The sequence below is a fragment of the Pezoporus occidentalis genome, unplaced genomic scaffold (assembly GCF_034315485.1).
Source record: "Pezoporus occidentalis ecotype Australia unplaced genomic scaffold, CSIRO_AGI_Poc_V1 ctg55, whole genome shotgun sequence".
In the NCBI taxonomy this organism is placed as follows: domain Eukaryota; kingdom Metazoa; phylum Chordata; class Aves; order Psittaciformes; family Psittacidae; genus Pezoporus; species Pezoporus occidentalis.
This window is the reverse complement of record NW_026915888.1, coordinates 3,621,982-3,672,870: the sequence shown is the minus strand read 5'-3', so window position 1 is coordinate 3,672,870 and position 50,889 is coordinate 3,621,982. Positions and strand designations below refer to the sequence as shown.

The 50,889-nt window shown below is 50.1% G+C and overlaps 1 protein-coding gene across 1 annotated transcript; it reads right to left on the bottom strand.

Moving 5' to 3' along the window:
* Positions 1-2,031: 2,031 nt before the first annotated feature.
* Positions 2,032-42,799, bottom strand: PDLIM4 (PDZ and LIM domain 4). Its single transcript, XM_062638140.1, has 7 exons — positions 42,611-42,799; positions 31,740-31,891; positions 24,105-24,189; positions 11,079-11,257; positions 8,700-8,857; positions 5,325-5,445; positions 2,032-4,209 (listed from the first exon to the last, which is right to left on the bottom strand). Exons 1-7 carry the CDS (start codon positions 42,701-42,703, stop codon positions 4,005-4,007), a joined length of 993 nt encoding a protein of 330 aa, XP_062494124.1. The 5' UTR covers positions 42,704-42,799; the 3' UTR covers positions 2,032-4,004.
* Positions 42,800-50,889: the final 8,090 nt, after the last annotated feature.

The window sequence follows — 50,889 nt, the reverse complement described above, 5'->3', positions numbered from 1 at the left end:
AATTAAGAAAGCACATGATAATTTATAGATTTCTAATCATGGTGTTTGTGTAGCACCGGGATCAGGTGGAAGCTGACGGGGCAAAGGAAAATCATAGAATCCCAGACTGGTTTGTGTTCCATTCAGTTCCAACCCCTGCCCGGACCCCTTCCATAGAGCAGCTTGCTCCAAGCCCCTGTGTCCAAACTGGCCTTGAGCACTGCCAGGGATGGGGCAGCCACAGCTTCTCTGGGCACCCTGTTGTGTGTTTGCTGATCCTGCCCCTCCGAGGGCTGAGGTGTTCCTGCAGACCTCCCGGCCCCCAGCAAACCAAACCCTGGTTGTTTTCATCAGTAAAGCTGGAAGCCTGAAGCGTGTCCTCACACAGCAAGAGAGCGACCCTGTGCATGTCAGCCCCGCAGAGCAGCGGCGCTGGCCGCAGGCCAGGCCCTCCCTGCACAAAGAACTGCTTCAGGACTACATGAAAACCCTAAATGTTTACGTGTCCGGGTGTGAGGAGCTGCTCCCGGGCTGGGCAAGCTCCGCGGGTGCTTCCTGACAGCCTCCGCCTTCCCAGAGAGACGCAGAGAGGCAGAATAGCTCACTGAGGAGCCCTTTTCTGTGCTTTATCACACACACGGGGAGATTTTTCCCCCGGAGTAATTAAAAGAGCCTCTTTCACACAGGAGAAAGGGAGGAGAGGGAGCTTTTCCAAGCAGCCTCTTTCCCTCCCCTCTTACGGCACAAGGACTTTCATCCTAATACAAATGGGCCAGCTGAGATTTTTGCTTTGAGGTCTCCGGGAGCAGCCACCCAGTAACAAAGCGCAAAGTTAAAACAACTCCGAACAGCAGCAGGGGCAGAAGGGGGTGTGGTGGTGGAAATAATGCCCGGCCAAGTGGGAAACTTGAGTGATGATACATGGAAAAAGTTAGAACAATTAGAACTTGAATCCTTTGGCACTGGTCCCACCTCATTGAGTTAATGATGCCCTTCGTCGGTTTTGATCTTATGTGCCTTCATTTCCATGGCATGAGGAGCCTGGAGGATGCTCCTGGGGACAGTGAGGGCTCTGAGAGGGTCCAGCCAAGCACCCTGTGTCCCCATCAGTGTCACCCCTGGGCATCACCCCATGGGCAGCAGGGCAAAGGGGCCATGGGTCCCTATGATGATAATATATAAACACATCCAACATACATCTACATTCAAGGGGTGAACAGAAAAATCACTAATTGGAAAGCCACAAGCACATTATTTGCATATGTGCACTAATTAGACATGGGGTTACACAGACCCACACTACATGGAAATCCTTCACAGGCAGAGCCTCAGAGGCTTTGTCTTTAAATCCCCCAAGGATACAGCAGCTAAACCCCAGTGAGCCCGTGCTCACCCTCCTGCTCCTCTGGCTCCCACAGCCCAGTGGGTTTCCATGATTCAAGGTGGGACAGAGCTTTCACAAGCCCCTCTTGCCTTTCTTCACAAGGGATGTAGGGACAGGCCAAGGGGAATGGCTTTAACCTGCCCGAGGGGAGACTGAGATGAGCTCTTAGGCAGAAGCTCTTCCCTGGGAGGGTGCTGAGGCGCTGGCACAGGGTGCCCAGAGAAGCTGTGGCTGCCCCATCCCTGGCAGTGCTCAAGGCCAGGTTGGACACAGGGGCTTGGAGCAAGCTGCTCTAGTGGAAGGGGTCCCTGCCTGTGGCAGGGGTTGGAGCTGGAGGAGCTTTAAGGTTCCTTCAACCCAAAGCAGTCTGGGATTCTGGGTAACGGGCAGAGACACAACAGCCCATCCCATCTCCGGGCCTGATGGGATGCAGGGTCCCAACATCTCGTGAGAAAAACCCCCAAGCAAACCCTGCCAGGGACACAGGCCAAGCCTCAAGCAAGGCTCTCACTGCACAATGCTATGAGAAGTGCAGCTGCCTCCAAGATCATCCAGTTTATCCAGTGTCCTCCTTACCCCGCTGCCGAGGGACCCCCACACATAAGGGCACGGCCATAGGAAAGACATCAGGGACCAGTCAAAGGCCGAGCAGTGACACAAGACACAAAGCCATCAGTACAGCTTTATTTTGTGTTCCATACAAACGGTGCCCTGCCCCTCTGTTACAGTTTAGTGGCATTCCCTGGGGACATGGGAGCCTCGCGTGCGGCAGCTCCTACAAACCCCATAACGTGAATGAGGCGGCCTGAAGGCAGGAATCAACATGCCTGGGGATGGGGAATTCAGCACAGCTGCTTCTGACAGTGGCAAAGCTCCAAGCGGAGCCCTGCAAACAGGGCAGAGATGCTTCCCACCCGATGACTATCGGTCTCCTCATCATTTACAGTTGTCCCAGGTATTTCCCTTCCACCCCCCCCCAAGCATGCCCATGTAGACAAGGAGCACAGCGCTGCGATAACAATTCCCATGTGTTCCTGTACTTTAACAACTGCAGATCCTGATGGCAGCAGGAGGGGAGGTGGATGTTCCGCTGCTGGCAGGGAGGTGCAGGGCCAGCATCCCCGGTGGTGGTACCTGGCTGGGGGGAGCTGCATGCTCAGGAACAGGGCAGGAGGAGCTTCAATCCCTGTAAGGCACTGCATGAAGAGGTCTAATATAGCCCAGTACCACCCTAACATCCCTCTGCCCTTCTGGGATGCAGAACCTGTAGGAAGAGGTTGTGTGCTCAGCCTCAACTGGGATTGTGCTCCCAACTCTTCTCCAGTCCCAGATTTCTGAGTTATGGAGAGCCAGGAGGAGAAGGAGTGCTTTGGCCATTGCCCCATTTCATTTTCCTTTTCTATGTATGAGAAGCAAGCACAGACATTCCTTTTGCTCCCCCACATCTTCCCTCTCTCGAATGAGGAGGAAGGAAGCTGTTGCAAAGCAGAAGTAACCTTGTGGTACCAAACACACGGCTCCTGTCAGCACCCAGCAGCTGGGAGACTAAACTGGGAGACTCAACTCTCCCTGCTCCTAGCACCAACACGAAAACAACCCCATTTCTCCAACAAAGCATCATTCCAAGATCCTCAAATCTTCTCCCCATTAAACAAAGCGGATGATGGACCTGGCTGAAAGCAGAGCCTTGGGATATGGGTACAAATCCAATCCTGCTGCCTGTGGATCAGGGCTCACCAGCTCCAGTTACTTCCTAAGAGCCGGGAGGGATTTGATCAGCACCTCCCCGCTGGGAGGCAGATGCGATCTAGAAATAAAGGGCTACAAAACTACAGCAAATGATGGGGAAGAGTCAGGACAGGCAAAGCAATGAGTGATGGGGCTGGAGCAGAGCTGGAATAGCCGAGGTGGGCTCCGTGCTATTTCAGTGTCCTTTAAGGTGTGCTGGGGGATTGGATGACAGAGAACAACTGAATAAAGAGTGAAAGAAGGGAGACAAAAGCCTCCTTGCATTATGAGTGTGGAGATCTCCTGGGGAACCCGGATCGGTCCGTGTCAGCCTCACACTGCAGTGCCCTGCTCCAGGGAATTCCGCAGCAGTTGCTGTTCTAAGAGACCACCCTTCCTCAGCACGTCAGCTGGGATGAGCCAGGAACTCCGACCCGCTGGTACTGCATCCCAGGCTCCTCAGGGGGTCGGGTTTTAATCCCTGGGGCAGCCAGAAGGCAGGAGATAAATGTCAGGATGTTGGAGTCAGCGTCATTTGTTAAAGTGCCTTATTTTCTATGAGCTTCTAAAACATCTTCCTTGCTTTTTCAGAAGGGGGGGGGGGACATATAAGGGGGAATACTGGTTTCATAGGAAACAGAGTAGAGAATTAATCAATATTTACACAGATCTTGGATAAGGTTATGGCACAGGCTAATATCCCACCGCAGCAACCCGAAAAGCAGAGTGTCAAAAAGAAGGGGAAAACCTGTTCGTATGCTTTCAACACCAGCCCCCGGAGGTCCCAGGTGTAAACGGTTTTATCTAGGAAAAGGCACTGGAACTTGGGCTCTGGTAAGCGGGGTTGATTCCAGCCCCAGCGCAGCCGGTGGCGGTGGGTGGGCGCCCGCCCTCTGCACGGCTCAGCCCGGGTTTAGACAAGTTCAACCTTGGCGTTGGGATAAACAGCGACCACGTCATAGCCCTCGGGGGGCTTAACCCTCTCCTTGGCGTGCGTCTCGCAGTACAGCTGCTCTTCGATGAAGAAATAACCCCTCTGCTTCAGGTTGAGGCCGCAGTCGTCGCACATGAAGCACTCGGGGTGGTAGAGCTTGTCCCGAGCTTTGACGATCGTGCCCCTGGGGAGGGATGGGGAGAGCTGGGGTGAGTGGAGAAGCAAAGAGCACAAACATTCAGAGACTCATAGAATGGGTTGGGGTGGAAGGGACCTTAAAGCTCCTCCAGCTCCAACCCCTGCCACGGGCAGGGACCCCTTCCACTAGAGCAGCTTGCTCCAAGCCCCTGTGTCCAACCTGGCCTTGAGCACTGCCAGGGATGGGGCAGCCACAGCTTCTCTGGGCACCCTGTGCCAGCACCTCAGCACCCTTCAGTAAAATGGAGTAAGTGAAGGAAAGCAGCATGCAGGGACATGTGAGGGTGTTATCGTGGGTTCCCATCCCAGCATCTCAGCCCACCCAAAGCTGCCATCCCGCTCCAGACGCAGCTCCATCATGTTTCTGTGGGAAGGGATGCTCCATTCCCATCTGTCCGCATCGCTCCAGGATGTGATGCAAAGCAGAGCCTTCAACATCTACACTCAGGCTGGATCTGAGCATCAGAAGCCAGCAGCTGAACACACTCCAGGCACTGCTGGCAGGGCTGGGGATGCGCACATGCAAGCACTGTGGCTTTTGGAGCATCTCTGCTCAGCTCACAGCACCAGCAAGAACATGGTTACAGCATTTGCAGAGCAGGCTCCCAGCCAGCAAATCCAGCTTGAGCAGTAAATTACAACAGAACATAAATTACAACACAATGAAGCAGGGAAATGCCTGTATGCTCCGAAATCAGACCCAGCATCAATCCATCGGAGAGTGACTCTTCAATAAGCAAACAAAAATCATCCACAGACCTATTCGACTTGACCCTCAAAGTGTTTCTCCCTCCATAAGGCAGTGAAAGAGTGCCAGCACTATTCATAGTCCCTGGGCAGTTACTAGGATAAGCAGGGCAGAAACCATCCCATGAATCATCCCTGTACTGCTGCAAGATTCCCTTAAAAGGGACAAGCCAAACCATATTCCTCAATTCCAGGTTTATAAATGGTTAGCAAAGAACAGAAAGGGATTCAGGATATTCTGCTATAAATGTAAGGTATTCTGCTACAAACTCTGACCCACACATCTGGTAGGACCTCATCCAGCTGCATTCCCATCCCTACCGAACCGGAGGCTCCGTTGGGTGTGATACTTACACGATGCCGTTCCCGCAGCGGGTGCACTCAGGGAGCATCTGCAGCCCGGACATGGCACCGCCAAGCTTGGACACCGGGGACTTGATGCTTCGGGGGTTGCTGAGCTTGTCGAGCTTCTCACCTGCCCGGAATGTGAAACAGACACACACTGAGAACCTGCCCTTGCCGGGCTTTTGTTTCTTCTTTCTTTGATAAGGACCCAGATGAGTCTTTGTCACACAGGCTTGGAAGGAATGAAAAAGCAAAGAGTGAGACCAGCTAGATTCAGAGAGCATCCGGGGCCATGGATGACCGCAGGACACTGCGCTGACCCTCTGCTCATCCTAACGAAGCATGGGTGATGGCAGAAGCCCTTGGCGGCACCAGCAGATACATCCATGCACTGTGCTAACAGTTTGGCATATACACCTTGTCAAAGGCAAAGCTGCCTTATCCAGACATGAGATATGATTGTGGCTGCTGGGCTATTTAGTGAGTACCACCCAGCTCACCCTTGGGATGCGCAGGCAGCCTCACAGAGCAGACCCCATCTCCAGCCATAGCTCTGATCCAGACACCAACACAAGCAAGTAAACCCAAAAGAACCAATTTCCCATCAAATCCCACTTCCCTGAGACAAAATACAGTGCCTGGAGATACTGAGAGCTGTGACACGTGTGACAGCGCCTGCTCAGGACCAGAGCGGGGCTGCTCCAGCCCAGGGGTCCCCAAAGCCCTGGGCTGGCTCCAGCCAAGCTCCCTTGCCGAGTCCTTCCTCTGCCTTGCTGGGAATGAACCGAAACAACTGCTTAAGCTGTTGGCTTCCTGCAGCGAGGGACCTGGCGTGCTTGGACCAGACGTGCTCACCTGCCGGCATTCAACAGTCAGGCTGTCACTGGCTCTCAGGCAGAGCTTGGATAAGCTGCTTAGAAAAGAGAGGAGGAGAAGAAGAGGAAAAACCCGAACGATTTTACAGCAAAACAAGCCCTGCAGACAGGGCTGCTTTCCATCCTCCATCATTTCCTTCTATTTACCAGCCCACAGCCTCACAGCAATTTATGGTCCTCAGCAAGGCAGTGAGATGCTTTCACTCCACGATCTGAACCATCCCCATCCCCGTTTGTGGCTGCACTGCTCATCCTTCCCACACCAAGGGCACCCATAGAGACAACTGCTGATACCTCCAGCCTCCCCCAGATCCTCAGCATGAAACATTGCTCCTTAAGGGCGCCGGGATGGGGCTGGTGATGCTAGGCTTCCAGTAGAAACACCTTCCATATAAATCAGGTGGTTGTCCAGGACACCCAGCTCCTCAGGAGAGGAGATCTTGACTTTAAAAGGACAACACAAAGCAGGCTCAGGCCAAAATGTATAATTTTAGGCTTAAGGAAGAAGGAGGAGGGGTGGGAGCTGTAAAACAACGAAGCAGGAACACTCCTGGGATTTGAAATCTGAATGTATCGTGGAGCTTTATGCCAGGAGAGAGGCTTTTCACTTAATTTCTCATCCCTTATGAAGTAAACAGAGTGTAACAACCAGCCACACGTCCCCACTGCCGAGGGGCAAAGGGGTGGCAGAGCCCCAGGAGGGACCCCTCCAGCCTGTCACCACCCTGGCTCATGCCCATCAGCAGCATCCTGGGCTCCAACCCAATAACACTGCACTGGGGATGGGCTGGTGCCAAGACACTGCTGGGATAAGCAGACACCAGGACTGGCTGGGGCAGACCCAGGCTCCGGGCACTGTCCCAGCACCTCTCTGTCCCCCATAGCCTTTTCCTTCTCCTGTCCTCCCAAAGGGCAGCACTGGGTTTCTGACCCCCCAGGGCTGCAGGATGCGAGGTGAGGCAGGAGCAAAACAGCAAAGCTCCAATTTTGTTCCATTTCCCTGGCACAGAGAAGAGAGGAGTCACAGAACCCCAGCCTGGTTTGGGTTGGAAGGGACCTTAAAGCTCATCCAGCTCCAACCCCTGCCACAGGCAGGGACCCCTTCCACTAGAGCAGCTTGCTCCAAGCCCCTGTGTCCAACCTGGCCTTGAGCACTGCCAGGGATGGGGCAGCCACAGCTTCTCTGGGCACCCTGTGCCAGCACCTCACAGCATTAATACAGTTGCTTCCTATTTATTCTTCCTAATGAGGAGGCCCAGGGGTGCAGCAGATGCTGCACAAGGAGCTGCTCCTGCTTGCTCTCGGTGAAGGACTTGAAGGTACAACTGGAGCCTGTCATTAGCACCGGTTTTCCTGCCAGCCAAGGAGGGGCTGCAGTATTTACACACAATGCTTCCAAGGCTGATCCTATCTCATGCTTTGCAGACACGCCTCAGTACCACTGAGGAAACTGGCAGTGGAGGAACCTCTCGATGCTCAGAAGTTACCTGCGATCGTGCTTCTTGTGAAGCAAGCAATATCCTACTGGTCAAAGAACAGGGTTTGCCATCATTTTATACACACAAACTCAAGTGCAGCAGCCTCACTTGCTACCTCTTGCAGCTTCATAATGAGATTTCCAGTAGTTGGTGTTTTCCCATAAAAACTAAGTTCATGGATTCACATGATCGGAGTACGAGGCTCTTGGAAGGAAGCAGAAAGAAGAGTCTTGCCCTAATGATTGTAAAGCAAAGCCTGAGAGTTTGAACATAAAAGCTGCAGTGGACTTGAGGTTGAAAGGCAAATAAAAAGAAGCTGAAATGTATAGTTTGGGGATCTTATTTAATGCTTGGAGCTGGCTCCTGCTTGTGTTAACGACACAGGCAGGAAGCTGTGGCAGACGCCAGATGTGAGCCAGGAGCTCCTGATCGCTATCCCTGCACTGCCGAGGACCATCCCACGTCCTTATGCAAATGCTATTTACTCAGACAGGCTGCTGGTTCTCCACTGGTGATCTTACACAACCGCTTCAGGCCAGTGCATTTCACAAGCAGTCCAGGGAACACAGCTGCCACGCAGAAGCCGTTTGGAAACCCAACCTTCACACCATGCTCAAGTCAACCACAAAACCTGGTAAGCCCCCAGATGCCGAGTATCCGAAATCCCGGTTTGAAACCTGCCACCCAGATGCAGGGATCCAGGATCTGCAGGGAGCCAGGACCCTCACAGGATGCTCAGAGCATCTCGTGTTGGGCTGAGCTGCCTCAGCACCAAGGTGATGTATGGTAAAAAGGGCAAAGCAGAAGAGGTTGCAGACCCTTCCCATCAGCTGTTATAGATGGGTCCTGCAGAGGCTTTCCAAGCTTCTGGACCTCAGGAAAGGAAGGAGAAGGAGGTGAAGCCTTCGACAACAGCTTGGTGGGTGTGGGACCACGGAAGTGGGTGCAAAGGGACCAAATGATGGCTCAAGCCACAGCCCTCTTTGCAGGGAGGACTTGATGGGACACACTAAGGATGCCAACCTCCTTACCATTCTCACCAGCCTCCAACATGCCCTGCAAGTATCGGAAGGACCCCGACTGCTTAGGCTCCGAAATGGGCTTTTCATAATCCTGAAGCATCTTGTAGACGTCCGACTCCACATCAATCCCATTTCTGTTCCGTGGGAGAGACTTCACGGGGTCGATGCTGTTTTGAAGGAGAGAAAGAAAGGCTCAAGTCAAACACAAACAGCAACTGTCAGCTCATGAGGGACCGATGGGAACCTCCACATTCCCTCAGATTCACTTAAACACCTCTCTGTTCCCGTGGTTTCTGTGCCTGGAGGTGCCTGTCCCAGAACAGCCACTGAACCAGGGAAGGTAAACTTGTTCCCTGTTCAGCTCTGATTGAGCAACACAGTTTGGGCTGGCCCAGTTACCAGATGCCTTCAGGAAATAGGGCAGCTGCTTACAAGCACTGCCAGTTGCTGTGCCACCATGGAATGTACTGGGAAAAACGGGTAAAACAATGAGTTTCTTTAATGATGTAGGGCCAGGAGGTCCAGCCACCCCTTGTACCACTGTTAGGACACTCAGCACGGGGACAACGTGTGCTGCTGCTGGGCACAGGCATGACAGCAAATCCGCTTTCCATCTCTTTTGAAGTTAGCATTCCTGTAGGTGACTGCATGGAAAGATCCATTTGCCAGGCACAGCCACAGCTAAAATGAGGTGGTGGAGGGGACACAAGAGCAGCCCCATAACCGCTCCCCTAACCTCCAGCATCCAGACGCTGCTCCTTGTCTGGATGCAGCACGACTGGGGTACAACAGACAACAAAGAGTCATTTAAACCATGACTCCGGTTCATTCAGCACAGCAAAACATTGCAAGCACAGCTTGGAATCAAACGTATTCTGGGTACATGTGCACGTGTCCTGCTGAGCAGAGGTGAATTCAAGTGCTGTTGTGCTGCAGTGGGGCCCCAAAGCACAGCACAGCTTGGGGGGAAGGGGCTCCTTTTCCTGTTTAAGGAGGAGGTCACCAAGGTCATTATAAAGCCAATAAAACCAGCGAGAGCCCTGAACCCCATCACACAGATTTCAGCCATCGTCTGGCTCATTTTCTCCACCAGCACTGCATTTGTTGCATGAAAACGGAATTAAAGAGAAAGAAAAATCACTTTCAAACAAAGAAAATCAACCCTGGGCTCCCCTCTGCCCTGCTGCAGCCCTCTTGTACCTCAGTTCACACATCCTCAATGAAAAGCAGCAGGTTTTGACCTGTCCAGCCCCATCAAGCACAAATTCACTTCTGCCCCAATTCTACTCAAACGCTCGAGCTAATCTCCTGCCTTTTGGCTCGCACAGAGGTAAACATGAGATTTTTGTTCTCCATGCTTTTTGTGCAGATCCCTCCTTTCCAACTTCATTAACTTCCCTGGAGCAGCGCAGGGAATAAGCTGGCTCGCAGCGTCACTGAAATATGAATTAGTGCAGGCAGAGAGCTCCCCAGAGGAACAGAAACTCTCTTTGCTCCTTGTATGTGATGCAGACACTGCTTGCTTGCAGGATGTTGCCAGTCTGGAGGAGCATAAATCAGCAGCAGCCTAAGCCATGCGCAAGCATCGCAGTCCACAACCTGGCCCGTCTCAAAGCCCGAGTCTTCCACCCAAACCCTTCCTGGCTACACAAAAGCTGTTTCTTTCCTTGGAGTGTTCTTCATTTCCCAGCCTCCCGCACAGCTGCACGGACCTGATCGACCACTCCCAAACATCCCCATTTACTGGGGTTCATTTTCCCTGTGGGTACCTCCAGTTCCAGGCCAAGTGTTTGCTCCTGGGTCTGTGGTCGTGCAATCCCCACTCCTAGGAGGGCAAACCTCTCCATCCTGCCTTGCTTATATACCTTTGAAAACCAGGATAGAACCATAGAATAGTTCGGGTTGGAAAGGACCTTAAGATCATCCAGTTCCAACCCCCTGCCATGGGCAGGGACACCTCACACTAAACCATGGCACCCAAGGCTGCGTCCAACCTGGCCTTGAACACTGCCAGGGATGGAGCATTCACAACCTCCCTGGGCAACCCATTCCAGTGCCTCACCACCCTCACAGGAAAGAATTTCCTCCTTGTATCCAATCTAACTAATGTTTCTGATGCTCCCTGGCATTCATCCCAGGCTGGGGACTGGATCTGATGCTGCTAATCTACCTACCCCCATCGGCCTTATGGAGATCTGGAAAACCAGCTCCTTCACCCATCTTCCACTTCTGGGGCATACTGAGAGATACTGAGGAGCTGGGTCCAGAGAAGGGCAACGGAGCTGGTGAAGGATCTCAGGGGCTCCGGGATCACCACAGCCTCAATGTATCCCCCTGAAACCGAGTTTGCAGGAGAGAACCCAGAGCCTGGCCATGCTCTCATCCTACCTGTGGCCAGGAGATATGTGGAGGCCACTCAGCTGGCCTGGCAGAGCTGACTCGGAGCTGCTGTTGCCATAGAGCCGGTTGGGGTGGTGGTGCTGCACATTCAGCATCTGCTTGTTGTCCATGGCGTTGCCACCAGCCACATGGGGCATCGTCCTCCTGCTCTGGGCCGGTCCGTTGTCCTGGAAGAGAAGAAAAGGCAAAAACACCTTGGGCTTTCTGGTTCTTAGTAGGATGCACGCAGAGGGGCTGCGCTGGGACGTGCAGTTTGCAGTAGTAATATGTTACACGTGCTGTGGAAAACAGAGATGCAGCAGGAAAAGGAAAGCTCAGGCTTGACCCGCACCTCAGTCTTGCTGAACCTCTGCAGCTTTCCTTGCTCTCCGACCAAATGAACTTGCTGGTTCCCCCATGGTGAGCCACTGCCAAGTATTGCGCATTTATTCTCCTGTAAAAGCCTATTTGTTATTTCCGCAGAGGAAGGGCTCTGAGCCTGCTTCTCATTTCATGTTACATCGCTCCAGAGCCGCTATCGCTCTCCTGACTCGAGGCAACCGCTCTGATTTACACCAGCAAAACCCAAGCTCTCAGCCCCACACCCAGGGGGAAAATCCTGGTATTTTCACTTATTTGCCATACCTTTGTCCACAAAGATCCCTGGTTTGGGGAGGTTTTCTCAGTCACCCACAGTGAGAAGCACACTGGTCAAAGGTTCAGCTCGGTCTTCGCATTCTCATTTGCTTTCTAATTCACAAGGCAAACTATGGAAATATGACCTCATGTCAGGAAGTCGGATGCCGTTAAACCACAAGTTTTCCATATTATTTTCCCTACATAAAACACTACCTATGTGTTTTTCCATAGCTTTGTTAGCCAGCCCCACGCACGCCCATAAATCCAACAGTACCTACTGCTAATCTTGCCACAAGCCATCTGATTCAGGCAGCGACCAGCAGCCCTTTCTCCAGAGAGGGGCTAATTCCAGCTATTGGGAAAAGCAGCAGAAAGCTGGACACAGCCTTGAGGTTGTCAGGGTGCTTTAGGCTGCTGCTATTTCCAGCCATGCGAGTCTGAAACATGCCCTTACCCGTGGAAGAAACAGACGCTTGGGTAAGAGGCTGTAATCTGTTTAATCTGGTTTAATCTGTTTCAAGGCAGATCCCCAGCGACTGATGCAAAACCAAGCAGGAAAAGAAAACACCGTCCTGTGAACAAACAACAGAGCGCATCCTGCAGGGCTCTGACACAGAGCTTCCCTCTGACTGAAATAATCCAATAAATACTAATCAGAAACAAATGCCCATCACTGGTGCGGAGCAGAAAGCACCGGCGTTCCCAAGCCTTGTAAAACCGAACAGCTTAGAGGAATAAAAACCAGATCCTGCTAGAAAAAGATCTTGGAATTCCAATTCTTCAGCTCTTCCTAAGGCAAAGCTCCCACTGATGGCTTTAACCTGCCTGAGGGGAGACTGAGATGAGCTCTTAGGCAGAAGCTCTTCCCTGGGAGGGTGCTGAGGCGCTGGCACAGGGTGCCCAGAGAAGCTGTGGCTGCCCCATCCCTGGCAGTGTTCAAGGCCAGGTTGGACACAGGGGCTTGGAGCAAGCTGCTCCAGTGGAAGGGGTCCCTGCCCGTGGCAGGGGTTGGGGCTGGAGGAGCTTTAAGGTCCCTTCAACACAAACCAGGCTGGGGTTCTGGGATTGATAAGAACCAGGCTTAACTACGTGTTTCTCCTGCCACCAGCTGAAAAGCTGCGGACTCCAGCAAGCTCCTGGTACCTCCACCACCTCAAAGGGCTCAGCAGCCACCCCGAGCCCTCTCTGCACTGCTCCTTCCACATGGCTGCATACACACATGGGGAAAACGGCTTCCAAAACAAGAAATCAAAGTGTTCATTAAAAAAAGAGTTTACCTGCCAGGAATAATACAGTTTTAACTATTCCCTGATTTATATTCTTCATATATATACATATAACCAGGCTATGGGTTTCCAGTTCCCAGATTTACATTATTAGTTCAAGGGAAATAAAGAAAATGCTTTCAACCATGACACAGGGAGGAAAAGAAGGATCATAAACATTTCAGGGAGAAAAGCAATGGCCTGTGCTGGCTGGCAGGCTATTGAGAACCACAGAGCGATGCTTTCAGACACCCGTTATCATTAATTACCCATGCAGTGATGCACGCGTGGCCCGAGGGACACAGCAACTGGGGCCTCTGCCTGCAGAGGATGGGACAGGATCCTCTGCTCTCCTTCCCTCGGACCCCACATGCTCCTCTGCACCAGGGATATCCAGGTTCCTCCACTGGGAGCATGGGACTGGTTATTTCTGAAATGGAAACCATCAAAGGACCTAGAGAACAATCTCCACAGATTTGCTTTAATCCAAGGTAACTTGTAAAGCGTTGCCCATTTGTCCCTGCTAAGCTCAGCAATTTGCACATCAAAAGCAAATGCTGCTATAAAGCCAAAACTTATCGCTTGGGCTCTCTCCAAAAGACATGAGGCTGGTGATGGAAACAGGGCATTTCAGAGCCCTCCCTGCACTGCAGAGTTCCTTGGGGTCCCTGGGGGAAGAGGATGCTCATGGTGGTGGCAGCTCATCCTTACATTTCTCCACTACATAAGGGTGAGTTGCCTCTCGCAGGTTATAAAGCCACAGGCGAGCCAGCAGCATCCATAGGGATGAACAGGCCCCTCCTGACAGACACCAAAGCACTCCTGCTACCCTGACACTTACCAGACCAATCCCATGGAGATGAGGCAATGGAAGTCCCTCAGCCTCTTCCACCAAGCTCTTTGCAGGCTTTGGGAGCTGTGCTTCGTGTTGGGGACAGCTAACACACAGGCAGCATTTACCCCTCAGCGCACACTGGTCTTTGCCTTCCTCCTTGCTCAGTTTCTCTGCCGTGCACCTTTCCTGTTGCACAGAAATCTCTTCAGGACAGTCTCCTTCCCCTCATCGCAAAGGCTGTGAGACCCCTGCGAGGCTTCACACTGTGCACAGCCCTCCTGCATTCATCCTCGGGATCCTAGAACCAGATGGTTTCCTTCCAGTTCTCAGGTTCAAGATAGTTAAAATTTCCCTCAATTTGCTTTCCTGTGCTGGTTTTCCTTCCTGCTTTTTATGGCCCCTCTTAAATTAGAAGGGTTTGCAAACCCTCCCCAGGAGCTGGCCTGCAAAGCTGCACTGAGGAAAGCTCCTACCCCTATGAAACAGAAACGTGCAATCGGTATCCTCACGCTTGCCTTCTAGGATCATCAGTTACGGAGTGCAACCAAGCTGACACCCAGCATCTGGAGCTCCGGGAGCCCAGGCCTCCCACTGCTGGCAGACACGGTTCACACAGCCATCCCCATGGGTACACGCAAGGCAGAGCCAGGAAGGAGCTGTTTGAAGCCCCAGTGCCAGGGAGCAGGTGGATTTTGGGGTGGTTTGTGTATGGCTACGGTTCTGATCCAGCCTGATGCGCGATGAGCGCCCTCAGCCAATGCCCACTTGAGTGTTTCAAATCAAGCCCCTTAAAAGGGCAGAAGTACACACAGAACAGCTCATCTTGTTTCCAGACTATCAGAGATTAAACCTGAAGACTGATAATTCAAAAGGCCAGTTAGAGGCTCCTACAACCTCCATGCAAACACCAGCACACATGGCCTGATGTGAAGGGGCTTTGATCAATGACAGCTTTGGAATATCTTACAGAGCTTCCTTGGGAGCAGCCCTGGGAGCTGCAGAGCTCAACACAGCTCTCCACAATCACACCTCTAAAAGCCCCAGACCCATCCTGCAGCTCCCTTGTGCAGTGGTGGGAGATGATGAGCAGGGGCAGGACCAGCAGCAGCTCTGGTTCCCAGGGCAGGATTGCCGGTGAGATGTTTATCCCCCTAAGCCCAGGGGAGCCCATCCTGCTCTCTGTTACAAACACACCCTGCATCAGACTTAACCAGAGCTGAAGGCCATTAATGGCTTGGCTCAGGCAAAAGCAGTTTTCTGTTTGCTGTGCTTCAGATCCGCTTCCTAAAACCAGAGCAGTGCCAGCCAGGAGTTTGCTGCCAAAGTGGTGAATTAGAGACATGAGCGTTGCTATTTGTGCACCAGGGAGGTCAAAGCATCCCTTAGGCATGGGGTCACCTGTGAGAGGTACCTCTGTGACCACACTTGGTTCCCTGTGTCCGTCCTGCAGCGGTGGCAGGATGAGCCTGAGCATTCCAGCTCCTCACCAGGGTTTTACTCGCTCTGAGCTTGTGTGATTGAGCCCAGCTCTGTTCTGCACAGAACTCACCAGCACTTCTCTGCCTCTGCAATAAAAGATGCCCCTCGCATGGGTCCCTCAGCTGCCTGCCATGGAAGAGAAGAGGCAAGAGATCCTTTCTGCAGGACTGGGATAACGTATGTCACTATCATTAAAAGGCCATCAGACCATCTGCCTCAATAGCTGCACCTGAAAAGATCAGCTCAGAGCAAACCCATCATGGTTCCTGCAAGGCTGAGCAGTGATGTGAGACCCATCCCCACCGTGCCTGCTGGCTGGTGTGCCCAGACAGCCTGGTGATGGGCTCCCCAGCTTCTCCAATGGGTGCCTGGACCGCTGGCTGCCCAGGGCTCAGAGCTGGCAGCAGGGAAAAAGGAAAGGATGCGGCAAGGATTTCATTGAAGCAAAGGCGCAGTTTCTGCTCGTGGCTGCCTTTTCCCCCGAGCCAAGGGTACAGTTGGACTTTGGCAACCAGGTTCTGACCTCTCCTGGCAGAGTGCTTTTTGTGGGTGAAATTTCACTGCCTCCATTAAGTCCTCTTTCATGCAAATGTGCCTGAAGACACTTCCTAGGATAGATAACCTGTACCCTTGCGACTGAAGTTCATTCTCTGCACAGAAGACAACTGCAACGCAGCCAATGCAAACCTTCCTCTCCTTCCCCCCAGCTCTTCAATAGCAAAGACAGTGCTTTGTCCCTGTTACACTGGTCCAAAAGACCCAGAAGTGGAAATCTTGTGATCACCCACGGAGGACGCACACGGGATGGACAGCACAGTTTCTGTCTGAATGCAAGTAACATTTACAGGAGCAGGATTGCTTCTCCAGCTCACAGCCGCAGATGAAATCCTGTGGCAAACACTTCATGTCAAAAGCTGCCCCCAAAGCTGGGTAAGTGTTAAAAGCTACACACATTTTAACACACATTTCCCCGTTAGCACCGGTCAGATGTGCGGTTGAGGTGCTGTTTTTACAGAGCAAGCAAGCTTCAATCTGACTTTAAAAAGGTCTCGTAAGTACGATCCCATTATTTAGCTCAGAAGATGAGCAGATAAGCACAAAGGCTGGGTGTAGTTTGCTGAAGCTGGATGAACAGAGCGTGGGGGTTACGTTATGAGACGGGTCTCAGACACTCTGCCAAGTTCCTCCTTCAGTGTATACCACAGCCTGAAGGAAAGCTTTATCCATCACGTCCTTCTTGCTCCGCTCCTTTCCCAGTCATCAGCTAAACACCAAATTCATTTTTCAGATCTAAGAGACCAAACCCTTGAGATCAGATGGGTTTTTAGTTAAAAGGCTACAGACAATGTTCACATGAAACACGACTCAATGTGGAGCCTGGCTGAGTCCCAGCCCGCGTCCCCACGATGCTCTGTACCCCGAGAAGGCCTGGGTGTTAGTGCACAGCAGTGAGCTCTTGGGACAGGGGCTCCAAATGAGCCCCACAGCCCTGTGCTGGGTCTTGGAATGCTGACAGCACCCGTGGGTCAGGCCCTAGTGAGCATCGCTCAGGTTTGCTCAGCTTCATGGCCCGGGCCCCAGCAGTCAGGCTCACCTTAAAGAGTTTCTTTCTGTTTTACACGCTGCAATTCCTGCTGGAACCCCTGCAAGCTGTGGCTAAAGCATGACGTGAGAGTCTCCAATGCTTCCCATGTAATCGCTGTTACGGCAGAGAGCAGGCTGAGGTCAGCCCCACCACCGTGCGTCACTGTGAGTTTCCAGCCCCAAACCCCCATTTCCTCAGGTAAAACCCAGGTACCTCCACATACAGCAGCCTGGCTTTGGGTTCCAGGTGTAATTCCATAAACACAAGACTCCAGGAGCTGAGGCTTGGCTGAACACACCGGTGCCAGGCTGAGGCTCACCCCATTGGGAGCACTGGCATCAGGAGCGACAGCACCAGAGAGGCAGAAGCTCGATGTTTCCTGTAGCTCATTTATAGTATAGTACATTCAAACAACGTGTTATTTTTGACAGCATTATAACAGCCTTAACAAAAGTCATCTGAAACACATTTGCATGGACAGGGAAATTTCTTAAGCTATTTTTAAACATTGGTTATGCATTTCTCAGCCTCCAGGAGGAAAACATCCACCCCTTACTAAAGGAGGGCTCTCACAAGAAGCAGCTTTGATTTAAAATGAGGTTTTAGCAAAATAAAGTGGGTTTAGGGTAGGCTATTCCAGCTCTGTATTTGCACACACACGTGTTCTGGACTATACATTGCACAGCACAAGGACAGCATGCATCTAACCCAGGGACAGTCTCTCACTATTAGAGGTGAGCTCCACAGCTCCTTAAGGAATGGACACTTCCACCTCGGTCTGATCACAGTCTTGGCCACAGCAAGGGCCTGATGACTGCAGGTTCAGTGAACATCTTCACCCCTGGGAGCAGCCACAGCCCTCATGTGAATTAAGGAGCTCAAGAGGGACCAGAGCTGCGATGCCACAGCTTCATCCCTTAAGCTACCTGGCTCACCAGCGGTCCCTTAAAACCTCACAGCAATGGAAACCAGTTACCCGAGCCCGGCAGGAATGATCCAAATGTGTTTCCATTTATCTCGCCTGCTGCAGCGCAGAGGGCATGTTTTTAATATCAAGGGCGCAGGGGGGTGTTGGACAAGCAGACAGAGGAGGGCTTTGTACAGATGTACTGGGTTTATTAACACTTGCATACAAAAGCAAGATAGCTGGGGATCACAGCCCCGCTGCGGGGGGGGGCACAGGAGGGAATGGTTGTGTTTTCCAAACACCCTTGGGCAGAGCTCCTCAGACAAAGCTGGTCTGCACAAGCAATGGAAATACATTGGGAGGTAGAATCCCAGCCTGGTTTGGGCTGAAGGAACCTTAAAGTGCATGCAGCAGCCACAGCTTCTCTGGGCACCCTGTGCCAGCGCCTCAGCACCCTCACAGGGAAGAGCTTCTGCCTAAGAGCTCATCTCAGTCTCCCCTTGCTCTGTCCCTATAGGCCCTTGTACAAAGTCCCATGCTTAAACCCAATAGATTCCAACTTCATCAGTCCAGCTTATCTGAATGGCTCTTTCAGTAAAATACAGGGTAAGGTACACAGGAGTCCGGGGACCACAGCGAGCATCCCCCTTCCCTGCATCCCTCCTCTGGTCCCAGCCTCTCCCCGCATGCTCTCGCCCCAGCAGGTCACACAAGTGACTGCAAAGAGCAATTCCTCATCTTAAGCAAGCAACAAGGAAAATGAAATAGGATAACTCATTTGTCCCCAAAGGCTAAGAACAAAACCACTGAGCTACATGTATGCTTCCAACCAAACACTCTATTTCTGAGTACACAAGCAGGCAGTTTCCTTACCTGCGTTAACAGAGTCATCACTGAAACCGATGTTATCAACTGAAATAACATGGTATGTATCTGTGTTCTCTCTTTATCCACCTGCATTTTCTAAATCAACCCACATTGTTATTATTTCAGTATAGTTCCTGTTCACCTTCAATGAGAACAAACTATTTGTTACCTGAACAGAAGAAAACACCATTTTTAAGTTTCCATCCCCATTTTTTCCCCCTTTATCTTAACACTACTTTTTAACTCTTTCATATATTGGGATTGTTGAAAATCACTTAGAGATGCTGATTCATTTAGAGATACCTGAAGGATTTCACATGAAAGGTAACAGCTACAACAGTTCAACATGGTACACTGGCACTGAGGAAACTCCTTTGCTCTCAAATGACTCGATAACCTATCACAGGAGAGAAATGCACACAAGTGCACACCAGCTTGCGTGCAACCTCTTCACCCAGTAAATCAGACCAGCAGGTTCTAGTGGTGTATGAACCCCTGATGCTGGGGTGTGAAACGCTGCCCGAGTACCCGCAGTTGAAGGCTGATTCCGCTTACAGCTGCCGTCAGGATTCGGCATGTTTCTGCTATTAACTCAGCCCTCAAACAACAAGCTGCCAGTTCCCATGTGCCCGGAGCCCGCCGCATGCCAGGGCATTATCTCATCCTCTTTGTTTTCCCCAAAGCACAAGGCAGGCGGTTTCCCCTCCCTCTGTCCCATACCCATCTGCTGGGGACCAAGGGTCCTGCCAGGGCTTTCCCAGGAGCAGCCGTGGCCCGTCCCGCCTGGGACCAAGGAGGAAGGAAGGTCGGTCACCTTGAGAAAGGAAATCCCACCTCTCCATCGAGGAGGATTTAACCCCTGGTTCACAGGAATAAGTGTGGCCTGTGCCAAGCCTTCAAAGATGTATGGAAGCTTCCTGCACAACAGCAGCCCGTTCAGAACTTGAAGTCAATTAAGTGTGGAGTCGTTCATCCCCAATAACAAAAGACCAGCTCTTCTCCATGGCTCAGAGCTCAGCCCTTGGCTGGACTTGGAAAGCTGCTTCTCGTGAAGCAGGGCATGAGCGAGGACCAAGGCAAAGGGGACAGGAGCACTGACCCACCATCCCCATCCCTGAGAACACCATGCCACTGGATCTTCCAGCATCCCGCTTGGGTGGCACTGGGATGCCATTCCCACAGCAACCGGGCCGACCTGCGGGAAGTGCCTCTCCCTCCCGGACAGCCGGAGGAAACCCAGCCTTCAACCCCATGTAGCTTATTTTAGCCAAGTGTCCAGGTCTGGGAGCACTTTCATCCTATTCCAGCTCTGGCTACACGCTGCCAATTAATTCCTGCAGCAATTATCCTCCCAGCCAGACACTTGATCTACTGTCAGTTAGCACTGATAGGCTGTGCCCCAAAGCCCAGGGCCAGAAAGCTGCTGATTCTGGCAGTAAAGGAACAGTCAAGGAGCAAACATCCTCTCCCCTTATTAGCACCACATGGTGGTATTCTGACCAGTGAGCTCACACTGCAGGAAGCTGAAGACAGCGAGATCTCCAGGAACTGATGGACTGGTGATCCCATTCTCTCCATCTGCCAGGGCCCACAGTAACACCAACACTGGGCAAAGAGCTGGCAGCAAAGGGAGACCAGAGATCCCAATGCATCAGCAGTGATTTTGTATTTGGAGACCAGAGATCCCAATGCATCAGCAGTGATTTTGTATTTGGAGACCAGAGATCCCAATGCATCAGCAGTGATTTTGTATTCTGAGACCGGAGATCCCAATGCATCAGCAGTGATTTTGTGTTTGGAGACCAGAGATCCCAAAGCATCAGCAGTGATTTTGTACCTGGAGACCAGAGATCCCAATGCATCAGCAGCTATGTCATTCCAGTGTGATGGAAACCCTGACTCCAGGTGACAGCATTGCTGGCTGGAGAGCACTGAGCCACGCCACAGCATCCCCACAGGTCCTGCCAGACACACGGCTCATTGGTCAGGATGTAAGTATTAATGTCACTGAGGTTGCGCCCTCCTCTATAGGTCCTTGCTGTTAAGGGCAGACTTGTGCAGTGCAACCAACTGATAACCAAAACCTACTTTTTAAAGCCCTACTATTTCATAAGGTGACTCGCTACCACCCTGTTCAGTGTCGATCCGAACTGTGAACAAGCAGCTCTCTCTGAATCCAGCCTCCTCTGTTGCAAGCGCAGTGATTCCCTGCAGTCACAGCCTTAATCCAAGTTTTTAGAAGGAGGACTCATTACATTCTTAGTCTCCAAGTAGGGGTTTTCCACAAAGCTCAACTGAGAAACCACAACACATTTAGGAAGAGAGGAGAGGTCATCAGCTGGCCCACACCTTCCCAGTTCTCTCGCACAAAGATAACTGCAAGCCTCGCTGCCTTCAAGACAAACACTGCACCTAAATAAACAAACATGTACCTAATTATAGGGCGCATGCTTTCCTAGAAATCACACAGATTTAGGCACTCTGCTCGTGCTCACATCTTCCAGGGCCTCCAGCAAGAACTGCTGCAGTCACAAGTCAAAAGACTTCCAAGACATCTTTGCGCAGCACAATGGAAAAGTTGATAGAGTAAAGCCTGGAAGAAGGAAAATGTGCTTCACATTACTGGAAAGGCCACACGGGGTAAAGCTCTCAAAACCCTTTTCAAGGAGCAAAATTCTCAGCCCCTTGTTGAAAAGGAGCAGCCCCAGCCCTGCTTCTGTGATCTGAGGGCACATTTCTAGCAGAACTGGGTTTCAAAGCAGTTTGTTTGTTCCCGGAAGCGAGGAAGCGTGCTTAAAGGTTACATATATTGAGCCAAGCCATTACTTCACAAAGAGTCTTTTCTTCCTCACAGTCTAACAAACGCCTTTGCAACAGGGGCTGGATGAATACAGCCCAGGGTCTCATGGCACTGCTCCAGAGGGGACTCCGGCCATGACCAGCATCTCTGCTCCCAGGGGATGGGATCCCCGCTGTGAGGGTCTGTACCCTCGGGTGCTGACGATCACCCTTAGCATCGTTCAAGTCATAAGGGCATCAGCAATAACTCAGGGGTTAGGATAGCTGCTGGCACATGTCCCAAGCAGTCAGCGTCATGCTCAAGGCACAGTCTCAGTTCGAGGAGTCAATCACAGCAAGAGCATTCTAATATGTGTATGCAATCTCCTTGATCTCCTCTCTGGGAAACACAAGAAGCCATTAAGCAAGACAATGTGGGGATACAGCCACCAAAAAGAGGGCAAGAGCGGGAACCTGGATGCAAAACCAGGGGCTGCCCATCCCTGGCAGTGTTCAAGGCCAGGTTGGACACAGGGGCTTGGAGCAAGCTGCTGCAGTGGAAGGTGTCCCTGCCCGTGGCAGGGATTGGAGCTGGAGGAGCTTTAAGGTCCCTTCCAACCCAATCCATGCCCTAATTCCATGATCCTATGAACCTGCTGTCTGTGCCTGCTTATTCTTGTTCACATGCCTCAGTGCTTTGCCACAAACACATCTGCTTTACCCACTGAGCGCTCCCCAGATTTACACTCTTTCAGTGTAGGTCTGGATTCAGGAAAATCCATCTCTCCCCCTTCATTATAGTCTTTGTAACTGTCTAATTTTTAAAGAGATCCATATGTAACATATATTAATAGTCAGATTCAGATCCAGTCTGCATTAAACCTCAGAAATGTTGTATCTGGCAGTGGGACTGCTGCACATGTTCCTCATTTAACATTATTCACAGGGTTTGAGGCACATTAAAGTCTATTAAGAAGAAAGTATCTGTCAGGAGAGATTGCTGTAATTGATTAATGAAGCAAACGTGGCCAGGACTCAAAGCCCAAGCGCACAGATCCCCCTGCTCTGCTGCTCAGGGCAGGGAAGACCCACGAGCTGCTGGTGTGTGACCCCGGGGTGGGTTTGCTGGTGCTGCTGTTGTGCAGGGCTGGCGGCTGAAAACCCCTCTGCCCGCTATAGGAATGTGAAAGACTTCCATAATCCACATGGCTGCTACAGTTAACAGGTTCCAGGCGGGACTATGCAGGTCTGCTCCTTGTCTGGGGAACCTCACACTCATCCTCCTTACTTGGGGGAGATTCTGCTGCTGGCGCTCTCTGCTCACGCCTCACCAAAGGGAAATGAAGCCAACACCACTCCTTACAGCATCATCCTGCCCTTTTCCACCCTTGCAGGTCTTGTATTCCTTCTGGACTGAGCCAAGGGAGAGCTGTGGAGGGATCCTGGGACCCCTGTCTGGACACTGCAAAAGCCACCTCTAGATAGGAGCATCAGAGCTAACCCAGCAGCATCTGCACATGCTGGAGGAAATCCTCTCATGAAACAGCCCGTAAGACAAACCACCTTTGAGAAGTAAGCCATCTGAACACTCCTCCTTGGTCTCCTCCTCATTCCACAGATACCTTTCAGCATGTATCATGGACCAACACATCTAAAACCCTAAGGTCGGGTAGCTCAGAGGCAGAAAGGAGCAAAACACCATTCCTCTTCCCTTTAAGGAGCCGGAAGAGGACAAAAGCCATCTTTGACCTCACTAACAAGGTGCTAGTCAAGAGGTAGGTACAGAAGATGGAGATTTGCGCAGATCCATCCACCTCCCAGGATCAGGATGCTGCTGAAGGCAGCGCTGCCCTGGAGACCATGGGGCAGGAAGGCAGGGCAAGCGACAAGCAGAATGCTGGTGGGAAAAGAGCTGAAGAGAGAGGGAAGAGACAAGCTGCAAAACAGAGAGAAGGAAGAGAAAGACGGATGCTCCACATCCCTGGCAGTGTTCAAGGCCAGGCTGGATGGGGCTTGGAGCAAGCTGCTCTAGTGGAAGGGGTCCCTGCCTGTCGCAGGGGTTGGAACTGGATAAGCTTTAAGCTCCCTTCGAACACAAACCAGTCTGGGGTTCTATAATGAGACAGATAAAAAGAAAACCCCACACCACCACGTGAAGTGAATCAGCATCATGGGATTAGGAGAGTGCGGTGGATGCTGGAAACAGCAGAGATGGAGGCATCTCAGCCAAAGGAGGCACAAGCAGACCTCAGGTGTGCTGTGCTCTGCTCCAGGCAGGGCAGGCATCAGGGCAGCACCCTTTGGAATGCTCCTAACAGCTCCATCAAACACAATGCTGACCATGAGGTTGGTCACTGCCCTCGAGAAAGGGTCTGTGTTGGGTCCTGCCCACCTCATGGCACTGCCTGGGCTCCTTGTGCCACTGGCAAGCTGATTCAACACAGCCTAGCTTGGGGAGAAGGCGGTGATGGAGCTGGGTTTAAGCCAGATTGACCCAGGGATCTGGTTCACCACAGGAAAGGAAAGCACAGCAAGACCTGCACAGAGATAGATGTCTAGTGAACATCATGCTTTAAACCCCCACATAGAAATTCCAAGGATTACAGAAAGAGCTGAGGGCTTTCCGGACCCCAGACATGGATCTCCTCTCCCAGCCAGTGCAGGGCTGCTGCTGCCGTACCTGTGGTTCCGGCTCTATGTTGATCCTGTACGCTTGAGCCTTGCCATCGTCCAGAACAGGGGGTGACCAGGTCTTTCCTTCGGCTCTGCAATGGGAAATTAAGGAAACTCCAATTAAAATCACTTTAAAGAGCAAAACAAAACCCGCACAAGCTCAAAAAAAAACCCCTCAAACAGCAAAACCCAGGCTTCTGAAAACACAAACAAACAAAACCACCCAACTGAAACCAGACCAAAAACCCAAGCAAACCACAAACCCCAAATATACAATAGCATATAGGCCTGCCAGGGAATGACTACATGTACATGTTTCCCTAAAGTTATCCTCAGAAGAGTTACAATAGTAAATAGAGAAGATGCCAGCTCCATGCTATTGAACCCATGAAGCTCAAACCCCTTCTTGAGCTACGAGCTTTAACTTAGCGCAGAGTTTAAGATACAAAACTTAGTCCAAGAAATCAGCAGACAGGCTTGTGGTGGTTTTGTTCTGCATAGTCCTGGCTTTGCCCCTTTATTCTGGCCCTGAATCCTGAAATAGGGTTTGATTATGTGTATCTATCTATCTATCTGCAATCGCTGGCAAGTCTATATACTAAACTACAACTATACCAATGCCTTTCAGGGAGAAGGCTTACACAGCCCTGTCTGAATCATCCTGACCCTTTCAACAGGTGCCAGATTTAAAAAGCCCTAAAAATACAGTTTCCATTCACAAATGCATCTCAGTCCTCCCACTCTCCAAAGGGTTTCCATGTGCCTGATCATTTTTTCCCCGCATCCAGGGGCATGGCTGGAATGTGATCTCCAGTGCTTGGAGCAGGAGGGAGCTGCAGGGGTGCAGGGAACAGCCAGCAGGCACATACACAGGCTTTTCTGGATGCTAAGAGGTTGAGATGGGAGATGGAGACTGCATGGAGATAAGGGTTTCAAACACAAACTATCCTGTTCATCATCATAATCCACACCACCTAATGAAAACAGGTTGTGTTCCAATGGGCACAGATCACTTGCCATGACCAAGCATCCTTTGCCATCAGACTCTGGCCCCGGCACATACCACATGCAGCTTTGGTTTAATTATCTGCAGAGGCCAAGTGTGAAAAATAAGGAGCATGGGTTTAACCCAGAATTCTTGAGGTGATTTTCCATTTAAACCAGCCAGCATACAAACCCACCTCTCCAAATTCAGGGTCTGATCCGAAACCTACCAAAAGCAAAGACACTGAAGTGGCTTTAGCACACTTTAGATCCATTCCCTGAGGATTTAAGCCTTTTTTGCATGTTCCAAACCACTGCTTAGCACTACCATCACAGCTTTTCCAACAGGGCATAACATACTCTTCTCATAGCTACCTCCTGTTCTGATAAATTACCTTTACTGTCATTATTTGGTTTTAGGTGGGTCTTTCCAACTGTTTTTGGTGGGACAAAGGAAATCGTCCTTCCCAGGAAGGGCAGCGTTCCGAGCAATCCCAACTCGCTTTTTGCCACGACACAGGGCTGTGTATATTACTTCCACATTAAGAATTTCATCTGGGGGCCCAGAACAATGAAAGTGCCTAATTACATTGGCAGAGACCATCATTATTATTTCCGTGCTTCTACCCCTGCATTGAGTCACAGCCTGATGCACACTCGCGCTGCTGCTGACATGGGGCAGTTATGACATTCCCCTTCGCTCCATTCTGGTGCCCACATGCCAAACACAGCTTGAAGGATCCCCAAAGACTTCAGTTTGCCAGTAAATAAGAATCAAGATTCAGAAAGAGATTCTGATTGCAGAAGATAATAGCAACAGCAGTAAAATGCTTTGCATGAAGCTACAGCATTCAGTCACTGCAACTGCCAACACCTCCTAGTTGGGGTTTCACAGCTCTCCATACCCCTGAACAACAAAGACCACACTGATTTAGGTACCAGAAAGCACCTGAACTAGTCATTATAGGTGTCTTTACACTTAAAGGCACGGTCAGACTTGGGTTTGCATGTTGAAACCCATTCATAATTAGTGCTTTTAACAACTCCAGGCTTCACCATCAGTTCTTTAGAGTGACGAAAAGTTCTTGGCATAAACAAGACAGCCTCATACAGCTCACAGGGATGGCCTGAACAAAGTCAGGCTCACCCCAGCCACAGCTTCCACTCGAACCACCCTGAAATTCAGCTGATCCAGCACAATTTAGGTTCTATTTAGCACTTTTAAAGGCAAAAGAGAATGGAAGAAACACTGGGCTCACCAAACAGAACACGAGTCACAAGCTTGATGAGCATTCATGCTTACACAAGGAGACTCCTTTACCCCAGGAGCAGCAGAATGCCAGGTAATCCGAAATGATTAGGAGATGGCTCTGACAGAGCACGATGCCATGGGCAGCTCCTGCACAACGGGCTGCTGGTGGCCATCCCAAGCCACCCTGGCAGCAGGGTCACGCTACCAACAGCCACAATATTGTGCTTGGGCAACAGCAAAAACATAACCACTCTTTCCCAGTGTAATGGGTCAGAGATCAGATGCTGCCCTCAAATGTTCCCAGTTGTTTAATTTACGGCTCAAGAACGGGAAAAGTGCTTTCAGCTGCGTTGTAGGGGATTAAAGGCAGCTATGTGGAAATCATTACCCTGCACTAACAGCACTGCTCTATTTTAACACTGCTAGGACAGCCCTAAGCAAAATAACTTCACCTAGGGTAGCACCAGGCCTTCACCATGGGGCCTTGTGGGAAACAGACCCATGAACAAGACATAGCTAAATAAAGGTGCAGACACCTCATATCCCAGCACTTAGAATAGAATAGTTAAGGTTGGAAAGGACCTTAAGATCATCCAGTTCCAACCCCCTGCCATGGGCAGGGACACCTCACACTAAACCATCTCATCCAACCTGGCCTTGAACACTGCCAGGGATGGAGCATTCACAACCTCCCTGGGCAACCCATTCCAGTGCCTCACCACCCTCACAGGAAAGAATTTCCTCCTTAGATCCAATCTAAACTTCCCCTGTTTCAGTTTGAACCCGTTATCCCTTGTCCTGTCACTACAGTCCCTAATGAAGAGTCCCTCCCCAGCATCCCTATAGCCCCCCTTCAGATACTTGTTTTCTAAGGGACTCAACACCATCCTCAGAAGATTACTTGCACATGCTCACATATATCTACCAAAATGTTTTTTCACCTGGTAACGATCAGCACGTCTTGTTCCCTCCCTTTGCAGAGCTGCTTTTCAGTCCCAGCAATTCCCGGGTCTTACTGAATTTCTCATTTCTCCATCCCCTTATAAACTAACATTTAGCACTTGGGAAGGTGCCAGACCGGCTGAGCAGGCGACAGCCATGCAAGCCTCCAGAGCCACCCCAACCTGTATGGTCCCTTCTTGGAGGGGTTGACTGTGGGTTCCTGCCCATCTCCTGAACACCATTCGCCTCCCACAGTAGCACATCCCTAAGGTCACACTGATTTTTATCACTGATATGGCCATCAGCCTTCCAGGAGCTGAACTTGGTGTAGAAGCAGGTACAGATGATGCTTCTAATTCCCCAGGACTGTGAACCTCACTGTGACAACCATAAGGTGCTGGATCCATCCCTATATCCTGATGCAGGGTTTTCACCCCCATGGACCCAGCTCATCCAGGCTACGTGAAGGAGAAGCTGTGGGATTTCTCCTCCTTCATTCCTCTCGGCTGAAACCATGGCTGTGTAGTGAGGCTCTGGAAAGCTGCCGGTTTTCCTCTCGATTGCTCCTCGAGGAGCTCCAGAGGGGAAGCTGTGATTCACTCTTTCAGTTGTGCTTTTACTGGAAACTCGAGAACATCACACGCTGTCATCCTTCCCATCCGCTGCAAACAGACCCCGACAACACCTCCACGAGCAGGGGGAGGCGGGCTCGGAAGAACATCAACTGCAGGAGCTTCCAGGGACTTCTGGGGCTCCACGTCCAGCAGGATCAGTACTGGGCTTTCTCCCATAGAAACGCCCAGAGAAGCTCCATCTCTGTACAGAGAGCAGGAATAAAGAGACAGTCTTCACACCAAGTCTCCAGGCAGACTCAGCAGAACCGTAGCAGTGCACTGGTCCATGAGGGCTCTCTTCATGCTGCTCATCCGCTGGGAAGCAGGATCCAGTTATCCATCCTGCAGCAGGGCACAGCTCGTGGCTGTAAATCTCACTGCAGTTCTGCACTTGGGTTTGGTCACTCAGGCTCGAGCACGTGAGAGCAAATCTGATCCGCACTGCAAGCACAACGCTGCACACCACTGCCATCCATATGGAATCTGGGTTATCCCAGCCTATGCACACCACTTGCTTCCTTCTCAGCCCCTCATCCTTGCCCTGCCAGGGTTGCCCAGAGCAAAACAGCATCCAGAGCTGGGAAGAGGTTTCCACAGCTGCTCTGCTCCCTTTTGGAACAGTGAGGCTCCTGTGCTGCTTTGCTTTCCACAGCATCGCTGCCCAGAAACGGCCCCATACATATTGGGGCAACATAAGACCCAACAAAACAGGGGACAGAGCACCTGTTAACTTCAGGGGGGACAGGGGTCTATCCAAGAAAGGCTTTAGGGAATGGGGATGTCAAGAAGAAGGGACAACCACCCCAAGGGCACTTAAAGTCCTTGATAAAGGACAGAGAAGAGATTTTTAAAGAAGGCTCATAGAACAGTTTGGGTTGGAAGGGGCCTTCAAAGCTCATCCGGTTCCAACCCCTGCAACGAGCAGGGACACCTTCAATGAGATCCAGCTGCCCAGAACCACATCCAGCCTGGTCCTGAATGTCTCCAGGCATGGGGCATCCCCCACTTCTCTGGGCAACCTGTGCCAGTGTTTTCCCACCCTCATCACAGCTCAAGAGCAGGGGCAGCCTCCAGACACCAGCAGGGACCCTGTGCTGCAGGGAACACGAGAGCCACATCCCCCAGCGCACCTGAGAAGCTGCAACGTCCCCTTCCCGGTGAGGGCTTGTGGCCAGCTCCTCAGGAAGGATGCAGCACCGCGTGCGCCCAGCTGGCAGGCAACAACAGCTCCAAAGGAGCTCTCGGGCTCGCCTTCCCCCTCCAGCACAGACGGGCAGGTCTGGGCAGCGCTGCCAAGGACCTTCCAGCAGCGTGCGGCAGCAGGAACAGCATCGCTGATGCCACAAGGTCTCCTGTCCAGCACCCAAGGTCCTTCAGGCACTCGGCACTGGCCTCAAGCAAAGCACGGCCCTGATCCAAGCTTAGGGCTGCTTTTGTCTGAGGCATAACCTGATTTGAGGGAACAAGTCCTCCCTGATAACCAGGGCTGCAGCATAACCACGAGAGGTGGTAATGGTCAAAGGGGCTGGGATGACTTTCTTTGCAGGAGATAAGAAAACACAGTTTTATATATAAATAAATAATATACATATATATATAAGCAGGAAGAGGATCAGCTGCGTTGCTGAGGGGGTTATCTCTCTGCCTTAGACGTGCTGTGTGCACTTGCCTGAGCGCTGACTGTCTTCCAGGATAAGAAAGGCTTGATTGCAAGGAACATCACTGATTTTAATGTGCAAGTACTTGTTCACACAAACACACATCACTGCGGAGAATCCAGATGGGATTCATCAAGCCTGTGTTACTCTTAGAAAACAAAGCAGCTTTTCCACCCGAGGTCTGGAGGAAAACATGCCCAAGCTCTGCCAGCTTCTCACCACAGTGTCTATGCTGCTGCTGATGCCCTCCAGACACAGCCTCCCTCAGCCTCCCCAGGATGATGTGGAAGATCAGATACAGAGCTTCCCTGAGCCCAGCATTAGGAACCTCACATTGGGTTTGATGCTGTTTTCTCTTACCTGGCTGCATGTTCATCTGGTCAGTGAGATGCACTGATCTGTTTGCAGTCCTGACATCCAGTTATGCCTGGCTGTGGCCAAAGTTTGCATCACAGCAGAAATCCCACTTTAATTGCTCCCTCCCAAGTACAGAGAAGAGGCTTTGCCTGTGCTGCATGGGACAGTTCTGCACTCTAATGTCTCATTCTGCCCACAAAAGGTCACTGCTCCTGGCTCTTGTTTCCCCATCAGTGTACCCAAACGCCTTAATGAAGCAGACACATAAGCAGGATAATCAGTATCTCCTCCCATCACACTGAATGCTCTCTGCATCCTCAATCCAAAACCCAGATGGGTCGCACTGGACATCCTGTCAGACCCCACACTGACTCTCCCTTCTCATCTTCCCCCACTCTGATTTCCCTTCCTCGTCAAAGGGCACTTACTGACCACAGCTGGAAAACAAAGCCCACCTTGTTCTCTCTCAGTAACACAATGTCAAGAGTTCACAGAGAAAGGGCATGGGATGGAAGGAGCCCAGAGGGCACCAGCAGCCTGCAAGATTCAAGCACCACTTCCCAACCACGGGACTGGGTGGGCACCAGCAGTACCCTGGAGGAGTACTCAAGGTCTGATCTCAGCTGAGAAACAGACACCAACTGGTACCAGTGGCTAAAATGAGGTGAAAAAGTGGGAATTCAGCTCCTGGGGTCACGCTGCAGGAACCCTCACACATGACAATAAAACGCTGCCATGCTGCAGGTGAAAGCTCTTTTCAAAGCTAACTCTTGATGAAGTTGTTCTGCTGCCAAAGCACTGCAACAGCTCCCATCACAACATGATTTCCACCTCTTCCCGGGAATGCTCCACCAGCCCATGGACAGCCCAGAGGGGAATGCTCATCCTGCCCCTGCAGCTCCTGTTTGGAGTACAAGACCATCCAATCTCCCTGAGCTGCTCCCAATGGAAAGCAAAGCACCCGTCCTCCTTGGCTGGGTGAAATCCCACGGGCGAAGGGTTTCCTTGGGTTTCTCTTTTAGCTTGTTTCCCAGTGCTGAAGCCACATCATCCCTATGGCATGGGCTGAGCTCATGGGATTCCCCTTCGCTCGGACACCGCTGTCTGATGAACTGTGGGGAACCAGAGAGGCTTTGCTCCATTTACGGCTGTGCTTTCCCCACTGCCCAGGCTTCCAGTCACAAACTACGTGTTTTCCAAGGAAAGCATAAACAGTAAATGATAGCTCTTTATGGCAGGAAATGCCTTTTTAATCCGAACTGGGGACTTGTATACACTTATTTAAACCTATCGCAGATAACATTAGCCATTTGGGAGCCTTATAAGGAGCGCTCGTTCTGCCTGGATCATTTGTGATTTGTATTGGGAACTTCCAGCTACAGGATTAATACCAAAAAACAACTCCAAGCTTTCACTGTGCTTTGAAATACTCTAAAAAAGGGGATTTGCAGGACCTTCAGATGTGTATTTATTGAATAGATGCTTAGGAAAATAACAGGTGGGTATTAATGAAGTGTGAGGCTCTGCCCAAAGGAGATTTGATCCCAGTGTGATGCTTGAGTCGATAAAGCCTCCACTGGGTTGAAGGACCTGACCCAGCTCACAGCCTGGACAAGCCTTTAATGTATAAATCATAACCCACACGTGTAAATGAACCAAACCCATTTCTTCTATCAGTGGCCTTTTGCAAATAATGCTGTGTTTTAAACTGCAGAACACCTACACAGACCACGAGGATGCATCAAGCTGAGCCTAAGGGCACATCTGCCCCAGGGCCTGCTGTGAAGAGCCCAGCAAGGCTGGCACAAGAGCAGCTCAAGCAGAAGAGGACCTACCTGTTCACGGAGAGCAGGAGCTGGTCCATGCATGCTTTGATCTTGTTCTGTGCCTCTAGATGTGTCATGTGCTCCGTGCTCTCCCCGTTAATTGCCAGAATGATGTCTCCCGGGCACAGGTTTGCCATGGCTGCTTTGCTGCCAGGGTTGATCTAGGCAGGGAGAAACAAAAGTGGCACTTCAAAGAATGCTCGGCTTTACAAAAAGCCTGGTTTCTTGCAATAAGCAGCAGATAAAGGAATAGTTATTTATGGAGAAAATGTGTTTTGCCCATACCAATGGCATCTACCAGAAGTTGGACGTCAGAGCCAGGCACTGCGAGCTAGCCCCAGTTCTCTGGGGGCCAAGCCCCTACAACAGTGCCCTCTTAAGGAAGAGCTTCCTGTCAACCTGGTCCTCTTTACATTTGCCTCTTGCTTGACATAACACAGCACCCTCTTTCCAGAGGGATGCTTTCCACTCCTTTGGCTTGCAGGCCTGAAATCACGCTGCGAGATGCAATCCCTAAAGCTCCCACGGACCCTCCTCTTTGGCTAACTGTGTACTTAGAAGACACACGCAGTCCCCTAATTGCTTCCTGCGGAGAAGTTACATTTGACATCAGTTTTTCCTGAGCATCATTCAAACGACTTGTCTCTTTCTAGCCCTGCATGGAGTATCCCACAGCTCATTAAGGCTCCACAGCCCCTTCCTTCTGGTTTTGTAGCAATGCCAGAACCTCATAAAACTCCTAACTTCTTTCCTGAGGAACTAATGACAGGTCCAGGTACAGTTTGTGGTCAGCCCATAAAAGAGTTCCTCGAGAAATTACCATTTCATTTACATCAGCCCAAATGTGGTTTGAATTTCTGCAATATAAAATGACGCGAGGCACAGGCAGGACAGGACAGGTAAATGTGTCTGTTTAAACTTCATAGCGACGTGCTTGCCCTCTAATTTCCTCTCCAGTCATTCAGAGCATCTGCTAACGCTGCGCTAGGCGACCACATGGCTTCTCAAGTGAGAAAGTAGGGCCTGACTTTTGGTTGTTCATTTCTCACTGCATTTGGAGTGTGGTGGTGCTTTGAATCCATTTACTCTTGATTGGCACAGGTAAAATCCCCAGCCTCAAGTCTCTGCTCCATCACACCCTGCTCAGAAGATCCAGGCAACAGCATCACTGTTCTGCCCTTTGCCTCCCCTTAGATGCAGCTTACAGCAGTGCATGGTGGCAAGCAGACACTAATAAACCAGGGATGGGTTTTAACAAATGAGTCCAAGCGGTGGCTATGACCCCCCCCACCCCAACCACCAGGAAACAGGCAGTCTCCTACAAAGGAAGGATGCACATATCCCCGTTTCCACCCCTATTTGTTTTCCCCAGTTGTTTCCACAGGGAGTTTATCCAAGATCTGGTCTTGCCACCAAAGCCCTGTGTGCATCACACTGGGGCTCCTCACAGGACCAAGGCTGATCGAACAGTCAGCAAGAGGCAGGCAGCACCCAGCATAACTCAGGCCTGCTGCACCGCTCCTGTGTGACTACAGCCACCAACACCACTGAAACATGAACCCAGAGGTGTTTGAGGCTCTCCAAACCACTCTTTACAGTTAAACAGAGCTGGCAGCCTGAATTAAGCCTTTTGTTGCGTTGTCAGAGTAAATCAGTGTTTGCCATTTGCTCTTCAATAGCTTCAGCTGGGCTGTTTTGCACTAAAACCCTGCCAAGCCAACTCCCTCCCTGCTCACAAGCTCCCTGTGACTCAGAGCAAACAACGGGAGGTCCTTCTGCACACAGCACACACGGGCTGTATGGCTCTGACACAGGACACTTCGACCCAGGATAGGCTCATTTTGCCCTGTTGGGTTTCCTGAGCCTGTATAAGAAGACACAGCACTCACAGAGCCTTAAGCTCCTTCTACAGCCACAGAAGCTGCCAGACCCACCAGAAAGTCAACCAGAAGCTCAAGCAGCACCTCCACAGAAGCATCTCCACGTGGCTGCCTTTTGTTATCCGCTTCCCTGGGTGTTTGCCCTGCATCCCCAGCTGCAGTGGCCTTTTGGACTAACAGCCCTCCAGTTTGACCCAGGACAGCTGCATTTTGTTCTTGTCTATTCGATGCTGTCTAGATGTCCAATTGATTGTTCTCCTTGTGCTGATCCTAACCAGATTGTAGTTTCCTTGGAGAATAAGCTGTTCATAAATGGGGCTCTTAGCTGTTTCCTATTTTTAGATTCTGGTTTATTTCAAATCAGTTTGGCAGTATCTTCCTATTAGCCATTTGTGTGAGCCATGGAGATGATTGAGGGCTTGCAATGGAACTGCACTCCAAGAACTCATTAGTTTGAGATACAGCATCACTGCCACAGCAGCTTGAGAATTAGTATTGTAATGTCTGTCTGGTCCAGAGTTTGTATTGCAGTGAATAATGTTTAGAATACTTCAAGTTCTCCTAACTCACAGCTGTGCTGTGACACCCAACATGCCACAGAAAGCCCTACTAGCCTGGTTACGGGTCAGGGCTGTGTCCGAGTCCTCATGCAAGGTTCCTACGTGCTTTGCTCCACACGGATCCACACAGAGAGCCTCTGCAAACCCAGGGTCTCCAAACCCAGGACAAGGACATGATTTTCTATAGAGCATCACCTCCACGCTGAGGATAAAGATGGGAAATGGGACTCACAGGCAGTAGCATCAACATCCCACAAGCTGATGACTCAGTAAAAGGAGAACGTGACCAGTGAGCTATACCCACACCATCACAAACCAATTGCTTTTAAATAAGTTTTTCCAGTTATTTCCCCCACCACCTTTCCCAAGGTTACCACCCAGTCCCTGCTCTCCCTCCAGCGACCAGCCTCAAGCAGCCCTCTCCGCAGCCAAGTGCCTCCTCTGATGCTATGGAGCAGACTGGAAAGAGCCCAGAGCCAGCAGCAGCTATCTTATCTGGCCACTGGAGCCTCGTTAGGATTTACTGAGTGCTAGCATCTGACATCAGGCCAATAAAATAAAGCACATTAAGGCAGCTGTTGTGCTAAGCCAGTTGGTGCTGGAAGCTGCGCAATCTCATTTAGTAAGCAAGATTACTCGCACCAAGCGGAGTTTACTCTTCAAACACACACAGCCTTACACTTTCCCCCCTGGAGAGCAGCCACGGGAGCGTGCCAGGCCTGCAGGGCAAAGTCCCCTCTACGGGTGTCCCACTGCCCCTGCAGGGACGGCTCAGCTCAGGGGCAGCTTTGCTCAGGCTCTAGAGCTGGGCCAACACCATAAGCTGAAACAATCAAAGCCTCAGTGAAAGGTTAATTTGTTTTATTAACTTAAGCCCTTTTAACTCTTTTCCCCTGAAACCTGCCTCTAACATCTCCTGGGTCAGGACCCAAGGGTGAGGGACACGGTTCCTCCTTGCTAGCTGCATAGTCTGGGCACAGCCATTGGAAAGAAGAACTTGGTATTTATTCTCCTAGTAGTTTTTACTGCCTTTAACAAAAAGTACCCATTCAGGCCAAATCTACACAGCAAAGGCAGCTTTCTCTCTTCCAGCTCTCCTTCACTTTTGAAAAGAAGCCCTACTGCACCAAAGGGCAAAGCATCCCATCAATTAATGAAGCCATCTCCCCAGGATTTCATGGGTTAAAACGTGCAATCCCATAGGAGAAGCCTACACAGACCACACCACTCTTCTCTTAAATCAATGGCGATTTGTTACAGGCCAAACGTGGGGGAATTTTCTGTTCTGCAAGCGTGATCAAAAGGCTCTGATTAAAGTCTTCGAGAGGCTTTCAAGATAGGGTGACAGAATTCTCAGCTTCAAAACAAAGGCAGCCTGTTCTGCTGTCAGGAAACACGCTATGGGGCAGCAGATGAGCTTACGGTAGCAGTAGCCTTTAAACCAGGAAGAACCCAGAGCCAAATGACTAACTAATGAAGATAAATTCCCCAAATCCTTTAAGCATTCTGTCCAGGGATTCTCTTCAGCACTTCCAAGCACCCTGCATTGAACTGACACAACCCTCACCAATCTATTTGCATCTTTCTAATTGCTCATATAACATCCAGTGCATCAAGCCATTATGTAGGTATGCTCAATGAAGAGCATGGCTTGTGCCACTTTAATTCATTTAACTGCTGAAGGAAACAAGAAACTTCAGGGCATAAAAACGAAAGAACCAGAGTACGAGTGTTATAAAAGGCAAGAACTTGAAAATCCTTTTGAATCCAAATACTACTGGATTCAAATCCAAATTTAGAATCAGGTTCATAGCGCAGATCCTAATCCAGCTCCAAGGCTGAGGTCTCTGTACAAGGAAAAGGCAGAGAATCAGACACGAGTTTTAGAGCAAGCAGCCCCATAACCCGAGTGCAGAACCCAAAATGCTGACTGAGAAAGACAGAGGTCATTGAGACACCCACATCCGGCTTGTTTTGCCAGAAGCTTGCCATGCTCACCCCAATGGTACCCAGAACTCCTGCAGCACTTGGAGCAGGAGCTTCTGTGTGCCACAAGCTTTACATGTCCTAAAGGCTTCTGGGAAGTGGCTTATGGTGATTGACCCATCTATTCCATGGTGCATCTGCTCCATGGTGCCTGTTACTGCACAGTCAGTTCAAAACCAGATCCCCTTTTAGCTGCACATTGCCCATAGCTGATAATTAAGACTAATTACCTGAAATAATCTGCTTTAACGGGGTATATTTTGCTGTCTGAGGCTTGGAACTGTAACATGTCATTCGCACGTAATCCGCTATCAGTCCTTACAAGGTGTAAAACTACTTAAGGCTTAATGGGTGCGAATTTGAGTTGCTCTGGTTGACAAGAGCGACTGAGTGTGGCACAAGCTTTGATGCACCTTTACCATGCTTGGAAGATTTATGGGCTGAAATCCTCTTGCACAGCAAGTTTCTCTTTATTTTTTGCTTTCCAATAGAGCTCTGCTCCCTGTGTGACAAACCCAGGTTTATCCCAGGTCTCTCTGGCTGTAAAAGCCACTGGAATGCCACACTGCAGCTCGACATTTGTGCGACGGCTCCAAGTAACCCAATGAATCTTGGCTTTGCTGACGTCTTTGTGTAACCCAACCTTATCTTCCAGGGCTTAGGGCCTGTGCAGTGTTAATGGCTCTGCACAGATCAACTCCATTAACAGGCTGTGGCCGGGTACCGGGGTTTCCTTGGGCACACATCTGGCTGACGGCGAGTCAAGCAGAGGATCTCCTGTGAACACGTTTGCTTTAGCTGGTTTTATCAGCAGCACCAGATGTGCTGCTTCCCTTCACACTCAAGCACCTGCGGTCACAGATGACTTAGAAAATAAAAACATTTGCAGTAAGTGTTTGGGTATCCAAGAACCCTCAGTCGCTGCGTTTTGAGAGCCCACAAATCAAACAGAGTCGGTTACAAATACAGTATTCAAGAGGACTTGTGCCTTCTAGGATTTGCTGCATGACTCCTGATGTGCATTTTGCCCCCAAGCTAAAGTAAAAGAAATTGCAATAGCCTACACTAATCCCACGCAATCCATAATGGCATATTTGTATTAAAATTAAAGGATTTATCTACCCCAAGTAGGACCAGGATTAATCACCAGCTATTGTGCTATACAGCAACAAAAATAAAGGGAAGGATAATGCCACATATTTCCCCTTGTGTGCTTCCCATACTAACAGGGCCATTTCAGTGAGCATGCGATCCAGCTTTATTCTCTTTTATCCCTGCATCAAGTGGGATACAGCCACTTCAACCCTGAATACCTGTCCCAACAGCAACCTTTCACCTTCAGGAAGTCAGAGAACTGACATCACCATTGTCAGCCCACAAACCCCGATATCCCCAGCTCAGAAGCACCCCTCGCACTGAGCTCCTTTTGCTTTGTTCAACCTGGCAGAGGCCCCAAGTGTTTCCGAGGGTGTGCTGGGTTTATTTTGCTCAACTGGCCCCAAGGTCAGCCCTTGCCTGAATGGACCTACATGAATCATTCTTTCCGCCTGCTTTCCCACTCTGGATTATCAGCGTGCTTGATTACAGTAATTAGCATTAGGCTTTCATTCCAGCATATTCTACCATTACTGTCTCCTGAACCAGCACGAGCATTTATTCTTCTCTTTCAGTTATTAAATAAAGCCCCAGTGAGAGAATAACTTCAGCAGCAAATCTGTTTGCTGCATACTTTTGTTAGTTCTCACCTGTAATTCAGATTAACTGGTGGGTACTGCTACAGCTTCGAGTGGAACCACCCAGATCCCTCACTTGAGGCCTTACAAGCAATCACTGGGAGAACAACGAGAACAGAAAAGAAACTATTTCCTTCCACTTAAAATCATCTAACTTGAACTATTATGTGCTAACAAGCTTTAGCATGCAACCAACTGAGAAACAGCTACCAGCACTTGGGTTTATACAGGCAATAAAACCACCAAAGGTCAGCAGAAATCCACTGGGCTTCTAGTTTTGGGGTTCATCCACACAAATACTTGAGTCCACTGGGGAGCTCGGCACAAAGTGAATCGCTTCCATTTAATAATCAAATCCATAGAAGTTACATGTAAAATGAGGAGAAAACCCTGATGGAAAGCAAAGCAAAAAGCCCCATTCCCTTTGGTGGCATCCCTGGCTCCTGCTTTCACCACCACATGTGGAGTTCCTGGGGTAAGGAAACCCGCCCAGCCCTGTGTTCTGCCATCCCCACCCCGGAGCACGCAAGAACACGCCTCATGGAAATGACTATTCCAAGTGGGAACTCTCTGCATTCAAGCGGGATCAGAGCAATGCACTTGGGTGTTAGCCCCGATAGAATCAACAGGACCACTTGTACTGGAATTCCTCCCTCAGCAGAATTCCTTCTCGAGTATCCTAACCTTTAGCAGGACACATACTTGCTCAAGTACAACAGCTACTTCAGTTTAAAAGTCAACCTTAACTCAAACAATACCTGGATAATGGATTGCAGACCAATTATTTCTCGCCCTTCTTGTGTTACAGCTCCAACACTGAAAAATGCTAGAGACCAGTGGGTAAAGTGATGCTGAAGGCAGCAGATACAGGGAAAACTGCCCTAAAGATGTAGAAACCAGACTGGAATCAGCCCATTTGTCAATTATCTCCTTAGCAAGCAATGTATCTATGATTCTAACAGCAGCAAGTGCTTGGCTTAGCACTGGCAGAATTGGGTCGATGACAACATCGACCGCCCTAAGAGCTGGACGAGCGAGTTCAAGTGATTAAACACATTGAGCTCCTCTCGTTACACTAATGAATGATTATCTTTTAATCCCAGGCAAGGGGTAGATCAATGTGATGCCACACAGTGCGGCAGCACTCGCTGACATGGTTACCAGCACAACACTGAGAGCAGCTGAGTAAGTTATTCCACTGCGGCTGCTGCTCAAAGGCAATGCTGTTGCTACCTGGAGTAAGAGGCACAGTAAATCCCCTTTCCCAGGAAGGGCAAACACAGAACCCAGTTGTTAACCTGCTCAACCAAGGAAAAGCAGCTGTCAGCTCCCAGAAACTTAATTAAGTCTTAAAACCACTTTCTACCAAGGTATTAAGGCCAACTCTCAGCAGATGTTTTGAGTCATTCCCCTTCCCCTATAAATATCATTAGGAGAAGGAACCATTAATTACAGTGTACTACACCTGGCATTAGCTTACTCTAACTGTGGGTATAAAAGAAGCCTGGTTTCTTCCCCAGAGCACAGCCTGGGGCTACAATTCCATTCTCAGCACTGCACCAGCATGATCCCTGTGGCTGCTGCAGCACCCCAAGGCTGTGTCCCCCCAAAACCACCCCAGCGAAGTCCAGCCCTGCTTGTCTGGGTCCCCCAAAAACACAAGCAGGGAACAGAAGGCTGGCCAGCACACCCAGCTCGTTGTGTGACCACATGAGAAAGATGCCCTTTACACTCCCTTCTGCATTTGTATTTATCTTTCCTTATCTTTAGTAGCACAGAACTTGATGCTTCAACTCGAGTGTGGCCTCCCCAGGGTAGTGCTCAGCATCAGCTGTTTCCAGCCACTTGAGCAATCAGATCTTTACCACTTGGTAGCCAAGACTGATCAAAACACAGAGGAAAGAGACCTGCTTCCAAGAGAAATCCATCTTTGCTTGATTTCATGAGTGTATTTGAAACACCTGCACGGGATGGGCTCAGCATCACCACCTGCACAAGTGCAGCGACCACGCAGGGGACTAAAGCGAGTCCTGGAAAACAAGTCAAGCCCTATTCCAAAGCAGAGCTCTGTGGTCTTTCTTCTCCTTGCTGCCAAATCCATGTTTTTCAAGTTTACCCCTTTAATAATGCTATCACAAACCACTCCTGGGGACCTCTCCCTGCCCAGTGTTCAGCTGAATCCCTGCACCTCCTGCTCAGCTCAGCCTCATCTGGCAGCTCCTTTCCCAGCTATGGCTTCATTATTTCCCCTCTAACAGCAACACTTGGACTTCCCATCCCATAAACACAACATTAAGGAGCTCTGCCTGCACTTAACCTGGAGCAATGACATCAGACAGGCTTTGGAGAAGAAGCTGCACCCTTCGGTGTGCTCCCAGCAGACTGGGGAGCATCCCTTGCTGCGGCTCCTGGAGCAGCAACACATCCCTGCACTGCTACAGCTAGTGGAGGCCCGGGGAGAAACTGTTTCTGCAGCAGCTGAGTAAAGGAGTAGAGAAAAGCAACTTGCTGACAACCAAGTATTTTTCTCCAACCCCTGCACAGATGAATTGGTGTTTCCTAAGGAGGCCGCCAGCCTTTGGCACCCAGCTCTGGATGTGGGTGGCTTTCGGATGCCTCCAATCCCCAACTGCAACCTACGACTTGCCAATGTAACCAGTGCAGGTAGGATGCTCACAGCCCCCCTCAAGCACACACGTGGGGCACAGCAAAGCCACATCCAGCCCAGCACACAGATGGATGTGTGAATCCCAGAGCCCGGTCCTGCCTCCCGGCAGAATTTCTGCTGTTCAAAATCTGTTTGTAATTTAATGGCATTTTAATATAAAACAATTAAACCAAACCAACCAAACAAAGAAAAAGCACTTTGAAGGAAGCACAAGTCAGCCAAAAGCCTCAGCAATTAAGCTGCAAGAGCCTCCCTCCCTCCTGCAGCCGCCCAGCCTGGGGTTCAAGCTGGATAGAACAGATTTCCTGGTTAGACAATGACAGAATTAAAGTGTCTATGGCACACACCAGCTCCATCCTCTGTAGAGGCAGGGCTAGAAGGACCCACGACCAAGCAAAGCCCCCTCCTGCATCCCCACAGCCAGCAGCTGCAGCAGAAGCCAATTCTTCCCCACTTTTAACATTTTCTGGTGCCATTTACAAAGCCAGTGAGGTCTCTCCTTGCATTAGGAGGCTGGAGACCAAGCAGAGCACCCTACACCTGTATTTACATCCCAGTAAGTTGCTTATCACCCCCCAGAGCATCCATTAGCAGCAACACATTGGAGCATCGCCCTTCTCTTTAGCGGGAGCAGAAGTAAAATGAAATAACACCCCATGAGCGCTGCTCATCGTGATCCAAAGCAAGCCTGGCCTGATGCGAATGAGCCTCACGCCTCCCAGGTCTGCTGAATCAAACGAGGAATTTGGCAAGGCACCTGCCTAGGCAGAAGCAGACTTTGTTTTTTCTTGTTTAATATTAAACCGAGCTTCTTTCAAAGAGGAAAGGAGGCTCCCTCCGCTCAACTGGGATGTTCATTTCCACACAAGGAACGTTCTTACAGTCACCGAGAGGTGATTTTGTGTCTTGTTGCAATATATCCCGCGTTACTGGGGGAGAAACAGGACATCCCTGTGCCCAGAAGGCACAGGCTGAGCCCCAGAAGCCAAGTGCCTCCCCTCGCAGCACCCCAGCAGCACGGCCAGCCCTTGCTCCCTGCACTGCCCTGGTCTTCCCTCCTCTCCATCCATATCCCGCTGCTGCTCCACGAAACCCTAGCTGAACACTTGGTAAGGGAGAGTCCAAAGTAAAACCAGAGACATAAAGCCATGTAATAGGTGCACTGGGACCCAAATCCACACCAAGCCTCTTTAAAACAGGCTCTCTTCCATAATTAGTTCTTTAAAGCTCAGGGAATTCATTTCCCCTTTTCCATCACAGCTTTGGCAGATAAACGAACAGGCAGCAAACAGCTTGGATGCGTTATGACAGTGTTTTTAAGTTATAGCTCCTCTCAAAGCCTTTCAATGCTCTCAGGGCGCGTTCAAGCGCTCCGGCAGCGGCTGCCCAGGAGAGCGCAGCTATACCACACCACCGCAAGGCGCTGTGTAAGGACAGGAGCCTCGGCTCTCCAGCCCCTTCCCAAGCCAGCCGACGGCGATGGAAGCACCAGTGCTGCTTGGTCGCAGCACCTCATCCATCACCCAGCCCATCACACCCCGTCGCCGTGCTCTTTCCTGCACGGGGGATAGTTTGTTTTCACATCTATCTACTCACAAAGCCTAGCTCAAGCTAGCCGCCGTGTTTTAGGAAAGAAGTTTCCAGAAATACATCTTTGTGAGGTTAAACACAAGTGCGAGCACACTTACACAGTAATTACTACCAGCCCGCAGGGACCCTATAATGCAGCAGCCTGCACAGAGAAACTTCTTGCTGACTTTACTTGTGCCTGCCTAAAAAAAGCCCCAACAGCCTATGAACTCAGTTCAGGGCACAAATCCAAGCCCTTCTTAGTACTGAGAACTGAAAACTTTGGGAGCCTATCTTTATGAATTTAACATCCCCCCAAAAAACAAAGCATGGAGAAGGCTATCAGCTCTGTGTTGAGAGGAGCGCTCCATAGATAGTAACTGGTGCTTAAAAAGCCCCCGAGCGATGCTGCCCGCTAGCCCCGCGTACCAGCAGCCCCGCTCCCCATCACCTGCCGCCGACCCCGCTCCGCGCCCTGGCTCACCCTGGAGATGGTCAACGGAGCACTGAAGTCTTTACCGCCCACCAAGCGGAAACCCCACGGCGAAGGACCGCGCAGGACCACCGAATGGGACATAGCGGAGGCAGAACGCTCCCTGCCCACGAGCAACTGCGGCTCCAGCTCCCACTTGCGCTCAGCAGCCGATCCCCGGAGCGCCGGGAAGGGATCGGTCCCGCCTCCGCCACGCCCCACTCCGCGGGGCGTGGCGGGGAGGCGGGACCGACCTCTTCCCGGCCTTCGGGCGAACTGAGATTTAGCAGGGGGTTTCCCCCAGACCTTTTCCCCGGTAGGGTTTAAAGCGGCTGCTCGCAGTAATAAAGCAAAGCACGCACATTCGGTGTGACCAAAGCCTTTGCTTAGTGTGCCTCCATCCTCCAGAGCAGTAGGAAAATCGTGTAATAGGTCTTTAAATGTGTGGTCCCATCTGTTAACATCCATAGTGAGCGGTATGGTAAAAAAAGAAGAGAGAAAACTTGAAGGAAATAACTCAGATTTGGGTGTAAAGCAGTTTGGGGATCTCTTGGCCAGTGCACCCCATCAGCCTGCAGAAGAGAGGACTCTGAGGAGAGCTTATGTGGCCTTTCAGTACTTAAAAAGGGGCCTATAAGAAAGATTGAGATGGGGTGATAGGTTTAAACAGAAAGAGGGGACATTCAGGCTGGATGTGAAGAAGAAATCCTTTAGAATGAGAGCAGTAAAATGGTGGCACAGTTTGCCCAGAGGTGGTGGATGCTCCATCCCTGGAGACATTCAAAGCCAGGCTGGAAGTGGTTCTCAGCAACCTGATCTAGTTGAAGATGTCCCTGCTCATTGCAGGGGGTTGGAACTGGATGAGCTTTAAAGGTCCCTTCTCACCCAGACCGTGCTGTGACTCTGTGATCACTGTGCCTTTGCAGTGGAAGCACCAGGCACTGTGGAGCATTCCAGCTCCCAGTGGTGGCTGTTGGAGCACCCAGAAGATGTTTAGAGGGTGTTTGAAGTGATGGCTCATAGGCACGCAGCTGTAGCTTGGCGTTGGGATGGGTGCTTAGCACAGCTGCTCAGCACAGCTGCTCAGCATCCCCCCCAAAAGCTGAGAGCAAACCTCAGAACGGCTGTCATCCTCCCTCTCTTCCTGGAAAGGGCCGTGCCGGAATATCCCACTTCAGAGAGAAAAGGGCCTAACAAAGGTTTCATTGTTTGAAAAGTCCAGTTTCATCAAGCACCTTCTTGTTGCCCAGTTTCTGTGAGTTTGATTTACGGGCTGTTTGCCGTGGAATCTGTCTGCAGGCGTTTGCTCCTGACACCGGAGGGTTTGTGTGACCGTGTCCCTTTCAAACACACTCCTGAGCTATGCTGCAGCCTTATGATGCGGCGATGTGAACACAGCGAGCGCCCTGTGTTACGCACCCAAAACACAATAAACTCTGTTTGCTTCGCTCAAAAGGTGCCTCCAGAGGAGCGGTTCAGCTGCAGCTGGTACCCGCAGAGCTTCCACCCCTACTCTTTGTTCCGTGCAAGCGTGCGCCTGCACCAGGAGAGGCTGTAAAAGCTGACTTGTCTGTGAAGCGGTGATGAATCATACCTCCTCATTCCTGCATGATATCACCCAGCCTGCCGAAGGCTGGGAGGAGGCTGGCCTGAGGTTTCCTTGCTTGCGTTAGAAAATCCACCCCGGCAAACGCTGTGTCTTGCAGGGGACTGGGTCATGCCCCACCTCTGCTGCTCGCTCTGGTGCTGAGGAGCTCTCCCCAAGGGACTGAGTTAAAGATGTGCATGAATGCGGTGTCAGCGCCGGCATCTCCGTCCTCTTACGAGGGAGTCCAAAACAATCCTTCCTGTAAGAGAAACCAAGCCTGCTGGGAAGTAACAACAATAAAAACACAGAGGAGGGAAAGAGCAGGGAAGAAAATGGAGCCTGCAAGCTCTGTGGAGTCAAACAATTCCCACCGGCATTCAGCCGGGGCTTCATTACCTAAATTGCACGCGGGCTGTGAGGGGCAGGCTCTGCTGGCTGAGCAGCAAACCGTGGGGATTTCAGAGTGATCTGGCATAGGAGGTCGATGATCAAAACACAGACATCCCCACTATTAAAGTATTCATTTCGAAAGCTGATGGGAAAGCTGCTGGCTGCGAGGCGCTTTCTCCTCAGGGCCTAGGTTACCCCTCACGTAACTTAAAGCTTGTCAAAAGCTCAACCCGAGTAAAACATGATTGTAATTACCCCAATTGGTACAAAACTGTGGGTGGGCTTCTTTCAAATGAGGCTGCGTTCCAAACTACATCGAACTGAGCTGAAGGGGAGGCAGTTTGACTCTGAATAAAAGTACCTGCAGTTGAACTGCTCCTGATGGGAAGTGTCCACAGGTAGAGCAGCCCTCAGCTTTCCGAGCTGCATCAGGAATTAATTTGGCAGCCTTCTGTCAGCCAGAGATGGTTTTCCCCCAGGATCTGGGGAATGAGAACATGAACTAAAGAACTCCGTGTTTCACAGATGCCTTATTTCTATCAGTTGCTCACACACCTTTTCCCCCGTGCTGCCTATGAGAAGCTCAATTCTGCAAAGGGCCCAGTCGTGCTCCCACTTTGATCAACCAAACCAGGACCATAAATTTCTGCTTTGCCTTTGATCACTTGAGAACTTTTCAATTATAATTCATTTCCAAACCCTAAGCGGAGCTCTCCTTCTGCATGGGGGATCAGCAGAACCAGCCCTGTGATGCTATGAACCTTGCTGTAGGAGCCAGCCTCAACATCCAGCCAAAACACAGTATCTCCAACATGCTCATTCTTCAGCTGAGTGCTGAAACCCTGCAGCAAGCTCTAACACAGAGCACACATTATTCAAAAGAGAGGTCAAACGTGTTCATGAATCCAATCTCATCACTCCAGTCCCTTTATCTTTCCCCCCCTCAGTATTTCCCTCAGTGTTTGTTTCCAGTATTTTTCCACCCTGAAGCTTTATCACCTCTTTGTTTCTTGTTTGAATATTCCATTCTGGCTCTTCTGTGCTGCTGGTGACACTCGTGGTTTCCTTCCTTTGTTATCACAGACCGACTGGGTAAACTACGGCTATTCAGCTTTGTGTTTTGAATGTGCATTCAGGTTTTCCATTTGCCCACCGCCCAGTGTCTAGCAGAGGTCCCATGCTTATCTGGGAGGCCTGATAATGACCCCCAAGGCTGGTTTTGAACATCTCCCCATGAGAGAGGGACTTCAAGCATAGTTATGGCTTGACAGCTCTTCTCCAGGCCAGGAGATTTTCTTGCTCTACAAACTGCCTTCTACACTATGGCCTTTTCTCCTTACAGCAGTTTCAGGAGGCTAAAGTCAGCCCAGAGTCCTCTCTAGCAGCAGGCAGGGTCTAGAGGAAGTAGAAATGAAATGCTTTAGTATTTTCACATCAGTTTAAGGGTGATAAGTTGGTGTACGGGTTGCTATGACCATTTTCTTCACTGCTTTCCTTCTTGCAGAAGTTAGTCATCCCTAAATCGATGGATGGACACAAGTTGACTATCAGCCAGTGATGTTGCCTCCTCTTCGCACGGCCCCCAGGCCCTTATGACAGATCTATTTCAGACTGTGAAGAAAGTCCCTGATAAACCTTGTAAGTTCAATAAATAACGATGCTAAAATAAAGCTTCTGTGTTTTTCAGAGTTCAAGGTAGAATTCAGCCACTCTATTGATGGATGGGGTTTGTTTTACATGAGGACCTAAAAATCTCAACCTGTACACTCCACTTGCTAGAGCAGGGGCATCTCCCTTGATTGCTTTCAGCTCAACTCAACAAGTTGCTCACCGTATCCTCATGCACCTCCTGCTTTATTCCTGGCAGGCACAGCTCAGGTTGTGAAGAGGCTTCATGGCATTCATGTGGCACTTATGACTCCCCTAAACCAGCAGCATCTGCCTGGAGATGCACCCAAATGTTTGTGGAGCCCCCAGCATGACTGCTGGCACCTCTTTGACCTGGTAGTTACTGCAGCTACCTTTCCATTTCTAGCCAGAATATGATCCACTGTATGATTAGCTATTCAATGGGGATATGTGATCTGCAACAGGGAATGTGCTGGGAATTACAGTTTTCACTCATCCATCAGTCATGCCTGATTTACCTTCTAGAAAGAGCATATTTGGAAACGCTAATCCAGTTTGTTGATGGAATGGCAACTGAAGAAGACAAAGTTAGATGCTTTTGGCTGAAGGCATAGAATGAAAGGGCATCTGAAGTGTGGGAAGGTGATTGTTATAGTACAAGTGATTAAACTGCAAGAGCTTTTAATAAAGGTTCATTTGGCAGGTCGCTACTGCATGCAGAAAGCTCTTGCAGAAAGTATTAACTGAACTTTGCTTTGACCTGCCTTTGGTGTAGAGAGAGCTGTAATACATTAATACTACATATTCCTGTGTAACACAGAGATGACCTTTCTCAATCACAGGAATTCAAAACTATTGTGGGAGGAAAGACTGCAAGCAATGTTTCATGGCATTTGTGCAATTTGTCCTCCCTGTAGTCAGTATTTCTTGGAGTAGGTTACATACACTCCAATCTACATAAACTCCAAGAAATATCTTTTCTTACATTCATCAGTCCCTGACAGTTTCATCTTCATTTCCATTTCCATTGCCTGAGTCCTTCCTGGTGCCTTCCTAACCCGATGGGATTCATGTATGACAGATTCTTAAGGGTTTCAGTTTATTTCTTTACTTAATAGTTTAAAAATTCCCAAATATCCCCAAACCCAACATCCTGTGAAACCAGTTAATTTTGAAACTCAGCATTTGGATGATGTCCAGGCAAATCTCAACCCTATGGCGGATTTAACTGCAGGCTTCCCAAGGATTACTTAATTTATAGGCTTTGCAGGACCTCTCAGATCTGAGTTATTATTTTGGCTTTTGAGAGTTCTTTGGCGGATGCCCAAACGTTGGGAACTGTCATTCCCAATTCTATTTAATTCATTTGTTTGTCTAAATCATTCCTTAAAGGTTTATCTCGCCCATCTCAGCATCCCACAGAGAAAAACCCAGCTGTGATAGAAATCATTAGGATAATGAAAGAAACCTCGTAGGTCCAGTAGAATTTCTTCTGTAATCACCTTCAGGTGGAGCAGCCTCCAGCCTCCCCACAGGCTTCCTGGCTTTGTAGGATTGCCACAGAGAAAACTATGTGTAAGAAGTTCTATCTTTGATTCTCTTCAACACCGTGAAGCAGACATGGATTCACAGAAAGGACTAGGGTGAAGCCTTTGTCTGAGATGTGTTCAGAGGGTAAAAAGCCGCAGAGCCTGACCCCAAATGCACTTTATCCTGCTGGCAAATATTCATGGGACAACTTTTGCGCATTATTCTTGTTCATCAGACTCCAGAGCTGGGGTTTTGCTGAGCAGCAAGGATAAATCCCTACCTCACCAACATCGCAGACTAAACACAAGATAAGAGCCGGCGGGTGGATTTCCCAAGGGGAGCACTGGGAAGCAATGACACAGCGTGGTCGGCTCGTGTCGGAGCACAGCAGCAGCTTGTTCTTGATAAGAGGCAGCCTTGCGGAAGGCTGTGAAGGACAAGGCAGCTCGTCAGGGCTCACAATGCTCACAAGATATTTCATAGTGCTTTCAGCAAACAAACCCATTGCCGTCCAGAGGCACCTGGATGGGCTGGAGAGGTGGGACAGTGCAAACCTCATGGAGTTCAGCAAGGCCATGTGCAAGGTCCTGCACTTGGGCTGGGGCAATCCCCAGCACAAGCGCATGCTGGGGGACACTGGATTGAGATCAGCCCTGAGGAGAAGGACTCGGGGGTGGTGGTCACTGAGAAGCTCCCCATGACCCACAGTGGGTGCTTGAACACAGAAGCAAACTGTGTCGTGGGCTGCATCCCCAGCAGCGTGACCCACTAAGGTGCCTTCCAACCCAAACCATTCTGTAACTCTATGAATATACTGACCAGATGCAAGGAGCTGTTTGCTTGGGGAGGGGCACAACCTCCTCTCAACAGCTTCAGCTGCTGTCCTGGCACGGACAGTGAGGGCAGGATTAAGCCCAGCTCTTCCTCTCCATGAGCTGCAACCTCTGTGCAGGCACAGCAATGTGCCCGATGAGCAGCAGTTGGGAAAGTAAGAAGAAATATTGGCATAATATTGTAAGCAGAAGATGAGATTACAACTGATCTGCTTCTTCTGTACGGCTAATTGTTCCCATTATGGGATTAAACTGATTGATTTCCCATCAGAAACGGTGCCTGGAAGAGCAAAGTCAAAGCCTCTGGTCTAATGTGAGTCACTTCACTGAGCAGCTGAACACTGAGCTTTTGTGTGTTTTCCTTACAAAATCATGACAGATGTCAGCTGTTGGCATGTTCTGCAAACAAATTTGGTACGTTTTCAGTATCAGTATTTCATGCTGTAGAAACCAAGCGATTGTACCTATTCAGCCAAGGAGGTCCCCAGCCTTTCTTTGGGATGTCAGCATTTATCGCCCCAACTCTTGTCTCTCTTGATAGTGATGCTTCCTTTTTTGGGTGTTGTGCAGCTCCAGAATGCAGACAACTGGAGAAAATTCAGCTGAATGTTCTCAATTTATGCAGGTCAAGGAGAGTTTGCCTTTTATCAGTCAGAGATATTACAGCAAACTAACTGTTCCTGAAAGGCTGAGTTCCACAGATGCCGGTATTAAGCCTCAGGAATCACAAAGGTTTCTGTAGGTGGGTTTCACAGCAGCTTTCCCATTCATTTCAAAACATCCCACTGATAGGGACAGAGGGACAAACAGTATGCTAAAATATCGGGGGGGTAAGCCTTGTGATACCTTATCCCTGTGCATTCAGCCAGAATACATTTATCCCAGTCCATTAGCTGGTGCTAAGGTATTCATACTGTGCTGAGGGTGTCCAGAGTGAGCAGTCCTCATCCAGTGTAAAAGGCTGTGCTCTACAAAGTGTAACCTGCATGGCAGAGGCAAAGCAATGCCAACAAAATTGCTTAGGGCACGATAATACGATGTAAGACACAGCTCGGCTCAGTACTTGCATGGATGCTTCCTCCCTCCACTCAGGCGGCTCTTCATCACTTGCAGGACTTTTGTAGAAGTTACCTAAAGAGGCACAAGCATCTTCACACCACACGTGAAACCCACTGATAGACAGGCACATCAGTTCTAATTGCCTTGGGGAACAGAAGGAGACATCCCTAAAATTGAATGGAAAATGCAGAGCATATTTGGTGGTGTTTATCCTGGATGCGAGAGGCATTAAAACAATTTGGGCTCTCCCGGTTTCCTGAGTTCTATGGATCGCTGGGGGAGGATTTCCAAACATCTTTTGGAAACGATTTTGCTTGAACTTTGAGGGGAAATGCTCTGAGGTGCTCGAGCTAGACATGAGGACAAGCATTCATCGTCCACGAGCACGCGATGAAGAAACTCAGAATTAAGATGCTTTGGTGCTGAAAGCTTGCTCTTTCTGGAAGTGAATCTCCTGGACCCCAAGTGAGACCCAAAGCAGGCAAATAACATGCAAATACAGCTTTCAAGATTGCCATAACTATTCAGTATTGGCCTTTGGAATTACTGTGTCTCTTGTCTGATTTCTCTCTTAATATTCCTGAAGTTTGCATGTGTGTGACCAGATTACACAAACGGAGCAGCACAAATCCAGAGCCCTGAGTACAGGCAATAACTTTACTGAGTAGGCAAAAAAATGAAATAGAAACAATTGGCAATATTTGTATTCTAGCACATAAGCATGAATTCATAAATGCTTGCAGGAATGTAACATATCTACCTCCTTAAACAGCCGTATCCTGTTTCTTTTGTTTCCTTCTCTGCTTTTGCAGTGACTGTTGCTACAACACCATCCATCACTGCTCCTTTTATCTGTCAGGCCCTCCAGCCCCGTACCTGCCCCCTCAGGTCTGAGCTGTCTGGATTTCCCCTGTGTTTGTCGTATTAGGGTGTAGGTGCCCATCCTTTTCAGCTGGAGCTGTGTGGGCAATGCAGTTATCCCCTCCGGTTCCTCAGCACCCTTCCCATACCTGCTCGGCTGGTTGCATGAATAGGTTTCAGTCAAAGAAGATTAGTTTTATCAGGTTTCATTGTGGGGCATTCCCATCCTGGACTGAAATGACAGTTAAGATGGGCATGGTCCAGGTTGAGAGTGAGAAAGTGATGGCTATAGCCAGAGGACAACACACATCAGCATCCCTGTTCAGAGAAGTCCAAGCACATCTTTGTCCATCTCTTTTCTCTGGTATCATTAGGTTCTTAACACATAATTATGTGGCTAT

Coding starts and splice junctions, on each gene's coding strand:
- PDLIM4 (XM_062638140.1), bottom strand. CDS start 42,703: ATGTCCCATTCGGTGGTCCTGCGCGGTCCTTCGCCGTGGGGTTTCCGC. Junction 8,858..11,078: donor CACATATCTCCTGGCCACAG/GTAGGATGAGAG, acceptor CCTTCAAAACAG/CATCGACCCCGTGAAGTCTC. Junction 4,210..5,324: donor CGCTGCGGGAACGGCATCGT/GTAAGTATCACA, acceptor ATCCCTCCCCAG/GGGCACGATCGTCAAAGCTC.